This window comes from Amphiprion ocellaris, chromosome 2 (assembly GCF_022539595.1).
Source record: "Amphiprion ocellaris isolate individual 3 ecotype Okinawa chromosome 2, ASM2253959v1, whole genome shotgun sequence".
NCBI classification, from domain to species: Eukaryota; Metazoa; Chordata; class Actinopteri; family Pomacentridae; genus Amphiprion; species Amphiprion ocellaris.
Window position 1 is genome coordinate 9,943,131 of NC_072767.1, and position 72,089 is coordinate 10,015,219.

The following is a 72,089-nucleotide window of genomic DNA, read 5'->3' on the forward strand; positions in this document are numbered from 1 at the left end:
ATCTGACCACAGAATCTTCTTCCAGTTCCTGGTTGTCCAGTTCTTGTGTGCTTGGTCCCAACGACGCTGGGCTAACCTCTGTCTCTCATTGATCAGAGGCTTCTTGACAGCCTTCTAAGACCTTAAGCCATGATCTAAAAGTCGGCCATGTACAGTGCGGATGGAACACTGGACACAAGTTTGGTTTGACCACTGCTGCTGAAGCTCCTGTGATGTCATTTGGCGGTTTTCCCTGCAGGATCAGGATGCAGTCATTTCTTGCTGAAGAAACCCTTGGACTCCCAGATCTTGGTTTGTCTTCCAAGTTGTTGGTTTGTCTGTATTTCTGCAGAGTGTACCCAACTGCTGAAGGACTGCATCTGTACTTCCTGGCTATCTGGCAGCAACTTCCTGGTTGAGAATCTGAATCTTGAGGCATGTTTCAAAATTCCTTATTTATTTTTATGGAACTGATCAATTTTAAGTTTTTAATAGCTTTTTTTAGGATTTGTTTAGTATTTTGGCTGTGACTGTACTAAAAGAAATACAATACAATACAATAACTTTATTCATCCCCGAAGGGAAATTCAATATTGCACATATATATATATATATATATATATATATATATATATATATATATATATATATATATATATATATATATATATATATATATTGCATATTGCACTTGAAGACCATGAGTGATTCTTAATGCAGTATTTCACAAATGCATGGTGTGTCCAAAAACTTTTTTTCACCACTATTAATGGACACATATGCAGTAAACAAAAAAGTGTGAAAGAAGTCAAAACATGTTTTATATTTTAGATTCCTCAAAGTAGTCACCCTTTGCTTTGATTACTGCTTTGCACAATCTTGGCATTCTCTCCATGAGCTTCATGAGGTAGTCATCTGATTTTTTTTTTCACTTTACAGGTGTGCCTTGTCAAGGTTAATGTGTGGAATTTTTTGCCTTCTTAATGGGGTTATGACCATGAATTGGGTTGTGCAGAAGTCAGATTGGTACACAGCTGATAGCCCTATTTGACAGCTGTTAGAATTCATATTATGGCAAGAACCAATCAGCTAACTAAAAAGAAATGACAGCCCATCATTACTTTAACAACTGAAGGTCAATCAGTATGGAAAATTGCAAAAACTTTGAATGCAGTCGCCAAAACCATCAAGCGCTACAATGAAACTGGCTCATATGAGGACTGCCCCAGGAAAGGAAGACCAAGAGTCACCTCTGCCTATCTTCTTTTGTATATTGTATCCACGAATTCGTTTTTTCAAAGCAATTAATAGTGACATGTTGTATCACAAGAAGTTTACATCATATGTTTTAGGAAAGCTTCAGTTAATTTTACATTATTAGATTATTTTAAGAGCCAGCAAAAGTTTGGAGAGTTTCAGCTTTGCTCAGTCACACCCACTCCCTTTTGCCTCTGACTTGCTCCTGCCGTTACCTGCTGCCAAAGACCGCACCCACTTTCCTTATCTCGTCTAAATGACTGCCACCTCTATCAGCCAATCACAGAGCGCAAAGCGTCAGTTTTATATTCACTCCGGTTCACTTACCCAATCAGTGGAACTGTTCAACAATCGCGACGCAATATGGACTCTCCAGGCCGCCATGTTGGTGAGGGACTATAGACAGTGTGGCTTGTGATAATTTGCCGGAATCTGACAAAAGTGCTTTGTGATGTTTAATAAGAGACACTTCGGTAGAATTAAATGCATCTTTCGAATTTTGCTCTTATCGTGATAGTTGTCATGAAGAACATTAACAATGAAATTACAGCATACATTGCTGTACCTGAGTTTGTCTTAACATTATTGCATGCTACAGAGTATCATATCATGCTTCTGTCTACAGGCGACTCTCCCATCCCATTTTATTTTCTTACCCCCTCCACAATTCCTCACTCCCCTTATCCCCTCTGCCTCCCCTCCTCAGATCCTTTCTCCCAGCTTCTGTCACACTGTGCCTGAATACAAGGATCATTCAATATGAACTCAGAGTTCATATTCAATGTGCAGTAGTAATATTATATCCAAGTGGAACACTTAACCCACAGTAGTGCTCGTTATAATGGTTCTGCACTGTGCTTGAATGCAGACACAATAAGTTTGAAGCACTTGCACTCTTTAATTGAAGCTCGCTAATTTCACAAGAACTTCTGGCTGTTTATGCTTGTTAAGTGACGTTACTGGAATGTAGCTAAAGATCCAAATAAAAATTCCATATGTAGGATATGATAAACTTGCAATGATATATTAATTAATTTACAATAGACCCACATGCTACAGCTTTAAATATAACTGGATCTCAGTTATATTTAAAGCTGTAGAATGTATTTAAAGATGTTCAGACACATAACATTACAATGAACATAAGTTGGTACTGCAAAGGTTATTACCCTACTGGATAATACTTCTGCTCTGATTTGCTATACAAACAACAATGATTTAACGTTTCAATTTTTCTAAAGGTTTATTATCTTGGGATTAATACTTTTATTAAAGAAACTGTTATTTTGGCTATACTGATACAGACAAACTGTAAAACTTACTGAGGGTCTGAAAAAGTATATGTAACTACAATGTGTGTTGTGTGCTTGTCTCAGAGAGCGGGAGTGACAAAGATTAAAAAGCGAAAATTCTGAAATATCAAAGAACACACACAAAAGGAGGCCTGACTATTGTTTCTCTCCGACCAATTACAGGCTGAATATTTTCAAAGCTCTCCAATCACAGTTCGCTCTTCGACACCGGGCCCCTCCCACCTTCTATAAACCAGCTGCTCCGGCTGGTGGGCACGCAGCTGACAGCACAGCTGGTTCTTCAGCACCCCCTCCTCCCGGAAAAAAATACTTATCTGTTTTTAAAATTTTACAATATTCCAAGAAAACATTAATTTTTTATTCTATACCTAGCATGGCGGACAGTAAGGTGGAAAGCAGTGGAGAGCTGAGCGCCAAGGTAAGGACAAAAGAAATGAGACAACGCTTTTCCTAACTCCTGCTTCCATTTATAACTCTGTTACCAATTTACCTATTTTAAGCACAATGTCGACATAAAAGAATACATACTACGCAGTATCTTTAGCTTATACATGCAGTCAGTTCTGGTGTTAAGCCCGCCTAGAATGCTGTAGTCCACTGAAATGTGTCGGTAAAGCATCTGTGTGAATGGATGGGGAGTGAGGACAGGCTGGTGAACGTACCAATTTCGGAGAAAGAAAAGACATAAGCTTGTCCAGAGCGTTTACCGACTCCTGCTTTCATTTCCTCGAAATAAGACACGAAGAGATCGCAGCAAACTCATCTGTCATCTTAGAAACTACATTGAGGCTCCATAGTTCGGCTACTCCATCCAGGTTGCTTTTTTTTAAGGGGTTGCCCGTCCCAATCTGTCGCCAAACCCAGTGCGATGTCTCAGTGCGAAGTTGTGACTTGATGCGATTTATGAAGCGTTTACAGCAAGTGAGAACCAAAGCAGTGATTTAACTAAGATATTTTCATCATTTGTGAGGTACGGAGACCTCAGCTCCGCGCCGAATATTTGGGGGCAGGACTGTGGGAATAACAACGAACCTACTACAACAGACAGCTGGCTGTTGAACAACTGTTGTTTACTCAATATATGACTATCAAATAATGGGCTGGTAAAGGTTCTATGAAGAGGTTCCGTCTTAAGCATGGGTTTTGTGCGAGGTTATAATGTGGTCGTGCACAGGCTATTTACAGACTGAACTGACCAAACTGAATTGTACGGGCAACTGAATAAATAGTTGTAATGAGTTTTATTTTGAGATCGAGTAGAACTGTATGGGGCAACCTGTTAATACCCGGCATATTAGGCGTAATTACTATCCTGTTTAATGTTGCCGGTGTACAATCGGTGACGCGACTCATCAATAATCTGAGTTTGTTCGTCGAGCTCCTGCCGGCGAACACCTTCGGTAAGTCGCTGGGAGCGCGCACGGTGCTGTTCACTCCCAGTTAATCACGGCAGAAGTACTGTGCCACCCGTCGTTAATCTCGCCCCTCCCCGCCTCCTTCTTGCTTGTTCGTGTATTTATCTTAAATTTACAGAGTTCCCGCTCTTTTTTCTTCTAGTGGAGGAATGATGCCATCGTTCAAACAAAGTGAGTCTCCCAGAAAGACGAGTCGATTCTATAGATCTCTCGCGCGTTCACTAGCAGCTGGTGCGCGAGGCGTAGATTCATCGTACGGTGCGTGTGAGTGCGCGGCGTGTGTGTGAGCCGCAGCAGGGCGCGATGCAAATACACACAGCTGTAGAGTGTCCAAGATAGAAAGACTGGCCGGAGCACAGTTCGGTGCTACTTCTCTGGTGGAAAGGGTCCGTGTTGCATATGACTGTCCTTAACTAAAAAGCTACCTAACTAACTAACCAACCAACCAACCAACCAACTAACCAACCAATCAACCCTCGAGCGGCCACACAGGCTGATGTCTCCCATCCATTTAACACGAGGAGGGAGGCTGACAGAGCTGCTGATAGTGAGCCATTCTTCTTGTGCCACTGCAAGGTGACTCAAGCTGGAAGACACTGACAGCAGCAAGAAAACGTGTTCACAGAATAGCATCATACAGTAGTTCATAGTATTATGATGGGCTTATATATATATGTATATATATATATATATATATATATATATATATATATATATATATATATATATATGTGTGTGTGTGTGTGTGTGTGGTGTGTGTGTGTGTGTGTGTGTATATATATGTACACTGTGCTGTTTCGGTAACATTTATCTGAAGCTTAACAGTACTGTGCTTGTGGGAGTTCTGTCAGACGAAAATCATTTTGCTTTGGAACCTGCTGTTTTTTTATTAGCTGACACGGAGTAATGCTATGCTGGGAGTTGTAGTCTTTGCACCGTTACGTGTGTGGCTGTGCTCTGATCAAACTGCAGCAGTGACAGACGGTGACGGGTTTCAGCTAGCCAGGAAGAAGTGGGAGGGACCTTGGAAGAACTGACCAATGAGCAGCTGTGTTCCATGAAGGTTAGGAGGATGAAGGGAGCCCCGTTTGAGAGCTTCTCTCCTCTTTTAGCAGTCAATTTTTGTGTCTTCTGCCAATTAGGAAGTCAAGTTGAACCAACTTTTAAGGAGAACTGGAGCTACAACATAAACTGTTTCCAACTGGAACTAGAGAAACCTACCTCGTTGAGTATTGGGTGTTTGGGATACATCAAAATAAAATTGAGTACAGACTGAGTTCAACAATTATTATAACCATTCCCAATTGGTTGTCTTTCATTTTGTTTTTATACTTTGACCTTATTTGGTGATACTGTGTAGTAACTACAGATTTTCAGATCATTTTTCAAATGTTGCAGACAGGTAAATACCGCCATTATCAATACAGACAGGTTATTGTAAAGAATACAGAAACATAAGTGTCATGCACTACGGTTGTAGAAATTAATCCTCTGTGATTCATAATAATTAACTAAAATGACAAGAACAATAAAAACAGGAAAGGACCTCAGAGTGCAGTACTCCGCTAAGGCTGCTCAGTCATTGTCCAATCAACTGGTTGAGCAGACGACCCATGAACAGGGGCTAATCCCCGATGGCCTGGTTTCGATTCCCGCTCACGGCCCTTTACTGCATGTCTTCCCACCACTCTTCTCCCTATTTGCCTCTCAAACTGTACATATCAACAACAAAAAGCTCCGGAAAAGAAAGTGTGTGCATATTTTGAATATATTGAGCTTTCATACCCATTTCTAACATTCCTATGAAAACATAAAGCTAGTGTGCATTGTCAGATTTGGTCATTGGTCATGTCTTTTGTCACTGTGTTTCTTACACTGTGTCCATAAAACTAGACATGCGTCTGAATATATATGTTTGCTTTTAGGAGTTCAAGGAGAAGAATCAGGCTGAAGAGACAGAGAATGGAGAGAATTCTGCAGCCAATGGAAAAAATGTAAGAAACAGTTTGTGTTCCTTGCACAGCTTGTCGAACATAAATGGTCCTTGTATCTCTGCTGGTGAATGTAAATATCTCACCCTGTCAGGACGATGAGAATGGTGAGCAGGAGAATGAGGTAGAGGAAGATGACGAAGATGTGGGCGAGGAGGAAGAGGAGGATGGAGAAGGTTGGTGTTTTTATACCATACTGAAAAACAACAGAGAGACAGTAAACATCATGATAAAAAATAGTCAGCACTTATATAGCACTTTTTTTTTTTTTTAAATGAGCTAGGTTTTTGCAAAGCACTTTAAAATGGTGACAGACCTGCCATGCAAGGGCTCACCTACCATTGGGAGCAACTTGGAGTTTAGTGTCTTGCCCAAGGACACTTCGGCACACGGAGGAACCAGAGATACAACCACCAACCTTATGCTTAGTGTACAACCTGTTGTACCACCCTAGCCATGACTGACTCTGCTTTTTTTATAATGTGAGCATATTGGTAGGGTATGCTCTATACTGGTATGTATCATCTTAGACAGACCAAAAGTAGAGTGTTGAATACCATGCATACCATGCTTTAACACTATTTTTTTTTCTTGTAAGGTACGCTAAATTTATTTTTCACTATGTGTGAAAGCAACTGCATATTTTAACAAGAATCCAAATAAATACTTTCATGATACTTATTTCATAATCACATGGCTAGCAGAATCCAGTAGGTGTCACCTGCAGGTTCAGTGTAGTCAGCCATGGATTGAATTTTAATCATAAAGCATTAGCACTAATTAATGCCAGCCTCCCAGTTTACTTCAGCTTTTGTGGTTGCTAGAAATTCAGAAAATCATTTAGAATGCTCTTGGTCCCAAGGGAATATTTCATTGGAAAATAAATGGACCCCCAAATGAGAAGCCAAAATGAAGATTTTATTTACAACCTCCTTTCAGAATTGTTTTGTGCACAAATCAAACTACCTTTTCCCAGCACAAACTATGTATGTAATAAAGACCTTGTGAAGTTACAAAAACAGAACAACACATTCTATGTATAAGCTAAACCTGCTAATAATGTATTATACACTGATTTATTAGAAGGCTTGATCTGCCATCTGGTGGCCAGTTTCTAAAACTGTACAATTTACTTCAGTCTACTGACATCAGTGTATTTAGAGACACATACAGGTACATAACACTTGGTGGTTGTAAATGATCCTTGAAGAAACTCAAAACAGTATTCTCTTTTATTATATGTTGTATATGGCATGAGTCAAGGTAGCTTTTCTTATTTTATTTTTTGTAACTTTTGTGTGTGTGTGTTTGTGTGTGTGTGTGTATGTGAACCATGTGAATCTAATTTGTCAGTATAGCTGGAGGAGTATCTTGGCCCCAAAAGAGCTGCTTCGTGCTCTCCCCACAAGCTTCCATGTTCACAGCATTTTACACTGGTTATTTTGTGAGAAGTTTAGTGCAGACTTTAGATTGAGAAGAACAGAAATGATACAGGGAGCAATGCGATCAAAGTGATGCCAGGGTTTTTCCCACTTTATCAGTCTAACAGCCTCTAATTATCGATGTGTATTTAGGTGACGAAGAGGATGATAACCTTGATGGGCCAGTGGGAAAGAGAGCCGCTGAGGATGATGATGATGAAGAGGTAAGGATGAGTTGACATGATATCCCATGCAACATAGAACACTGGTGGATTATTAAGTCCGTTGGAATGACAGCATTCTGTCATTTAGCCCCTTTCACACAAAAAGTTTTCGGACACCCTTAAAATTTTACACAATCTCAACTCTTATCATGAAATATTTGTGGAAAGATCTTTTTTGTGTTTCAAAAGGTGACTGCATTAGACAGACACAAACAAATACAATTGATTTTTTTGTTTGTTTATTGTTTACAAGAAAACAAAACTAAATTCTTGACAGTTTCAATGTCAGTTCTCAACATTGTCAGTATCAAAGTCAACAAATCACAGAGAATGTGTTCAAAACTGAACAAAAAATAAACCATCACATCATCAAATTGATATTTAGCAGTCCTGCCATTAGCATACAGTAGAGCTCTAATCCTGGCTGGATGTTCCCCACAAGCCTTTCACACTGTTGAGGGGTGATCTTGTCCCATTCTTTTTGAATTACGGCTTTTAATTCATCTTAATTCTTTGGTTTACACTTTGAAACAGACCTTTTGATAATCCACCAAAGATTTTCAGTGGGGCTCATGTCCAGGGATTGAGCTGGCCACTCTAAGACCTGGATACTGTGCTCCTGTAGCCACGTTCTACTGGCCCTGGATGTGTTCAAGGGGCATTATCTTGTTGAAGCATCCAATTTTGACCTCGACGGAACATAGCATGTGCAGAAGGGAGCATGTGATTTTGGAGAATGGCACAATGCTTGGCACAGTTCAATGTGCCGTCATAGACAGTGAGATGATCAACACCAGCAGCACTCATGCATCCCCAAACCATGATACTGCCTCCACCATGCTTGACAGTAGGTACTGTACATGCTGGAGATAATGCTTCGTCTGGCCTTCTGCGTACCCTCAGGAGGAAGATAAAGCTGGAAACTGGACACAGAATCTTCTTCCAATTCTTGGTTGTCCAGTTCTTGTGTGCTTGGGCCCCATGCCCCTGGGCTAACCTCTGTCTCTCATTGATCAGGGGCCTGTTGACAGCCTTGTTGGACCTTAAACCATGATCTAAACGTCTGCCACGTACAGTGCGGGTGGAACACTGGACACAAGTTTGGTTTGACCACTGCTGCTGAAGCTCCTGTGATGTCATTTGACGGTTTTCCCTGCACATGCAAATCAGGATGCGGCCATTTCTTGCTGAAGAAACCCTTGGACACCCGAGTATGTGCTTTTTAGAGATGCACACATGCATCCTACTGCTGTCTGATGCTGTAGGTATTAAACAAAATCAGACCAATAGTTCCAAACAGCTGGAAGAAACACACTCCAGTTTCTTGTAACATCTTGTGGGTTGGTGATTGGTGAGTATCATTTGTCTTAAACTGTTTGTGTCTGTTTCATCGCAGTAAGGTTTTCTCATTATGTTTTTTTAAGGACTATTATTACATTATGTTGCCTAATTGATTTGAAATTGTAGAGCAAAGTGTGTGAAAAAGATGTGTTGTGAAACTGTCTCTGTCATCTTGGTCCTGAAATGTGGAAAAATCTTTCCTTTAATGACTTTGTAAAGTACCTTACCTGTTCATTAATGTGAAGGCTGAGTTCACACTTGTGCTATGCTGAAAGTTATACCAAATTGTTAGTAGGTCTGACCTAGTATGACTGCCAGCACAACTTTTACCGATCAGCAACCCATTTCGTAGCCATCAGATTTACAGAGCAGAATGCATGCATGAAAGGAAAGGGCCACAATCTCCAGCCTAAAAAAGCTGGTTCACTATAGCACCTTAAAGATGTAGCATGAAACATTATGCACAATTAATAAACAATTAACATAGCAGCAAACAACTATAAGCTATATAAAGATGTAGTGAAGTAATGCTAGTGCATGTGAGTCCCTCCCTTCAAATTGTTGCTCTCCCTTCATTTATAAACACACTGTACCTGTTTGTTTTGGGCTAAGATGGTGGTGCTCTAGTGAGATCCAGTGGTTTGGAAAGGTTGCAACCTTTAAAATAATTAAGCTCACACCAGATGCACTACTTAATACATAACTATAGCAAACGACTCATATATAGACTGGTTTCCAATCAAAACAACACGTGTAGAGAATCATCTGTACAGTTTCACGATACGGGTCCTCAAAAGAGTGACGGATACTTGTGGAAAAATTTATTTCAGTGTCTGCCAAAGCTGAAAAACAATGAGTAGATATTATTTAGAAAGAGTTGGGAGAATGTTTACTGTTTCTAAAAGCTCAGTGTGTAACGGAAACACCCTTCACTATGGAATGAGCTTCTGTAGGTATAACTTATCATGTATATCACTGTATGACTTAAATTGTATGATCAAAAATTTAACAAATACGATGAAATATTACCCACATTTAACTTTTGTAGCCTTTTTCCTAATATTAGTGAGCATGGAGATGTATTTATTTTGTCTTTTTTTTTTTTGAATCCACCAGCACAACAAATATCATTGACCTTGCCTTTTTCTAACAAGCTAACTGGCTTCATTTCTCCCCACTTCTAAAGAGGAAGAGGAATATGTCACTACTATTGTTGTTATTGTTATTTATGTGAGGTGTTACCTCTCACCTTGTTCTTCTTTCATTTTCAGGACGAAGTTGCAAGCAAAAAACAGAAGACAGACAAGTAATGTCACCAGGGCCCACTGTTTGGAGGACAATACCATTGAGAGACAACCAGTTTTCCAGCAAACCTTCAACACCTCAGTCCTCCTTTCTTAACAAAAATTAATTTAAAAAGAGAATTTGTTTGTATTTTTATTTACATTTTATATTTTTGTAAATATTGTGAGGAGGTTGGCCATTTTGCAACAAGGATCTGGGTCAACGTCATTAGCTGTCCACAATCTGTATGAACATGCCAGAAACATCCAGCCTATCGTTACACACACGCACACGCGCGCGCGCGCGCGCACGCACGCACGCACGCACGCACGCACGCACACACACACACACACACACACACACACACACTGCAGCATGTCCAACACACACTGCAGCATGTCCAACACACACATAAATGCTTATTTTAATTATTTTAATTTAGGGATTCTAAGGTCAGTAGGAACAAGTTGCGTATTGACCTGTATGGAGTGTTAAAATGATTCAGCACTTCTTTGAGTCCTGAGTATGTATTTATGGTATTTTGTATGAAATTCCAGCATTGTAGCTTCTGTTGCCAGTATGTCTTTATACGTGTATATGTCATGGTCAGATTATAATGTTTTTATGTCTGTTCAATTAAGTTAAACAATAAACAATCATTTGGTTATGTATGTTTCTACCTATCAGGGATTGTGTCTACTTGCGAGAAAAACAATGATACAAATCAGTGACGTGTGAACATGGGAGATTTGCCCAGATGTGACTCCAACTGCTGCATGTCCATTTTGAAAATAAAAATGAGATGTTTGGACTGCCAGGTAACAATGTCTATTGTGCTCCTGGTATAGATTTTTTTTCAGATAACTGGTTTATATGTCACATGTCTGAGAATTTCAAAACAAATTTGTTGAATATTTTCCTTAAATATGCAGCTTAACTACCTGCCCGTTCTGATTTACAGCCCATTGTAGGCTGTGTATTTCATACCCTCTCTATAATTTCTAACACACTACAGAAGAAGTGACTGTTAAGTTTTCATTTGTAGAGAGACAAATGAAAAATGCTAATTTCCATTAAACATAGACTAAACTCTTTTTAAACACTTTGTTTTGAGACTGATGTTTATGCTTTCATAACCATGCATCCTTTGTTCATTGTTTGTCCCTGTGTATCCCATACAGAGCTGCAAGTGGTACAGAATGAGTATTTTGACCAAATTATCTACCACGTCTTTTGGTGATAAATTTTACCGAAATTACATCACAGTAACATTTACACATGTGGACAAAATTGTTGGTATCCCTCAGTTAATGAAAGAAAAACCCACAGTGGTCACAGAAATAATTTGAATGAGACAAAAATAATAATAAAAATTCTATGAAAATTAACCAATGGAAATCAGACATTGCTTTTGAACCGTGGTTTTTATTTTATTTTATTATCCCCACGAGGGGAATTCTGATTTTCAGAATCAGAGCGACGGGTCAGCCACAGTACAGCGCCCCTAGAGCAGGAAGTGTTAAGGGCCTTGCTCAAGGGCCCAACAGTGGCCGCATCAGGGCTTGAACTTCTGACCTTCTGATCAGTAGTCCAGAGACTTAACCGTTGCGCCACCACTGCCCCCTAGAATTATTTTCATGAATAAACCCATGAAACAGGCCTAGACAAAAATCATGGTACCCTTAACTTAATATTTTGTTGCACAAACTTTTGAGGCAATCACTGCAATCATACAATTTCTGTAACTGTCAATGAGACTTCTGCACCTCTCAGCAGGTATTCTGGTCCACTCCTCATGAGCAGACTGTTCCAGTTGTCTCAGGTTTGAAGGGTTCCTTCTCCAGACGGCATGTTTCAGCTCCTTCCACAGATGTTCAATAGGATTTAGATCAGGGCTCATAGAAGGCCACTTCAGAATAGTCCAATGTTTTCCTCTTAGCCATTCTTGGGTGTTTTTAGCTGTGTTTTGGGTCATTATCCTGTTGCAAGACCCATGACCCGTGACTGAGACCAAGCTTTCTGACAATGGGCAGCACATTTCTCTCTAGAATACCTTGATAGTCATGAGATTTCATTGTACCCTGCACAGATTCAAGACACCCTGTGCCAGATGCAGCAAAGCAGCCCCAGAACATAACAGAGCCTCCTCCATGTTTCACAGTAGGGACAGTGTTCTTTTCTTGATATGCTTCATTTTTGCATCTGTGAACATAGAGCTGATGTGCCTTGCCAAAAAGTTCCAGTTTTGTCTCATCTGTCCATAGGACATTTTCCCAGAAGCTTTGTGGCTTGTCAACAGGCAGTTTGGCAAATTCCAGTCTGGCTTTTTTATGATTTGTTTTCAACAATGGTGTCCTCCTTGGTCGTCTCCCATGAAGCCCACTTTGGCTTAAACGACGACGGATGGTGCAATCTGACACTGATGTACCTTGACCTTGGAGTTCACCTTTAATGTCTTTAGAGGTTGTTCTGGGCTCTTTTGTTACCATTCGTATTATCCGTCTCTTCCATTTGTCATCAATTTTCCTCCTGCGGCCACATCCAGGGAGGTTGGCTACAGTCCCATGGATCTTAAATTTCTGAATAATATGTGCAACTGTAGACACAGGAACATCAAGCTGCTTGGAGATGGTCTTATAGCCTTCACCTTTAACATGCTTGTCTATAATTTTCTTTCTAATCTGCTGAGACAACTCTCTCCTTCGCTTCCTCTGGTCTGTGTTTAGTGTGGTACACACCATGTCACCATACAGCACAGTGACTACTTGTAACCCTATAAATAGGCCGACTGACTGATTACAAGTTTGTAGACACCTGTGATGCTAATTAGAGGATGCACCTTGATTGAACATGTTTATGGTCACATTATTTTCAGTCTTTTCTGGGGGTAGCATCATTTTTGTCCAGGCCTGTTTCATGAGTTTATTTTTCAAAGTAATTCTGTTGAACCACGGTTCAAAAGCAACGTCTGATTTTCATTGGTTAATTTTCACAGAATTTTTTTTTTATTACTTTTGTCAGATACAAATTATTTCTGTGACCATTGTGGGTTTTCTTTCATTAACCGGGGGGTACCAACAATTTTGTCCACGTGTGTAAAGTCAGTCAATGTCATTGTTCATACTTTCTCAGAACCTTAATATTTGTTTGTATGTTCCTTGGCCATTTTCCCCTCAACTAGGAACTAGGTGCTTTTGGGTTTATTGTCTTGTTGGAACGCCCAACTGCATCCAAGACCCAATCTTTTGGCAAAGGGTTTTCCTGAAGAATGAGGATGTAGTAGTCCTATTACGATTCTATTTACTTTTTGTAAAACACCAGTTCCACTGGCAGCAAAACGGCCCCAAAGCACAATGCTACCATACTTGATGCTAGCTAGGGGTTCTTGGGGTTAAGGGCACTATTTTTTCTTCTCCAAATAGGTTTCTGGTCAAGGTCGCCAAATAGCTCAATTTTTGCTGAACAGAGCTTTCTCTTAAATAGGCCTTTTCTTTATCCATGTAAACAGGAGCACACAACAGTTGAGCCTTAAGGTGCTTCTTCTTGAGACGGGGCTTCCTTCTTCCACAACAACATCTCAGACCATGGTGATGTAAAACACGCATGACTGTGAATAATGACACCTGTGTTCCAGCAGCTTCTAATTCGTTGCAGACCTGCTTTTTGGTGGTTTTTGATTGACAATTGTTTGCAAAGACGATATTGGGGTCCATAGCCATTTTGAAAAGGCTCTAAGTACCTTCCTGACTTAGTTGGATTATGTTCATTTTGTCATTTCTTATTATAGAATCGCGTTACTTTAAAACCGACAACTAAATAAGGGAAGTATGGTTTTACCTTGCTGACATGTTTCGACTGCATCTGCAGTCATCCTATGTGTGATGACATGTCCTTGCCTTACCAGTTCCGTTAACCGGGACGAGGGGGCCTACATCCTCTCGCATACCTGGGATTCCATCCTCCAGAGACCACGAGATGACGGGGGGCATGGCCGACCTGACAGATTCTGACAGATCTGTCAGATCGGTCACATGATAAAAAGGACATGTCATCACACGCTGGATGACGCTCTGAAGAAGACTGCAGATGCAGTTGAATCATGTCAGCAAGGTAAAACCACCCATCCATTATCTTGACACCACTTAATCCTCATTAGGGTCGCGGTGGGGGCTGGAGTCTATCCCAGCTGACTTGAGACGAGGGCAGGGGACACCCTGGATGGGTCGCCTGTCTGTCGCAGGGCTACATATACTCACATTCACACCTACAGGCAATTTAGAATAATCAACCTCAGCATATTTTTGGGAAACTGGACAACCCGGAGAAAACCCACACATGCACAGGAAGAAACGGCAAACCTCACTCTGGGAAAGCCGGAACGTGAACCAGGGATCTTCTGGCTGCAAGGTGAACGTTCTAACCACTACGCCACTGTGCAGCCCAGGTAAATCCATGCTTTCCTTATTAGTTGTCAGTTTAAAAGTAACGCTGTTCTACCTTCCTGACTTCAAGTCAATGATTTGTTTTTCCAGTCTTTTCTGAGCTCTTCTGGCTATGCTGATGTAGTGTATGTGGCTGATTTTGATGAGTGCATAGACTACCTGTAGAGGCCATATTTTTTCCTACCTTTTATTAATCCTCAGAGTGAAATTCTGTTTTTCGCATATCCCCCTAATTTGGGGGGTGTGGGGGTGTCAGAGGACAGGGTCAGCGCGCAGGTTCAGCCATGGTACGACACCCCTGGAGCAGAACGGCCAAGGGCCCAACAGTGGCCGCATCAGGGTTTGAACCGCTGACCTTCGGATCAGTAGTCCTGACCGTTGTGCCACCACTGCCATGATATATTTGACCTCTACTGGTGTATACAAACTTCTGTTCACAACTGTAGGTTAATGGAGAAAGACAAACAGTCAGAGAAGGTGCTGGCTCATAAACCATACTGCAGAATAGTGCTAATCTTCCAGTCCGATTCAAATCTGACAAAAAGTGCTTGAGTGCAGCAAACTTCAATTCACACACAGTGGAGACGACTTATATGTATTTCTCTTGTTTTTTTTTTTATACTATTTGTATAAAACAGTTCTATGAGATCAAACAGTATGAAGTTGATTGTTAATAAGCAGACAACTAATTTTAGGTTTCAAAGTTTCAATGTCTTTGTGTTCTGAGACACACTTAATTGAGGTAGTAAAAATGGCCTACAAATTTAAACTGGGACATAAACTGTGTACCATTAATAAATTCACATCGTTTATAATTAATAGACACAGCTTTATTAAGAGAGGTGCCTTTGGCAGTGGTTTCAGTCACAACTGCAGGCACCAGTTGAAATATGATTACCCAAAAATATTAATCAAGTTTCAATTCATATCCATCTAATACAAACCCGACTCCTGCAGCTGAAACTGGAATTCTCTTGTTTTCCTTTAACTTTCTTTGGCATTCCAATTTCAAGAAAAAAAAAGTGAACATTTAATTGCATACATGTTTAAAATTGCTAAAAATGATGATTGGCCAGCCCAAAAGGGATGCATCTTCATCATGATGGTGGAGCTCTCTCAGGTAAGGTCTGGGTCATGTAGGTATGCGGCTGCGCAGGTACTCCAACACTGCATCCGTTCCTCTGGCCACAATGGCTGTTCTAGGTGTGCGGAAAGGATTCCCCTCAAGACTGAGACACCTGAAGGACAAGACAGACTTTCAATTATTGTGTTGGGGGGATTTCACAATGATTAAAAAAAAAAAAAAAATCAACTGACTATTTTTAAAGCTCAGAATAAAAACACATACATTCCTATATTTAAAAAAGAAAAAAAACAATTGTATTGAGCCTAACTGCATTCACTGTGCTTTGAATAGGCACTCAAACTGCACATAAAACTCAGTTGAATAACTTCACTCTGAGGGGAAAGTTGAACTATCAACCTAAGAACAAATGAATGGTGCAATTTGAAGGAAACTAAATCAAGTACGTCAGTTGAATATGAACACTGTAGACAGCAGCTGGTGATGTGCTGCAGTGATGGAGTTCAGGCACAAACACACTTTGGGATGAGAAAGAAGAGCATGTGCAACCTGTACTCCTTACCTAAGGCTAGTACACAGGCCCAGTTTGGGAGGGACGTTCAGTAGGTCGTTGTTTGACAGATCCAGTGTTGACAGATGAACCAATTTTATGAGACGACAAGGGTCCACTCCACTCACCTGGTTATTACCAAGCAAAATGGTCTCTAGGGAAAAGACCTGATAAAGGACTTCAGGGAAGGACTCAAACCTGTAATCAGACAAAAGTAGAGTCAGTTTTGTTAAAGCGCGCCAACTTCGCAGATGTTGATGATCTGTCCTTAACTTCCAGCGTTGGCCGGAGCGCCATTACTTGAGACAACTTTAAAATCCCGTAATAGCTTCTCGCAGTTAAATCCAACCGTCAAGTCATCAAGAACTTTTGATTTGTTTCGGCTACTTCAGTTCATAACTTCAAATTCATATCAGAAAACGTCGGGCGCTCCAGCTCCACACAAAGCATAAACCATAAGATGGACGGTCCAACTGCTTTCTATTCAAGTAATTCTGCTTCATACATTCCCACTCTTTCAGCTCATCACCCATTATTGATAGTGGTGCGCTTTCATGGAAAATACGTGTTATTTGCTTGTAGATGTCCAGAAGAGGGCGCTGTTGCCTTATTTTCAATGCACCGTGTTGCTATGGTTCGGTATAGAGAGTACACATTGCCGGAGGAAATCTTTATTAATTCAAGTGCAAGTACATTTCTGAACAACCAATACATTTTCAGTGAGTTGATGGATATACAATTGGTTCATTATTACTTTTTAGTAGGAGAAAAATCCTTCAAATGCAAGCACAGAGTTAGCCAGCAATGCCAGCACAAAGTGATTTTAGGGTAGTTTACCTGCTTGCTAATTTTGTTAGCTCCATGTAAGCAAAACATACCACATCATAACATACCTGCTTGTGGAGATAAATTACAATTTTCATATCCTGAGAGGTACAGGCAGAGGGGGAGGAGTGGCAGCAATCTTCCACTCATACTTATTAATCAACTAAAGACCAAAATTTAGTTTTAACTTGTTTGAAAGTACATTTAGTCTTTTATATTCAAATTGTAAAGCACAAAAAAACTGTTGTTTGTACAGTACCCCAATGGTATAATTCAAAAATGCTCATCTTGTAGCAGACTTCACAAAGACTGAAAAGATGGAGGTGTTACACAAATTCAGAAGAATTTCACTTAGCTTGGAATGGCAGTTTTATGATGTATAAAACAGCACTCTATAGAATGAAAATTGCTTCATCTCTACTAGAGGAAAACAGGAACAACCCCATGTTTTTTTTTCAGCACCATGGCAAAACTGACAAAAGACATGGCTCTGTGAAGCCTTGCATTTTTTTTGGAACTCAATAATGATAACTTCATGACCCTCTTTCTGAGCATAGTTTTGATCATCACAGAAAAATCATGAACATGTTTTTAGATGCGGTGGCTTTGGAGGTGTCTATGTTACCAGATTTATACTTGGACTGTATATTTGGATTACTTGGCTTCTCTGCTGTAAATCTCTGGGCTCACGTTGATTGTCATTTTTACTAAGCCAGCAACATGTCTGTTTGACCCAATCATACTAGACTGTTTAAGGACATTTTTCCTTTAAATGAAACTCCAGTATTAGACATCATCAGCTCCTCTTTATTAACAGGCTGCACAACATAGGCATAGGCTGCTATAATAAAATCTCTTCTCACAAAGCCTACTCTGGATCGAGGTGTTTTACCCACTCTACAGTGGCCCATATCCAACCTTCCTTTAATTTCTAAAATTCTTGAAAAAGCTGTTGCAAGCCAATGATGTGACCATCTGCACAGAAATGAAATGGTTCCATGCTAGGACCATACTATTTACCTTGTACATGCTTCTCTTAAACATCATTAGGACATGTTGCATACATTTTCACTGTGAAGCAAGATAAAAATTGTCAGTTAGTCAAACTCCAGGCATGTCTGAAGGACATAAGGGCCTGGATGACTTACAAATTTCTCCTCCTAAATTCTGAAAAACTTGAAGTCACTATATACTGTAAGAACCTCGGAGGTATTTTTGACCAGGATATGTCGTTTAACTGACATATAAGGCAAGTCTGCCTTCTTTTACCTATGTAATATCTTCAAAATTAAGATCATCCTGTCTCAGAGTGATGCTGAAAAAGAGGCAGGAGGCAGACACTCTAAAACTTTCCTCTTTGATAAAGCTTATAGTTATACTGCTATAGGTTTGGACTGCTGGATGATTCCCATGATGCACTGGGCTCCTCTCCTCAACTCTCATCTCTCTTTCTTTCATAGTTACCGGTATATATCACCATTACATGTCACTAACTTTGTGTCTTCTCTCTCCCACAGTTTGTGTTTTTTTTCTCTGCAGGTGTGTCTGTATCTGGAGCTTTGATCTGTATTCACTGGCCTCATCGACCTCCAAACTGGTTATTGCTCTCCTATGCATTTGTCTGTTTTCACCTGCTATCCTGCTATCCCCACCCCCCTCATCCCCACTCTCACCCCGGTTCTGTCAGAGGTTTTTTGTCCTTCCCAGTAAAGGGGAGGTATTTTGTTCCTTCCCATTGTCATCAAGTGTTGCTAAAAGGGAATCCAAAGGAAACTTCAGTTTTGTTGGGTTCTTTATCTAAATTTTTTAAGGGCTTGATCTTCTACGTGAAGTGCTTTGAGATGAGATGTTGTGAATTGGCACTATATAAATAAAAAGCATCAAAGACAAATGAAAAACCAAGATGGTGATACAAAATGCTAAATAAAATGTTGACGTAGTGATAATAAAGAGGAATTTCCTATTATTGTAAATATCCAGTTCGATAGCAGAACTGATAACATCACACCTCAATAATTATACTTCCAGGGCCAGTTGAACACCAGGTGTCAGAACTTAACTGTAGGCTGTGAGATAAAGGAAGGTGTGGCCAGTTGATGTGACTGAAGCTTCAGCTGTAGCATTTTCATGTAAACATCCAGCCACTCTCATTAGGGTAATTCTGCCTCAATTCACCAATGTCCCACACCTGACAGTTTTCAATTTGACAGATATTTTTAAAGTGGTGAATATTGATCGAGCTGACCATGTGTAAAATCTGGGGTCATAGGTAACATTAGTTTTTGAGTTTGAAATTCTTAAAGAGGGGTGGGGTCATGTCAATTTTTGCACCATTTTCTTTGCACCACTCTGTAGAGCAATGTTTGAAGTGCCATAACTTGGAAAATAATGTATCTAGAGTCCATTTCGTAGGCTCATTGATATGTACATATAGTACACCCATAGTAAAACTTTGCTTCTGGTCAAAAAATTTCAATGTTTCTGTCTAGTCCAATATTCCATCAATCATAAAACCTGCATTGTTCACCATAGGAGGCTGATTTTGTCCTGTATTGCACCAATGCAAGCTTTAAAAATGTAGAGTACGGTGCTAGTCAAGGTCAAGCTAATCTTTATTATCCCTGAGGGGCAATTTGTCCTGCAGTCTTCACAAAATAGACCAAAGATGTGACAATAAAATGAAATAAGATGTAACAAAAACAAATAGATTAAAATAATAAAATCATAATCAGTCATACACAAAAGAATATGACGTTAAAAAACAAATACAGAACTAAATTAAAATAAATAAAATAATCCAAAATTAAACGATGCTGTTTAAAAGGACAATGGCGGCAAGGACAAATTAGTTCATAGTTTGACCTACACCTGTAGAGACTGTACCTATGACCAGAAGGGGGCAACTTAAACTCGCCACATAGCAGAAGGCCGCTGTCAGCGAGGACTGACTGGAAAGTTTTAAAAGGTCTGTCTTTGTAAAGCAATGAGGTCAGGTCAGTCCCACTGACTTTTCTACTAACTTTTACAATTCCTTCCAACCTGTTCTTGTTTATCAGGGTAAGTGACCCAAACCAGCAGATAAAAGCAAAAGTTAAAACAGATTCAATAAAAGAAGAATAAAACGTTTTCATAAAAGAGGTGTCGACAATGACCTTTCTAAGTCTGCGATAAAAATACAAGCACTGGTGAGCCTTTTTACAGACAAAATTAGTGTTGGAATCAAAGGTTAGTTTGTTGTCGATTATCGCTCCCAAGTACTTATATTGCTGGACAGCTTCAACAGCCTGGCCGTGAATAAAATAGAGGGAACAGGTGGAAGGTTCTTTCTAAAATCGATGAGCATTTCTTTTGTTTTTAACACATTTATATTCAGAAAAGACTGTTTACACCAATCTCTGAAATCACTGGACCATAGTCGATGACATCATCACTGAGAAGAGAGGTGATGATGAAGCCATCTGCAAACATTATAATGTGTCTGTCCAGTCAGAGGAATGCTTTATGAGAAAAAAAATGTTGCAGTAAGATTTTTGCATTTATGGCCAGTAGTAGGACAACCATTGAGCAGTTATGATAGGTCAAATGACTCCAATAGTTGTCCCAACTGGAAGAGTTATATGATATTGTTACTGGACTAAAAGAAAAATCAGGGTTTTCCAACTCATAGTGTTCTAAATAATGTATAAGTGATCATGTCCATGTACAATTAGATGTATTTTTTGCTTGTAATATCAAGTGAAACATTCCTTGTCAACCCATGATCATGTTTTTTGCACAACTGTCCTAAATAAAGCAGTGTTTACAACATCACAAACAGTTGGTCTCACCATTTAAATTTTTGGTGTAATCCTGGCTGTGGTAAGAGTCACCACAACTGAGTTTATTACCAATGGAACATGTTCTTAGAACTTCGTGTGCCAAAGCCATTTTGCCTAACGACAGGTATCCACAAAATATACACACAAACTGTATGGCATCAGCATCTTTTGGAATATCCAGAAAAATCCAACTATTTGATTTTTCTTTTAGCTCAGTAACAATATTATTTAACTCTTCCAGTACATATTAGAGTTGTTTTACCTGTCATACCTGCTCAATACATGGTCAACTATCGGCCATAAATGCAAAAAACTTAATTTCAGTATGTTTTTCTCACAAAGCATGCCTCTGACTGGTACCATACTCTACATTTTTAAAGCTCCTATCGGTGCCTATCAGAGAAAAAGAAATCAGCCTGTTATGGTGAAAAGTAAAGACTTTATGGTTGGCGGATGATTGCAACAAAAAAAAAAGTTCTTTTGATAAAATTTACATCGTCAAGTAATTGGTTTCTATTGTTCTATCAAAGCAGGATTGTACCATTAAAGACCATATGTACATATCAATAAGCCTGCACAATTTCCGGACTCTAGTTATATTATTTTTCAAGTTATGTCCTTTCAAACATTTCTCCACAGATTGGGAAAAAGAAAACAATGCAAATGACCTTTAGCTTTTTTGGAATGACTCATTAGGTGGCTGCACTAGGCACACGTGGGTGGGATTTCAGTATGTTTATATACTGCATGTGACTTGTAAAAAGGGGACTTTTCACAAAAGAAATCTGCAGTACTTGACGTGTGTTGGGTAGTTATTAACTTCTGGTCCATTAAAACAGATTGCAAAAAACAATGAGGAATTAATGTGGAGATGAGTGGTACCTGGAATACTGAGTTACCTGTTGTAATTAAGGATAATGGAGTGCAGTTTAGTTAAGTTCTTCATCTCAGATGGTAGATCCCTTAGTTGGTTATTCCTGAAAAAAGGGACACATGAAAGATTAACACCTGTCCTGTTCCTAAGTCCTTTTCAGAAACAGAATCTGGACCATTGGCTTAATCTTTTAAAGTAATGACTTACTGGCATTCAAAGTATATCATCCTTTATGTAAATGTTTTGAAATGGCTTTATTTAAACATAACAAGACCAGTACATCTAGGATTACAATGCTTGCATGGTATTTGAGACTTGGTGTCTGCAAACGATCTGTGGTACTGTCGGGGTGATGACAATATTGAGTGATGTGATGGGTTTCACAACTTATTTTACAGTTTCTTGTTGGTTGAACTGATTAGGACGATGAGTGCAAAGAGGGCACAAGTCACTATCACCTTCTCACTAATCTTGTAAACTCTGAAGGTCATATATTACAATTTACTAGGTAAAGTCTGGGATTCTGTGGGTATTTTCCTTTCCAAACTGACAAGATCCAAGCAGAGTTACAAATGGCAAAACATTAGGTTGGCATTCATTTGATTCTTATTTTATGCATCTAAAGATCGCAAGCAGCGATCACAAATAAAAGCTAAGATATGCTGTCAGTGTGCCAGACAGCACAGGACACCCGAAACAGTCCTGTTTCCACCTGTTTCCATGTCCTGATGGTTAAGAGTTATTTTGGTGGCACAAGGGGGGGCCTATGCAATATAAGGCAGGTGGCTTTAATGTTGTGGCTGATCAGTGTAGCCCATTTAACACACAGTGTCCAAACTGCAAAAATTCAAAGGTAATTGAACATTCATGTATACTAGATGTTTCTTGAGCCATTCTCTATCATTTTAATATCAGCTCATTCACACGAGAGCTTAGAGTTGCTGTTTAGGTTCTGGTGAAGTTGTTGTAAATAAGAGGAGTAACTATGTGGTCATGGAAGTCAATAGGATGCAAATAAGGCTAAAGTAAAGCACTGCCTAATCTGTCACATTGTTATGGCTTGGGCATGTTTGTCTCTCAACAGAACTGGCATCATTTCAGTGATTGATGATTACTGGATGTCATTTCGCATGACCCTGAACGCTCTTTGACTGCTTTTGCCATATGGCAAAAGCAGTCAAAGAGCTTTTCATGGTAAAGAACTCCTGTCACTCTGAGTGTGCTACACTTGCTGAAGACCACACTAAATGACCCCCAGCAAGAAAGAGCTGACTGTAGCTGCAAGTAAACACCTGGTGGAGCATCTTCAGAGATGATACAAAGCACCTGGCAATATCTGTTGGTCAAAGAATTTATACAGTCATTGGCTGCTCAGGACAAAGTTTTGTTTAACTTTGTCTATCTGTACATTTGTTTTTGAACTTCTAAACTTTGGGCACAGTGTGTTAATAGGGCAATAAGCTCCCACACAGTCTGTCTAACTGATTCAAACCCGCTCATATTTAAAGCTGAGACTTCATACTTTAATGTAGCATCCGTGATTGTGTTTCAAAGTTAATGTGCTGAAGCACAACAATCCAAATAGTGATATGGTCTGGACTGTCACTACAGACTAAAAAACTTTGGGTTTCGGACTGTTTGACACACAAAATATCTGAAAGTGTCACTCTTGACTTTGGAAAACTGTGACAGCTATTTGTTTAGACTGTTTTTCGGCATTTTACTGTGAATTTGATTATTCAAATTAATAATAGATAGATTAATGAATATATGAATATGTCTTCAAATGGAAATATACTGAAGTCTAGATTTGCTGATCTGTATCTGTGTATATACCTGAGATCAATGTGTGTCAGTTGCAGTAATTTGGTGATGTCAGGAGAACAGTAGGTCAGTTTGTTGAAACCCAGATTGATGTCTGATAGCGAAGAGTGGAGCTCCACCAGTCTGCACACAGCAAACAGTATGGTTAGTCTGGGAACAATCTTTAAGAAAATTATACAGTTTGTAACCACTGTCACACAGGGATAATGTTTGATTGTGTGTACCTGGGAGGAATGGAAGTCAGCTGGTTCTTGCTGAAGTTGGCAGTGGTAACACCTTGATCTGCTGCAGCATCAAACAGCTCATCTGGAATACTACCTGCCTGCTTGTCACTGAACACAAACACGCAATTTTAGACTGGAGTGATTCTACATTTTACATAACTACAGTGTAGAAAAAAAGTTTAACCTCTTAAAAGTAAAGTGACATTTTGTAAGTACTGAATCAAAGTACTGTAATGTGAACGTCAATTCGTGCTGAAGCCAGTTATGTTTTACTTACGTGGCTAACAATCATTTAAACTTCATTACAATGGATTTTTATTTTAAATCAGTCAAGATAACACGGCTCCACAACTTCTACTGAGATGGGAACACACTGACACCTCTAAGAAAATTCAGATAAGTCAAGAAATATGTGCAGTCACAAGGTCAGACAAGGTACAACAGTTTATGCAGATCATTAAAGCCACATTAAAGGTCACACAGTAAGCGAGCGCACCTGAAATTAACCTAATAACTATAAAAGTAGATTTGTCTGATCTGATCATTAAACATAAAATCATAATAATAGTTCACAAATTCATAGAAGCCAAGTGCATAAAACCTTCCAACAGCTCAATCCTGAACAGGGGAGACAGTGTGGGGAATGGATGGAGGTCATTCAGCCTCAATTCCCTGAATGTTTCACGCCTGACCATCTTCAATTCGAATGATACTTTTTTTAAAAATGGTGAATACTGATTGAGTTGACACGTGTAAAATCTAGGGTCATATGTGGCATTGGTTTTTGAGTTAAAAATTCTTAAAGAGGGGAATGTCAATTTTTGTGCCATTTTCTTCGTGTCAATCTGTGGAGCAACATTTGAAGTGCCATAACTTGAGAAATAATGTAGCTTAGAGTCCTGAAATTTTTCAGGCTCATTGGCATGTACATGTGGTCTTAGGGGTACAACTCAGCTTTGACAGAATACTGCAAACCAGTTGTATAATAGTGCAAATTTGGTCAAAAGATTTTTTGTCTTGTCCGGTATTCCACTAACAATGAAACCTGAATTGTTCATCCTAGGAGGCTGATTTTTTTCCTGTGATGGGCACCAATAGGAGCTTTAAAATATAGAACATGGTGCCAGTCACAGGCATATTTTATGAGAAAAAATAATAGAAATTACATTTTTTGCATTTATGGCCAATATTAGGACTAGCGTTTAATCTAAATTGGAATCCCGGTATCCGGGAATGGAAAATTGGGAAAAAGTCAGGAACGTACTTGTTTCATTTTGCAAGTGCTGCGTGTACAAAAGAACCAAAATGGAGACAAGTACAATCAAACACTTTCCCAGGGATGTCCTGTAAGTTGCTTCCCAATTGTGGAATTGTTAGATTCTATTTCTGACCTTGAAGTAGCATCAATGTGCCACCATTATATTCAGTTGATAAAACAAATCACTTGAGATAAGTTGCAAATACACACGCTGTTACATCCCGTATACATTTGGCCAGCCTTGTAAGAAATGACCTTTGAACAGAATGAGTCACCTGCTTGGGCCTACTTCATTCGCAAAGGCAGGGATAAAGCTAAGTGCAAGAAATGTTCTAAGATCTTGCTGACGACAGGTGGCTCAACAGGAGGGCATGATGTAGACATAAAGCGATCAAGCAAGGAGCCCAAAGCATCAACCTCAAAAGATTCATAAGACCCAATATCAATGCTGAGTTCAAACTTTTTAACAGCAACAAGAAACACACTCCCAATTTGGAATTACTATACTAGGCACTGCTAAATGCACCACCGACTGCAGTTAAATCAGAGTGAAGATTCTCCTCTGAAGGGAATTTTGTGACCAAAATCCGATCAAGGCTTGGTGGTAAGGGTTTGAACGATCTCGTTCAGACACCTTTCTATCAGAGCTACCATCAACTTCTTCCACTGTTCCTGCCTGGGACCACTTTTGATAGATACCGACTACTGCAGACCGGGAACACCCCACAAGAGCTGCAGTTTTGGAGATGCTCTGACCCAGCTGTCTAGCCATCACAATGTGGCCCATGTCAAACAGTGAGGCCAATTCATTTATTTTTGCTGTAGACTGAAAACATTTGAGTTTGGCATCAAACAATGAATAGGAGACAAGAGATCAACATTTCAGCTTTTCTTTCCAGGTATTTATATCTGGATCTGATACACAACTTAGAAGATAGCATTATTTGTTATTTGCTTGCAATAACTGCATCAAGCCTGTCACTGACATCACCGAACTTTTGCATTCTTCTATTGTGATGCTTTTCCAGGCTTTCAGTTGTTGTTTGCTTTGGGGGGTTACTCCCATCAGTCTCCTCTTTAGCAGGTAAAATGCAGCTCTATAGGGTTGAAGTCTGGAGATTGACTTGGCCAGTCTAAAACCGTCCACTTCTGGCCCCTGATCAACTCCTTTGTTTTTTTGGCAGTGTTTTGGGTCATTGTCTTGCTGCACAATGATGGATCTCCTACTCAGTTTGGTGCATCTTTCTTCAAATTGGTACACAAAATGTTTCTGTAGACTTCTGAGTTCATTTTACTGCTGCTATTATGTGTCCCATCATCAGTGCAGATTAATGAGCCCGTCCCAGAAGAAGCCATGCAAGCTTCCATGACATTACCTCCACTGTGTTTCACAGATGAGCTTTTATATTTGGAATTATGAGCAGATCCTTTCTTTCTCCAAACTTTAGCCTTTCCATTTATTTGGTAAATGTTCATCTTCATCTGATCAATTTAATTCAAATAAATTGTATTTATATAACGCCAATTACAATCCAGATTGTCTCAAGACGCTTTATAGAACCCAAATGGCCTGAACCCCCATCAGTCTAGGCATATGGGTTCTGTAAAGCGTCTTGAGACAATTTGACTGTAATTGGCACTATATAAATAAAATTGAACTGAATTGAAAAAAGTCCATAAAACTTTGTCCCAGAATTTTTGAGACTCATCTCTGTAGTTTTTGGCAAATTCCAGGCTGCCCTTCCTATTCTTCTTGCTAATGAGTGGTTTGCGTCTTCTGGTTTAGCCTCTGTACTTTGTTCATAAAGTCTTCAATGAACAGTAGATCGTGATTCCTTCACTCCTGCTCTCTGTAGGTTGTTGCTGATGTCACTAACAGTTGTTTTAGGGTCTTTCTTTACAGCTCTCACAATGTTTCTGTCATTAACTGCTGCTGTTTTCTTTGGTCTACTTGTTCCATGTCTGTTACTTAGTACACCAGTGCTTTCTTTCTTTTTCAGGACATTCCAAATGGTTGTACTGGCTATGGACAATGTTTGTGCAATGGCCGTGATTGATTTTCCATCTTCTCTCAGTTTTACAATTGCTTGTTTTTCACCCATAGACAACTCTCCGATTTTCATGTTGGTTACACTTCTAACTTTAGATGCAATCTGCACAGGCAAAAGCCAAATCTGAAACTGAACGTAGGCATTGAGTGCTATTTATTGTTTGAATAATCAATGTAATAGGACACACTGGGGCAGCAAAACACACCTGTCAGTTACATGTTCCAATGTTCTTGCAAACATAAAAAATGGGTGGATTCAAACAAAAGGTGCCATCTTCTAAGTTGTGCATCAGATCCAGATGTAAATACCTGGAAATAAGATGTCTTGTCTCATATTCATCGTTGGATGAAATGTTTTCAGTCCACAGCGAAAACGCTTCCACTTTGACATAGGACTTTCTGATACTGCCTTGGACTGGTTTATGTCATAACTCTCTGGAAGGGCAGAGTACACTATATTGCCAAAAGTATTCGCTCACCCATCCAAATAATCAGAATCAGGTGTTCCAATCACTTCCATGGCCACAGGTGTATAAAATCAAGCACCTCGGCATGCAGACTGCTTTTACAAACATTTGTGAAAGAATGGGTCGCTCTCAGGAGCTCAGTGAATTCCAGCGTGGAACTGTGATAGGATGCCACCTGTGCAACAAATCCAGTCGTGACATTTCCTCGCTCCTAAATATTCCACAGTCAACTGTCAGCTGTATTATAAGAAAGTGGAAGTGTGTGGGAACGACAGCAACTCAGCCACCAAGTGGTAGGCCACGTAAACTGATGGAGCGGGGTCAGCGGATGCTGAGGCGCATAGTGCCAAGAGGTCGCCAACTTTCTGCAGAGTCAATCGCTACAGACCTTCAAACTTCATGTGGCCTTCAGATTAGCTCAAGAACAGTGCTTCAGCAGAGAGCTTCATGGAATGGGTTTCCATGGCCGAGCAGCTGCATCCAAGCCTACATCACCAAATGCAATGCAAAGCGTTGGATGCAGTGGTGTAAAGCACGCTGCCACTGGACTCTAGAGCAGTGGAGACACGTTCTCTGGAGTGACGAATCGCGCTTCTCCATCTGGCAATCTGATGGACGAGTCTGGGGTTGGCGGTTGCCAGGAGAACCATACTTGTCGAACTGTGCCAAGTGTAAAGTTTGCTGGAGGGGGGATTACGGTGTGGGGTTGTTTTTCAGGAGCTGGGCTTGGTACCTTAGTTCCAGTGAAAGGAACTCTGAATGCTTCAACATACCAAGACATTTTGGACAATTCCATGCTCCCAACTTTGTGGGAACAGTTTGGAGCTGGCCCCTTCCTCTTCCAACATGACTGTGCACCAGTGCACAAAGCAAGGTCCATAAAGACATGGATGACAGAGTCTGGTGTGGATGAACTTGACTGGCCTGCACAGAGTCCTAACCTCAACCCGACAGAACACCTTTGGGATGAATTAGAGCGGAGACTGAGAGCCAGGCCTTCTCGTCCAACATCAGTGTGTGACCTCACAAATGTGCTTCTGGAAGAATGGTCAAAAATTCCCATAAACACACTCCTAAACCTTGTGGACAGCCTTCCCAGAAGAGCTGAAGCTGTTATAGCTGTAAAGGGTGGACCGACGTCATATTGAACCCTATGGATTAGGAATGGGATGTCACTTACGTTCATATGCGAGTCAAGGCAGGTGAACGAATACTTTTGGCAATATAGTGTACTAGAGACAGAAGGAAGACCACTGCTGATATTCAGGCAGAGATTAATGCTTCTAAATCACAATCTGACAAAGTCTCCAGAATGACCATAAGCAGACGACTGAAGGAACAAGGCTTAAAGGGAAGAAAAGCTGCTAAGAAGCCATTATTGATGCCTGCAAACATCCAAAAACGCACAAAATTTGCCTGGGAGCACAAACACTGGACTGTAGATGACTGGAAGACGGTACTCTATACAGACAAGTTTTTGACAGATTTCTAAATTTTTTTTTTTTTCTTCTTTAGGATGGGGGCTTTTTTAGCCTTTAGTATAGAATACAGTGGAGAGACAAACAGGAAACGTGGGGAGAAGACAGAGAAAGACGTGCAGCAAATGGCCATGGGTCTGACCCCATGAACGCTGCGTTGGGGACTATAGCCCCTGCTTATAGGTCGTCTGCTCAACCAGTTGAGCTACTGGGGCACCCTAAAATATTTGTTTTCTCATTTTTATGACAGCTTGTCTAATAAATTTGTTAAGCACTATACATTATGCTCAACTACATAACTGGCAAGTGTATGACCCTGCCTTCCATTCATCGCATGTCTGCCCATTGACTGTAAATACATTGATCCAAAAGATTAATGGGACTTTTTGTTACCTCTGCACGCTTAAGTTGACATCATGTTTCAGAAATACTAACCTGTACGCCAATACCTTGAGACTTTTAATGTTATGTACATTGACCATGGCCTGGCTGGGTAATGTCATAGTTGTATGTTCTTCCTCTGCGCTCTCAGGTTCCTCTACAACCACACACACACACAGCAAGAGAAAATTACAAGTCAAAATTCAGACTATACATACACGCACACACGACACAGAGACGCGCACACGCACACGCACACGCACACACACACGCACACACACACACACACACACACACACACACACACACACACACACACACACACACAATTCAGAGATTCATGCAGACTAGTAGTAGAGCGCAGTCTGTATAGTCTGCAGATTTCAGGGCTGAAACGATTTTAAGCTCCAAATTAGACAAATAAGATATGGTGAAGATGTCTGTTAGGTGTATTTACTTCTACTTTACATATGATGCCCAGGGGGGCCCTTGTGACTTGTTTAATCCATGTCTGGACTCAGATTAGCATTACAATTTGATGGAAATAATTAAGTTTTTGATAGGATCAACATGTTATAAGTCTCCAACTGCCAAATCTCTTCCCTACTTCTTGGAATTTTTTTTAAAAAAAAAAGGCTATGGGTTAGGCCAGTGGTTCATTCATAGCCTACCCCAGTGGTTCCCAACCTGTTTGGCTTGGAGCACCCCTGAGATGCACCCCCACTCTGGCGCCCCTCCTAGGGGGGTGCGGACTCCAGGTTGGGAACCACTGGGTTAGGCTATGAATTAAGAGATGGGGATACCATTCTAATATGGTGCCCCCTTTCAATGCTGCTAACTTGCATAGAGAAAAAAAAAAAGCTTTAAGCCTTTCTCTGCTAAAACAGTTGCAATCAGACTAACCTTATAGTTCATTGCAAGGCAGTGAAAATTTGTTGTCACTGTGTCAGTGATAGTGAACTGCAGTGGACATGTTTTTAATGGAACCGTTTCAGCCCTTACAGTAAGCACAAAAAGTGCACTCTACCTTTAATTCTTCCTTTTAAATATTTCAGAAGTTCATTGGTTCCTTTCTGTGACGCAGACAAGAGACAAGATTACTAAGCAGTTAATATGAATGATCTCTTCTAATCAACTGTAGGTAAAGATTACTATGGCAACATGTCACTAAGATTATTATACATAGTACCATTTATGAACTTTCCAAGGCAGCATCTGTGTTCAATGTTTGAGAATACTGTGATTTCAGATGTAGTGTTCGTATAGGCTAAGCATCCATGTTTCATATCATCCTTGCTTCTTCCATATATTTTGCTATGCACACTTGTGTTCGTATTTCCAGTGTGTCACCTACGGTGAGAAGGTCTCTCCTGATTCCTCGCAGGGGGTTTCCCTCTAACAGCAACACCTTCAGATTGGGTAGCAGACTGAGAGATGCTGGAAGACTGATAGAGATAAATCCCGATTAATTTGAAAATCTGCTGGTAGGCATCATATCAAGTCTCACCTGCTAAGATCTCTTCTGGAAGACTCAACAGTGTTAAATGTTAGTTTAAACTGAAAGTACAAAAAAATTTAGAAATATATCACTTTGCATAGACAAATATTTTAAATTAAGATAATTAGAAAAAAAAGTGTCAGGGCATATAAATATTCTCCTGGGGCAATCCCTGTGAACAGTGAAGACCAGAATGTGCAAATAGAGGTTATGCTTGCACTGACTGGATAGTACAATCATGTGTTGAGTGCTCATGGGCATAAACAGTTTACTGCTATAGAGGATCATGTTGTCATGATGACCTACATGGTAATGTCATTGTTAGTGAGGTCAAGGCGTGTGAGTGTGCTCAGTAAAGTGATCTGCTCAGGGAGGATTTTGATCTTGTTGTCTCTGAGCTCTAGCAGTGATAATGCTGTCAGGCTGGCCAGCTGCTCGGTCTCCAACTTCTCAATCTGGTTGTTCCCAACATACAGTTCCTAAACATGCGCACACAGACACACACACACACACACAATACAAAAATTTGATTTTCTCATTTTACATTACATCTCACATAACTACACTGCCTGGGTACTGTACATATTTAACTGACATATATTATTCTCAGAGGAAAGTGTGTGAAAAACAACACAAAGATCAGGAAATATGGTCATGACTGGAATACTATCAGCATTACCCACACCACAAATGAGCATTGCATCAGGGGAAACCCAAATGCTGCTGTGATTACCTTCAGTGCAGGTGCAGGGAGCTGTGGGAAGTGGCATAGCCTGTTGTGTCTAAGGTAAAGTTGCTCCAGTTTGAGCATCTTTGATAGGCTAGCAGAAACATCAGTCAGCTGGTTATTGCTGCAATCCAATAGCGTAACATCTGCCAAACCAAGATGGTTCAATAAGAATTCAGTTCAACATACAGGCAGCAGGTGAGAGTTTGTGATATGTTTACATTTTTCTTATGATGAAGTAGTGCACATTTCCAATGGCCATGTGGCAACTTTGGAGAAAAACCAGACTGTTATCTAGTCTCAAAAGAATAGCCAAATTATTCTAGCTGAATAACGTTATTTCTTTTACACTGACAAATCAAAGTAAAGATGGTTTTACCTTTAGCTGACATGTTTCAACTGCAACTGCAGTCTTCTTGAGAGCATCATCCGACGTGTGCTGACGTGTCCTTTTTATCAGGTGACCGGTCTGACAGATGTGTCAGAATCTGTCAGACCGGCCATGCCCCCCGCCATCCGGTGGTCTCTGCTCCATGAACCGGGACCAGGGGGCCTACACCCTCTTGCATACCTGGGATTCCATCCTCCAGAGACCACCGGACAGCGGGGGGCGTGGCCCATCTGACAGATTCTGACACATCTGTCAGACCGGTCACCTGATAAAAAAGGACACGTCAGCACACGTCGGATGACGCTCTGAAGAAGACTGCAGTTGCAGTTGAAACATGTCAGCTAAGGTAAAACCATCTTTACTTTGATTTGTCAGTGTAAAAGAAATAACGTTATCCTATGATTGTTAACGACAAAATGAACATCATCCAAATATTCTAGCTGAAGATTTTGATGCAGTGTCAAATATAGGAAAAGACTGTGGAAGTATTCATTCTTTCAATAGCCATTCCCATGTCACTATTCTGTCTCAGTGGGTCAAACTAAGGTTAGTAGACAATCGGGGTAATGAGGAGTCATACAAAACAGCTTGTGGACAACATTTTGCAGGGCAATTAGCATGAGTTCAATACAGCATTCAAAAGAAAGCAGAGTTTGACAAATATCATTTTAAACATTTGTTTCCACTCTGACTAAGAGGAAACAGACAATAGCCAATAAAATGGAACATATTTCATTTTTTTTCATTAACAGCAAAAAGTTCCATCAACAAATGAATACTTTATCTTTGCTTAAAATGTGTAAGGTCATCTTATGATGTGAGCTGCTATGAGATGACATGTGTTGTGAATGGACATAACATAAATACAATTGAATTGAACTGAGTTGTATACAGGTACATATACTTAAGGAAGAATTGAAATAAAGCCATGTCTTTAATAAAAGCCTGTTTCATATGACACCTTCTTCTTTCTACTGTTGAGGTAAATAAAGGCCCTTATTTCATTATTTACAGTACAACTACTGTGGAAAAGTGGCCATGTAAAGACGCAGAGAGACTAATGCACAGTATAGCTGGTCTTACTTGTGAGCTGTGCTAGGCTGTCAGGCAGAGAAGTAAGCTTGTTGTGACACAGGATTACTTTCTGTAGACTGGTGAGACAGCCAACAGTGGAGGGCAGGCCCTTTAGATGGTTGCTGGACAGGTCCTTCAGTCAATTACAACAGATAGGAAACCTTAATCAGTCAATCACACAACACCGTAGAAAACTCCACATATTTACAGTATATCACAGAAGTGAGGAGACCCCATGAAAAATTACTTGAATGTCGAATGATTCACACTGTATCTTCTCTCAATAACTGAATTAATTGTAAGTGAAACATCTTCATCTTCTGAACAATCAAACACAAATGCTTTGGAAAGTCCAAATGGAAAATACAGGTTCCAAAGTAGAAATATGTTACAGCAAAAGTGAATACACCTGTAGTCACTGACACACAAGTTAAAAAAAAACCTGTGATCATTGAAACTAAACTGAGTACACATTAGTCTAACTGCATGAACATGGTTAAAAAAATTACATGTGATCATCACAACTGTCTTGGTTGTGATCTTTGGGCTGTATATGTCTGCATGTCTGCATCATGTCTCCACGTGGGAAAGTAAGGAATTTAAAAATCAGATTTTTTTTCTCACAAAGATAAAAAGGGATGCAGGAAGAGAGGTGACCAACTAAAACCCATCTAAATACAGCTGAAGCAGTTATCAGGAGGAACAGAGGGAGCCATAGTACCATTAATCAGAGCTATAGTGGTTGTCTTTGGATCAATGACAGTGAGCTTAATAGATGGCACCACGAATGCCTGTGGATACACCTAAATACCGGTTGACAAGATGACTCCCTGCCTGCAGAAGCGGAATATTATAGTAAGATAACCATTCAAAGCACAAAATCACACAAGAATTTCTTCAGAAGAACAAAGTTAAAAATATGACCCAGAAGAGTAGAGCATGTTCTATGATTTGAATCCAATATAACACCTTTGGGGTATGTTATAGAGAAAGGTAGAATAACACAACCACTCCAGAGAAGAGCAGCTGAAAATAATTATCTCTGAAGAATGACAGAACATCTCTCCAGAAATATGTGGACACTGGAGAATTGAGTCTGTCATCACTGTTTAACTAGCAATAAAATTACTTTAAGTGACACAATTTAGCAGCACTTGGCATTTAAATGATACTGCACAGTACTGTACTCATTAGTATAAAACCCTACACTGCATAAATTATGTGTTAGTTACCAGCTCTGTCAGTTTCTCCAGTTGTCCAAGTTCCTCTGGCAGGCTCTCCAGGAGATTGTGCTGCAATGTGAGGCTACAAAGGTTCTTCAGAGTACATATTTCCACTGGCAGTGACAACAGTTGATTATGGCTGGCCACATGGAACAAACACAAAATAGGTTTTATAAAAGTGATAGTCTTCTCTCACACACATTGTGTGTTTTCAGTCTATGGAGCAAATGGCAACAGTGGGTTCGTTGAAACTCAAACACGTCTGGCTTTTGATGAAAACCTTTCTCTCCCTAAGCATCAGGGAATTTTCAAAGTTTTTCTTTCATCTATTTGACTTACGTGTAAAGCAAAAATGTGTTTAATGGTAAGGAAATGCAATGTGTGTCTTTACCTGAGTCGCAGTTGCTGCAGTTCCTGCAGTTCTCCTAAAGTACCGGGTAAATTGCTCAAGTGGTTGTCATGGAGCTGCCAAAAAAAATGCATTATCATTTAGCACCTGATTAGAGCAAAAAAAAAAAAAAAGTGGTAAATTATAAGATCCCTTGGTCTATTTTCATCCATATCTAGATGTAATTAAAAGTACTCTGTTTAATCTAGTTTACTCAGTTAGTTAGTGAATTCGTACATAGCACTTCCTTACTGTAAGGTTAGGTTAAGACTATGTTATAGACAGAGGTGGGTAGTAATGAGTTACATTTACTCTATTACATTTACTTGAGTAACTTTTCGAAAAAAATGTACTTCTGAGAGTAGGTTTACTCTGCCATGCTTTTTACTTTTACTTGAGTAGATCTGTGAAGAAGAACCGCTACTCTTACTCCGTTACACTGGGCTATGCTCGACTCATTACTTTTTCATTTACCACATTAGAGCTGCTTTATTTTGCCAGAGATGCCCCAGTGGATCTACCACATGACTGTGTTTCACCAATCAGACGAAGCAACAATAATCACGTGGCTGTGTTTCACCAGACATCGCCCTGGGGTCACATGACCACGTACGAGCTGTGGTGACATAGCGGCAAAAACTCTACACGCATAGTAGACAGAGAATGAAAAAAAAAAACGGGGCATTTTCGAGAAATTTGATCTTGCTTCAGAGTCCGACACCATTGGCATAGCATTAGTGTGGATATCTCCGTCTTTGGCTTTTGTCTTTCACAAAAGTCGAAGACGGCTACTAACATGGGCGAAGTGAAGCGTGACGTCAGGCTGGTAGGTCCGCGTGATACAGCAGGAGGCAGGGATACAACCACCGAATATTCGGATATTCAGGTCCAGACCAAGCTGTATTGTCATATTCTATCTACGGAGCCTGTGCCATTTGGAGGGAAGTAAAATACAGTATATCTTGTCACTGGAAGTAGTTTGCACTGTTCAAACAGACAAACGTTACCTTACTACAGGTATTTGTTTCAAAATCTTTATGTTGTGAAAAACATTACAATTCAGGCAGAGATTAATGCTTCTAAATCACAACCTGGCATTACAATCAAACAGTTACTCAGTACTTGAGTAATCTTTTCACCAAATACTTTTCTACTCCTACTTGAGTAATTTTTTTGATGACTACTTTTTGCAGTTTGGGAGCACACGCAGCACGGAGTATAAAAGCCACACGTGTTCTCACGTGTGGATTCCGAGCGTCTCATTTCCGCGCATCACGTTCGTGCAGAAAGCATAACCCAGGCTTAAGTCAGCTCCTCTGTGATCCTAATGAAGAAAAAGTGGTGTATACAAAAAGGATAGACGGAACTGAATCAACAAAAATCAGTATACAGGAACTGGAAAAAGACATCCCATTTCAGGTTGTGAAAAAATAAACGAGGGGTAAGAAGATAGTGGGGGATGATAAATCTGTCAAGTATTTCAGAATTTTCCTTTTAGACACAATCATAACATTATCTTTGCAACAAATATACTATATTTGTAATTGAAACAAAGTGTTGAAATGTAACAATAAACTACATGCGCAATGTTATTTACATCGAGTGTTATCAGTCCAGGCAGTAGTCTGATATCTTCTGACAAGTGTGTAAGCTGATTGGATGAGAGCAGCAGTTTTTTGAGGTCAGTCTGTTCCCACCAGCGATCTGATGCTCCGAAGGACACATTCTGCTGGGCCTCCTCTGGTGTGTCAATATTGAGACGATACACGTTCTGAGGGACTGAACATATCCCAACAATAACCATAACGCAGGCGCACACGCACGCACGCACACACACACACACACACACACACACGGGTTAAAAAAAAGGGGAAAAAAGGTCCAACAAACATTAACATCAACCAATTTTTGAGATCAACTGTGATTCCTACCTAAAAGATGCAATGTAACTTAGAAAACAAATCTTCAAGGGAAAAAAATCATTCCAATTCCCTCAAAGCAGGTACATCTGGCAACCGCGGGCATGGTTTTGCCTTGCAGAAGAATTCCTCATGATTTGGGATTGGAGGCAGCTGAACTTTTCTTGTATCGCAGAAATATGCCTAAACCTGGCAAAAGAACTTGCTGCAATCCACAAATTAACTTCTTTCTCTTTGGTGAAGATTTGTACCTACACCTAAAGGGGGGGTTTGCATGGTGTCAGTATTTATGATTATTGGGGGATATGGTAACTCCAATTATCCAATATTTCTCCCAATACTCCCTTTGTCAAGCAAATATTCCTGTGTATACACCAATCAACTCCACAAGCCTCATCCAGCAGGACATCACTGAGGTCCCACCCTACAACCCATAGGGCCCAAAGAGTCTGCTGTCAACGTCTTGGTGACAGACGTTACAGGGCACCTTCAGATGTCCCATATCCATGTCCTGATAAGTCATAACTGTTTGGGGGGGATCTACACAATATTAGGTAGGTGATTTCAATATTGCAGATGGTTGGTGTACATTGCACATGTTGATCTGTTGTGGAAAGGGCTAGTACTGGGCGATATGGAAAAAATCATATATCACGATATGGATTATTTTATATCACGATAACGATATATATGACGATATACCACAACAAAGTATGTTTTCAGTTATTCTCTGAAAAGTTTGACAAAAATTTCATTGCTTACTTTTCTCCATGAAACTTTAACCTGTTGCCAGGACTGGATCCGAATATTCAGTCCCCATGGTGGTATGCGGATATTTATTTTGAGATCCGAATATTTGCCCCCTCCTACCTCCACCCCCACCCCCCGTCGGGCGTTACGAACCGAGCCGAAAATTCGGCTCTTTCCTTCGTTAGCTCACCGCCTCTGACCTCACGGACCGAACCGAATATTCAAGTCATTCCTTCGTCCGTCCGTCAAATTCCTCCCCCCACGGACATTAAGGAGGGGACCGAATATCCGGAGCCCAGAAACTGCTATTCGGGCCAGCCCTACCTGTTGCGCGTCCATCGCTCAGCACTCATGAGTTAAGTAACGTAAAGCATGTTGCAAACGCGTGAGAATCAAAGAACGTAAAGCAGCATCATGTCGCAAAAACCACAAGACGGAGTTTCTTTGCGAAAAATCTCTTTTTTATTCTACTTTATTTTCACGTATATAAACTTAGAGTATGCATAGTGACAAGAAAACACTAATACAATCGTCGCAGGCTATTTAATGATAAATTTGCTGTAATAATTGATAAAATTAGGTTAGAAACGATAGAAACGATAGAAGAGAAATGGCACAATAAACACTTTTCTATCGTTCTCACGACATGTATCGTTATATCGCCCAGCACTAGAAAGGGCCAGTGGATTATGCTTAAGAATTTTGTGAGTTATCTAAACCATATGATTCCAGCCATAAAATTCAAGATAGAAACAGATGGAATTGAGGTTCCCTTTTTGATCACTTGAGACTACAACTGGCAAAGTGACAACTACCTTTACACAAAACCAGCTCACAATATTGCATTACATGAGATGCCACCTGCTAAGTCTAGCTCTTAAAGGTAAAGTCACTAATACTAATCCAACACACTCTAGCCCCTTCCAGACATGCAACATGGAACACTGGTGGATTATTCAATCCATTAGAATGACAGCATTCTGTCATTTAGCCCTTTGTACAAATAGGTTACTTATCCGTTAGTGTTTCTCACTGCTGCATTCACACAGAAGACCCATATTGCTGGAGAACACCAGGGTACACGATGTTTGTCATTCATATGATACTTGTCAATACACCAGCTGATGTACAAAACATAATAATGCAATAACAGATTAAAACTAAAGAAACAGCAGCTCATCAAAGCATTCCAATAATAATTAACAGCCCAGTTGATTTGTGACTTCTTAAACGGTGAAACTGAAAGTTCTGGGTTCAACCTGAGGATGGCAGAGATTTGACAAAATATTAAACTTCAGCTGATAAACTGTGACTCGGTGTGACAGTTCATCTGTTTGAGGGTCAGGGTTACCAAAACAGTTCATAATAGTTCACAGCTGCAGTTTGCCCTTTCTCCATGTAGGGATCACTTATAGTTAAACTTAAATCATTAAGTTAATACTGTTGTTCTGTGCATAAGCGTGAGCAGCTCTCTCTTTGGAGACACCTGTGGACTATACAGCTGTCTGATCCCCCCAGACTACCTGTCAGTCACTCCAGACCAGACTGTCAATTAAGTAGGATCGCCCCCTCACGTGACTAAAACTTTGATGTTTTATAAAAATTTTAATATCCAATTATTTTCAGATTGGCCACCTGATCTCTGAATTTGACCATGAAAACTAAAATGTAAAAAAAAAAAATCTGAGCAGGAGAAAAGCTGTCTTTCATGATTTAGTTTTTGCTGTGTAAAGTTGGGGTCTATGGAGCCAGAGCTTTTTGGAGCCAGAGCTTTTTGGAGCCAGCCCCTGTCGGACATAGACGTATTGCTGGATTTTCACAGGATGGCTTCATTTTTCAGGGCCGATTGCTACGTCTATCTTTCTTAAACAGTCTATGGTTAGCAGAGGCAGCTCTAGAAATGGCTCATCTGGAAGCAGTGGCAATGAGAGGGCAGGATTATAAAGAGTTTGAACTAAATCACTACAGGTTAGTTAAGTATTGGTTGTTTATAACAACCACAAAACACGATGCAGATGGCTCATATGGGCTCTTCAACTCCCATACAGAAATAGTTTTCAAACGCTACATGACAGAATTCCTATTGAATGGCACTAACCAAGCGTTTGACCTTTGGGTTTGTGTTGGAGGCGAATAGTACCTGTACAGACACAATGCGAGCTGCTGCTGTGAGCTAGTAAGACGAGAACGTTACCCTCAGTCAGCCCTCGGCCACATAGGTTCAGCTGTCCGCTTTTCCTCGCTGCCTTCAGTAGACCGTAAGGAACAGTCGGTTCTGTGTTCTCCGTCCTGAAGCCTGCAAGAGGGTCCATCTTATCCACTCTTCTAAACCGAGACATTTTTCGCCTGAAACGAAGTCAGCCTCTGCAACACCGAGACGCTGTTTTCGTCCACACCCAAGAGCCACCGCCACGCCAGAAACCAAATAGCTGCTGTACAAGGTCCTTCATAATAAAAGTTTTATACATGCAATCCAAACAAAATGAAAACCCTCTTTAGCTTTCCAGCACGTCTGTCCTGATTTAAGAAAAACACGTATACTAGTCATCATCAATCATATTAACGTTGGCACATTCACAAAAGATAAAATGAAATGAGCCTTTCATTTTATGCTGAAGGTTACTAAGCATATCCGGTAGTTGGTCCGTGGGTACACTTTTTTCTTTTTTTTGCATTCTCTTGTTCTTTTTTATTATCTTTTTCATCTTCTTGAATCCGTTTAACACACTGTTTTGCACTGTCTTTGATGCTTTGGAAATATTGTTAACCTGATATCCTTACCATAAAGCATACTGAATTTAATTTAACTGAAATTGGCAGTGTGATGACCTTACATTGCCTAGAACCATGTCTCAAATTTTATATTAATTTTCAGTTTTTCTTTTCTTATTTGTTCTGAAACTACTTAAGAGTGTTGAGACTATCAAATTAAAATTATACACGATATACAGGTGCACATCAATTTAGCAGGTCTTCTAAACAGTGAGTAGATTAGACCTGGGCATAGTACGGCCCGCGGGCCATATCCGGCCTGCCGGATCACCCTGACTGGCCCGTATGAGGTCACTGGAAAATATTAAAAGTCAATGCAAATATATATCATCAAGCAATACGGCTGCACTGCTTTTATTTTGAAATATCTGCTAATTTACAGTTTTTCTCATGCATAACCTTAGGCCACGAGGTCATGAGTGAGCCTTCCATACTTAGCATAAGGTTTATGCACTGATTGGTTTGTTGGTCAGCCCAGGAAGATGTCAGCTAACAGCAAAAAAAGATTGATTCCGAATGCAGAGTTTTTAATAAGGCATGGCAAGGCATATGTATTTCTTCACTGAAGTCAGAGGTAAAGCTGTGTGCCTAGTTTGTGGCGAACAGATCACATTGCTCAAGGATTATAATCTGAATCGACATTACGAGACCAAACATGCAGAGAAGTACAAACATTTGACTGATGCAGAGTGGGCGATGATATCTGAAGGTTTGCTAGCTAAACTGCTAAAGCAGCAAGGATTTTTTTTTTTTTTACCAAAGCTCACACATCAAGGGATGCAACAGTCAAGACAAGTTTTGTAATACCCTACAAAATCGCCAAAAACAGTAAGCCATTCTCTGATGGAGAGTTAGTAAAAGAATGTCTGGTGGACTCTGCAGCACTTATATGGCCGGAGAAAAAAGAAGCATTCGCTAATGTGCCCCTTTCCAGATGAACCGTAACAAGGTGGAGAGCATCGCCGAAAATCTGGAGCTTCAGCTGCACAACAAAGTAGACGATTTTGACATATTCTCCTTGGCTCTGGACGAGAGCTGTGATGTCTGTGACACAGCCCAGTTACTCATCTTTGTATGTGGACTAATAAAAAACTTTGAGATGACAGAGGAGCTGGCAGCTGTGCAGCCAATGAAGGGAACCACGATGGGGAGTGATTTTTTTCACTGAGGTAAATACATGTATGAACAAGCTGGGACTAAAATGGGAGAATTTGGTTGGTGTTACAACTGATGGCTGTCCAAATTTGACAGGGAAAAATGTTGGACTTTTGAAATGGATGCAAGATAAAGCGACTGTAATAAACCCAGAACAGAAACTGATATTTTTGCATTGCATTATACATCAGGAGGTGCTGTGTAAGTCAGTGCTAAAAATCAACCACGTGACTGATGTTGTAACTAAAGTAGTTAACTCATCAGGGCAAGAGCACTAAACCACTGACAGTTTGTTGTCTTTTTGGAGGAGCATGAGATAGAATATGGGTGACCTTGGTTACCAGACAGCTGTCAGATGACTCAGCCTGGGCAAGGCACTTAAACAAGTTTGGGATCTGAGAGCAGAGATTCAAGAGTTTCGTGAGAAGAAAGGCAGGGACATCACCGAGCTCTCAGATGCAGAGTGGATGACAGACCTTGCTTTTGCTGTTGATGTGACTGTACTAATGAATGAACTAAATACCAACCTGCAAGGCAAGGGCCTATTTGCACATGAAATATACAGCTTGGTGACCGCTTTTATGAGAAAGCTGAAGTTTCTCTCAAGCCAGTTGGAGGACAACATTCTCACCCACATGCCCACACCGAAGGAAGTCACACCATCAGCTGATCACCTCTGCAGGCACTCATCCATGTTGGGGGCACTGCATGCTGAATTTTCAAGATAATTTGAAGACTTCAAAACAGTTGAGAGTGAAATGCACATGGTTTCCTCTCCCTTCAGCTGCAGTGTGAATACTGCACCCAGTGATGTCCAACTTGAACTCACTGATCTTCAGTCTGATAAACTACTGTCAGAGCACTTTAAGTCAGTATCACTGCTGACTTTTTATTGTTCTCTCAAAGAGGAGAGCTTTCCAAACTTGAGGAGGCATGCTCAGAAGATGTTGGTTCTCTTTGGATCCACTTATATATGCGAAGATAAGAACTGAGGTATGCAAACAAACAAAGCTGGATGCATTTAATGCTTTTCATGGAAAGTTAATGTGCTGGTTTTGCACATTTTTGACAATGTTTTTGTGAATATTTGTTAAATAAGTGTGTTCTGTGTTCCACTTTATTGTAGAATTTTTGCACATTATTGTACATCATTGTATTGTGTAATTTACTGTTTTTATTGAGATATATTGAACATTGCTGTAAGTGTAGTGGGTAGCTGTTGTCTTTATTTATACTTCACTATGCTACAGTTATCTTAGTGGTAATTTAGAAAAAACTGACAACACTATAATGTTACAATATGGCAACGCAAAAGCTGGAAAGGACGTGGCATTCAATTTTATGTAGCTAGGAAAAATAGTCTAGTAATTAATTTTAAAAAAGCTCTTTGTATTGCCAGGACAGCATATTATTCATCATTAATAGAGGAGAATAAGAACAACCCCAGGTTTATCTTCAGCACTGTAGCACTTCAGTGCTTTAGCTCTGAGCAGTAATGACTTCATAAGCTTCTTTACAGATAAAATTGTTATGGTCAGAGAAAAAAATAATCTCGCCCTTCCTACAACTGTGACAGATGTATCATCGAGTACGGTTGCTTTGGAATTGGCCGTAAGACCTGATGGATATCTAGAATTCTTCACTCCAGTACATCTCTCTGAACAAATTTCAACAGTTTCTTCATCTAAACCATCAACATGTCTTTTAGATCCTATCCCAACTGTTCAAGGAGGCTTTACCTTTAATTAATTCTTCAATGTTAGATTTGATCAGTCTCTCTCAAGTAACAGGCTATGTACCACAGGCTTTTAAGGTAGCTGTAATCAAACCTTTACTTAAAAAGCCTACTCTTGATCCAGATGTTTTAGCTAACTATAGACCTATATCTAACCTTCCATTTTCTGGGAACTGTTACAAATCAATTATGTGAACACTTACAAAGCAATAGCTTGTTTGAAGAATTTCAGTCAGGATTTAGAGGGCATCATAGCACAGAAACAGCTCCGGTGAAAGTCACTAATGATCTTCTCATAGGGTCAGATGATGGACTGGTCTATACTTGTTTTGTTGGACCTTAGTGCAGCATTTGATACCATTGATCACAAACTTTTATTGCTGCAACTAGAACATTCTATTGGCATGAAAGGGACAGCACTGGACTGGTTTAAATCCTACTTATCAGACAGGTTCTAGTTTGTGCATGTCAACAATGACTGTTGTGAACATACTAAGATTAATCACGGAGTTCCTCAGGGTTCTTAGGACCAATAATGTTCACGATACATGCTTTTCTTGGAAAAAATTCTTAAGAAGTACTGTATTAATTTCTATTGTTATGTTGAGGACACTCAGTTGTTTTTATCTATGAATCCAGAGGAAACTATTCAGCTATCCAGACTGCAAGATTGTCTTAAGGACACAAGGACCTGGATGACCAGCAATTTCCTACTACTAAATTCAGACAAGACTGAAGTCATTGTATTTGGCCCCAAACATTTCAGAAGCTTGCTTTCAAAGCAAATAGTTACTCTGGATGGCATTACTTTGGCCTCCAGTACTACTGTGAAGAACCTCATAGTTATCTTTGACCAGGACATGTCCTTTAACTCGCACATAAAACAAATCTGTAGGACTTCCTTCTTTCACCTGAGAAATGTTGTAAAGCTCAGGAACATCCCAGATTTTCTAAAAGTAGAATGGGAGGCAGAGCCTTCAGTTAACAGGCACCCCTCCTGTGGATCCAGCTCCCAGTTTGGGTTAAGGAGGCGGACACACTCTCTACTTTTAGAACCAGGCTTAAAACATTCCTTTTTTTTTTTTTTTTTTTGAGCTAGAGCATGGCTGCGTGAGGAATTTGAGCTCGACGGATTTTTAGATAAATAACCCCCAACAACACTTTTTGGCAAAGACTGGTGATTATTTTGTGAAGATGGAAAGTGGGGTTATCACGAGAAGCTTATCTAAGAAAACCTGGACCATGATGGAGGACGAAATGGACACTGGTAGCCGAAGTTGCTCCTCTGAGTTAACGTTAGCAACGAGTGGTGATACAGCTGAACCTACCTTGCTAAACATCATGAAAGAACTCCGAGCGTTCAGGAAAGACAACAACGACCAATATGCTGACATAAAACGTGAACTAAAAGGAGTCAACGACAGAATTGAACAAGCAGAAGGCCGGATCGATGAGACAGAAACGGTGCTACAGGCCGCATCCGCGCTAATCACGAGGCTAATGGAAAGCCAAGCTAACTTGGAGGCGAAGCTTGTTGACCAGGAAGGCCGCGCCCGTCGCGACAACCTCCGGATTTCTGGCATTTTGGAGAATAAAGAGGGCCCAGATATGGTGAAATTTTTGGACAATCTGTTGAAAAATGAGCTCGACTTTTCTGGCGACCAGACACTTGGAATTGAAAGAGCGCATCGCGCTCTAACGGCTAAACCAGGCGCCCAGGCTAAGCCCAGATCCATCGTGCTGAAATTTGGGAGTTATCGCATGAAAGAGGAGGTTCTCCGCAGAGCGTGGCAGAAGAAAGAGGTGTTTTGTGACGGTACACGCTTCTTTGTAGACCACGACTTCCCTGTCGAAGTACTTAAGAAGCGTAACGAGTACAAAGAAGCCAAGAAAATCCTCCGGGAAAATCGTATCAAGTTTCAGACCCCATACCCGGCGAAAATGAGGGTTTTCTACCAAGATGGCGCATGCCTGTACCAGAATGCTACAGAAGCGACGAGGGATATGGCAGCGCGGGGGCTACCGGTCACCGTGGTGAAATCAGCGGCCATGCCACATCGAGAGGAGACCCAGCTGCTGTCCGCATGGCGCACGGCGAGAGGTCATCGCAGAGAGAGAGCTGAGCGGTCCGAAGAGGCAGGGATTCTCCAACAAGACAGCCAGCGCGCCCGTTTCAGAGAAAAGCTGCAGGCTTTTAGAAGAGACACTGAACATTGAGGACTCTGGTTTTCCGGTGAGATCTTACATTAAGAATATGTCAGGATTAATAACATGAGCATATTTGTTATAAGGTATATTTCGGTACTCATGTGAATATTCTCGTTTTCATTTCTTCAAATTGTAAAAAGTCGAGACTATGTAAAGTTAAGCCTTTCAGGCAGAATTTAGCTAGTGAGATGACATTTTTTAGGGCCCTCCCTCTTAGAGGTGAGTTTTTTCCCTATTTGGACCTAAACATCTTAAGGCCATACAGGGCTCCCCTTTTTGAGCCTCAACCTTGGAATGACATTTCGGTTTTTCATTTTTATTTGATTTCAATGTTTTGTTCATTACTCGTTCTATGGGAGAGATTTTTTTTTTTTTTGCACATTCTACTTTGTATCAAGACATGAACACACAGGACATTAAGATAACCTCTTTTAATGTGAAGGGCATCTCTAATCCAGTCAAAAGAAGTAAAATATTGTCAAAGTTAAAGCGCGAAGATGCTCAAATTGTATTGTTACAGGAGACGCACCTCTCTGTATCAGAACATGAGAAGCTTAAAAGAATGGGTTATACTAGAGCGTATTACTCCTCATATAAAAATGGCCGCAGAAGAGGTGTTGTAATATTAATATCACACAAAATACCATTTGAATATATTTCAGAGCAGTCTGATAAGGAAGGAAAATACATTCTAGTCTCGGGAAAGATTAATAATCAAATAATAACCATTTGTAATGTTTACGCGCCACCCGGGAGTGACTTTTTCTTTTACAGAAAGGTGTTTGACTTAATGGTCGGAGCGCCAGGATTAGTTATTTGTGGGGGTGACTGGAACATTCATCTTAATCCAGACCTAGACACATCAAAAAATGTAACTACAACGGCTATACATAAGAAGGTGAATCATCTAATAACAGAATTGGGTATATTAGACCTCTGGAGAGATTTTTACCCTTCAAGTCGAGATTATACCTTCTACTCACACCCACACGACACATACTCACGAATAGACTATTTTTTTGTGTTCAAGAGAGATCGCCACAGGATTACCAGTTGTGATATTGGTTCTATTGATCTGTCTGACCATGCTCCTGTGATTTGCACTTTACGTATTGAGGACACTCGGCATAACACTCTATGGAAACTCAACACAAGTGCTTTAAACAACCCTTGTTTTGTGGCTCAGGTGAGAAATGACATTATACAGTTTCTGGAAATTAATGACACAGGAGAGGTGGATTCCTCTTTCGTTTGGGATACTTTGAAAGCAGTAGTTCGGGGGAAAATAATACCGTGGTGTGCGTTTGATAAGAAAAAAAAAACAATTAAGACGTTTAGACCTGAACAGGAAACTAAAAGATTTAGAACTCCAACATAAAAATAAACAGTCCCGTGATTTATTGAATGAGATTAAGAAAGTACGGAATGAAATAAATTTGATGTATACACAAGATGTCGAAAAGAAAATGGTCTTTGTAAAGCAAAAATATTATGAGGCTGGACCCAAAGCAGCAAAAATCTTGGCTAGACGATTGCAAAAAGAAAGGGCAGATAATACAATTTATAAAATTAAAGACCCAGATTCAGGCAATGTTCTTTATAATAAAGAGGAATTACAAGGAGCATTTGTAAAATATTATAAAAGTTTATATACACAACCACCTTTAGAAAATGATTTTAAGATAAGATAAGATAAAGTTCTTTATTTCTCCCCACTCCAGGGGAAATTTACGTTGTTACAGCAGTTTTATTTACAATATATACAAGGGTGGCAAAATTTTTAACAGAAAAAATAAAAATAAAAATAAGTTTAAAAGTGCAAAGATGTGCAGTGCAAGAATGTCTGTGCAAATTTTATGGTTTTATGGATTTAAAAATAGAGACCTTTCTTGGTTCCCTTAATTTACCTAAATTATCAATAGAGGACAATAATAGGTTGACTGCTGAGATAACAGAGAAGGAAGTTAACAGCGCCATCTCCAGGCTTAAAGCCAACAAGACACCTGGTCCAGATGGATTTCCTTCAGACTGGTACAAAATATTCCAAAAAGAATTAGTACCAATTCTTTTAAAAACTTTCAACTCTGTTCTTAAAAATTCATTGATGCCACCCTCATGGAAAGAAGCAGTCATCTCAATTATCCCAAAAGAGGGAAAGGATAAGTTAGAATGTGGGTCTTATAGACCTATTTCTGTGTTAAATGTCGATTATAAATTATTTACAGCCATCCTTGCAAAAAGATTAGAGAATTTACTCCCATTTCTCATACATGCCGATCAAACTGGTTTTGTTCTGCAGAGGCAAACTCATGATAACATTAGGCGCTCCTTACATATTCTCAATCACATTCAACAGAATAAATTAGAGGCTCTTCTGGTGAGTCTAGACGCTGAAAAAGCTTTTGATTCAGTGAGTTGGGCCTTTTTATTTAAGGTTTTGAGTCACCTGGAGGTGCATAGTAATTTTGTTCAAGTCATCCGTACACTATATACACAACCAACTGCTAAAATTAAAATTAATGGACATTTGTCAGATCCCATTACACTGCAAAGAGGTTCGAGGCAGGGCTGCCCTCTTTCCCCTCTCCTGTTTTCAATATATATAGAACCACTTGCACAATGGTTAAGACAGGCAGAAAGCATTAAGGGTATCTCAATAAACGGAGTTGAACATAAAGCTGCTTTATATGCTGATGATGTTTTAGTCTATGTATCAGAACCTACTAACACACTTCCAGAACTAATGAATATTTTACATAATTTTGGCAGATACTCCGGTTACAAACTAAACATACAAAAGACTCAGCTCTTGACATTCAACTATTCCCCACCAAAACAATTGGTGGAGAAATTTCCCTTTAAATGGAATCAACAATCCCTGAAGTATTTAGGTATCCACTTGCCAAAGGACCTTTCTCTATCAGCAGAATTAAATTATGGCCCCTTATTAACAAGAATTAAAAATGACATTGGAAGGTGGAATTCTGTCTCTTTTCTCAGCCTGAGCCACAGAATTGACTGTGTGAAAATGAACCTTCTCCCAAGGTACTTATTTCTATTCCAAGCACTTCCTGTGGAAATCTCTCAAAAAGAGTTTTCAAAAATCGATAAAATTATTTCCAGATTTATCTGGCAAGGCAGAAGACCCAGGGTCAAATATAAAACACTACAACTCCCAAAAGAAGAGGGGGGCATGGGTCTACCATACTTAATAGGATATTTCTATGCTGCCCAAATAAAGCCCCTTGTTTATGTGTGTTCACCAAATTATCATGCTAGATGGAAAGAAATAGAGCTCTCCATAATCAAAGAACCCCCAATGTCGGCTGTCTTGGCCTACACAAATTTAGATAAACATATCAACACAATTCAAAACCCATGGATAATTAGCCAATTAAAAATATGGGGCAAAATAAAAAGAGAATATAATCTAGATGACAAACTGCAGATAATACAATGGTGTGCCTTTGACCCTGGGTTCAAACCAAACCTAATTGACAATTTTTTTAAACTTTGGATTCCAAAGGGTGTGACAACCTTTTTTTCACTTACGCAGAACGGACAAATGAAGGACTTCGAAAGCTTGAAAAACCAATATCAGCTCTGTAATTCTGACTTTTTTAGATATCTTCAGTTGCGAAATTACTTTTTACATAATATTGTCCCCAAAACAGATTTACACGATCCAGTATTGAATATTTTTTTGAAGGCTTATAAAAATACTCTAATCAAAGGGATGATCGGTAGATTTTACAAAGGGCTTTTGTCAAAGCAGCCACACTCAACAGATTATATTAAACAGAAATGGGAGAACGAAGGTCACTTTCAAATTACAAATGAAGACTGGTTGGACATTTGTAAATCACAGTGGAAATGTTCGAATTCGCAAAAATGGCGAGAATTTAACTGGAAATGCCTCATGCGCTTTTTTATAACTCCAAAGCAATCAGCTCACTTTGGTACAGGTTCAGCTTGCTGTTGGAGACGGTGTGGGGCCCAGGAGGCTGGACATTGGCATATTTTTTGGGAATGCCCAAAGTTACAGTCCTTCTGGCTTGACTTACACAAAGAATTAATCAGCATATTCAGGGTAAATAATTTTCCTTTTCAGTTTTCCACAGTATTTATGGGAAACTATAACAAATTACACAGCTCAATAAATAAATACCTTTTTCTAATTTTGACAGCAGGAGCTAAAAAAGCCATTACAAGGCGGTGGCTGCTTCCTGAGCCCCCCACTATATCAGAGTGGACAAATATAGTAAAAGAGGTATATATCATGGAGTCAATAACATTTTCAATCAGACTTAAAAAGAAACTATTTGTAAAATTATGGAGAAACTGGGTCAGACATGTAAAATTAATTCAAGCAGACTTTGTTGAGATCACATGATCTATTTGGACTATTAAGCTTAGTGATTCATGTTATGTTTTCTCACTTCTGAAATTTCATTGTGCACAATGTTCTATCTCTCTCAATCTGTTCTAAGCTTTTGCACTTTGTGTTTTTTTTTTTCTCTTTTCTTTTATATTCTATTTTATTTTATTATCTTAGTTTACAAAACAAAAAAAGTGGATACTAATTGAAATACTGTATGTATAATGTACTCTATGTTCTGCTCCACTTAAGAAAAATAAAGAATTACAAAAAAAAAAAAAAAAACATTCCTTTTTGACAAAGATTATAGTTAGGGCTGACATGGGTGACCCTGAAGTGGTCAGTTGGAGTCCACATGTACGGGACACAACTGACTTCTTCTTCGACGTCCCTTAATTTTGCCCCTAGTTACACTCCTATAGGCCTAGGCTGCTGGGGGACCTCTCTTGATGCACTGAGCCCTTCGCTCACTACCTATGTATTTACTATATATTCCATTGTTGCATTGCATTCACTCTGTTTCCCTGTGTGTCCTTTCTCCGAATGTCCCTGGTCCCAGAGCTGGATGCTTCTGATCTGTGGTTGCTGTCCCTCCAACTGGCTTAATCTCCATCATGTCCACTGTGGGATGCTGCTGCTGACTTTCCTCCAGCCCACTTCTTCCAGCTGCCTATTTCCATTTCCACCAGTCTACTCTGCATTGCCCTACCTATACTTGATATGCTCTTCTACACACTGTTTGCATCTTACTATCAGATTTAAATATTGTAGATTTAATGCTGGAGCCTAATATCATAACAGTAAACTTGTGAATCAGTTTCATTGTTGGCTTGCATGTATCATCTCTGTCAGTGGTTCCCAACCTAGGGTCCGTCCCCCTCATCAAAAATGTTCTTGGCTCGGTCATGTACTATTGGCAGTATCATTCTGTCTGACCACGACCCTCTGTATTTGGTTTATTCTCTTTCTGAGGACAGGGTTTTGTCTAGGTGCTGGTGGTTTCAAACATCCCTTCTTAAAGATGGAAAATTCACCTCATACTTTACCGCTGAATTCAGGACTTTTTACTCTATAAATTTCCTATCTACAGATATTCTCTTTGTCCTTTGGGAAACATGCAACGCTTTTTCTTGGGGCCTCATCATTTCATTTAAAACATCCAAAAGGCGTCAGAAAAATGAACAATGTAAACGTCTTGAGTCCAGACTAGCTGAGTTAGAGAAACTTCATATTTCAATCCCAAGACCAAATTTCATTAAGGAGCTGACTGTCACACACTGCATTGAATACTCTTTTGACTCAGGACTCTGAACACTCCTTTAAATTCGCTAGACAAAGGCTGTATGAGTTTGGGGATAAACCTGGCAAATTTCTGGCTAATCTTGCTAAAAACAAGTCTGACTCTCAAACTATTGTTTCCATTACCAACGATAATGGAGGCAGACCATTTGATACGAAATCTATTAATAATTTGCGTTATTCTATTCTACTCTGTATAAGTCTGAGCAGCATGATGAGGATGAGCCCTCATGCAAGAATTTTTCTTAGATCTGGAGCTCCCTCAAGTAACAAAGGACCAAAAATTACAACAAAATGCTCCAATCACAAAAGAAGAAGCTCTGCTTGCCCTGGAATCTATGCCATCCGGTAAGGCACAAGGACCAGATGGTTTTGGATGTGAGTTTTATAAGGAGTTTAGCTTCATCCTCCTGGATCCTCTTTTAGCTATGTTTAACCATTCATTTGAAAGTGGAATTCTACCCCAATCACTTAGAGAGGCCAACAGCTCCACTATTCTTAAAAGGGGAAAGTGCCCTTGTCGGAAAGTCTTCTATGTTTCTGTTACTTTATTGTGAAACTATTTTGTTATGATGTCACTTTGTAACTGCCATATTTTCATTTCCCTGTATTTTCCGTGTATTTTGATGTTCTTATGGTTTAACACCACTAGAGGGCGCTGTGGCGCTAGAGTAAGCTTTTGTATGCTGAGTAAGGTTAATTGCACCAGAAGACGCGATCTCAGAGAGAAGAAGAAACGATCTGAGAGAAAAGAAGCATGAAAAGGGCTAAGACGAAAGGTTAAAAGTTTAAGAAGATAAGATAAATAAGAAGAAAGAAGAAAACCCAGGCTAATTCCTCTCTCGGTACTCAGCCAACGAGGTATTTTGTCTGTTTTATTTTGTAGTAGTTTTATTTTGCCAATTGTCTTTATTTTCTGTAAGCTAATTGTTGTTTCGTCTGTGTTTTTAGTTTTCAAGGTGGTATTTATGAATCTGTGGATTCAATAAATTCATCAGTTGGAGAAAGCCACTTGTGTCTGTCGGTACCTGGAGGAATTATAGTGAAAACTCGTGATTGATCTGCGCGAGTGGAGAGCACATGGCGAGGCGGCATGATCATAGGAGCAGCAGTCTTGTCAGAGCGTGATCAGCACATGCACGGAGCGGAGCTGTGAAGGGACAGTGGAGCCGGGAGCGCGCACGCGACCAAAGGCACGCAGTTTGAAGAGCAACAGTTCAAGATAAGGCCATAAGAAACTTGGACACTCACAAGTCAAGAGTTTGTCTACAGTTAAAGGGCAAGTTTAAAAGTTGACTAATCGAACTGTGAATGAAAGTAAGGTCCTGCCATCCCAGTTTTTTCTGTTTATAAGTGACAGCTACCCTAAGTTTAAAGGCACACAAGTTGAAGAACAGAGATGTTTGAGTTTATTTTTGGACATCTCTAACAGTCAAGTGAATGCTGTATTTTATTTAAAAGGTTTAAAACATACATAATTCATATTTTGAGTACATTCTGAGAGTATTTAAGTTGATTTAAGAGCAATTTAAATTTATATTTCTTTACTAAGGTTATATGTTGCATTATATTTCATTTTGCCCTTGATTACAAGGAATAAGAAGTTTGTGTTCAAGTGCCCACAGTCAAAGCTAACTTTCAGTGTACATATTTTTCACAATTTAGTGACAAGTTAATGATAATACATTAATATGACTGAGCTAAGTGAGTCCACAGTTAGCACGGAGGTTAGTGCAGACCTCCCAAAACAGTCTGAAGAAGAACAAGTCACTGATTTAAGTGAGCAGCAAGAACTGTTGCAACCAAGGAGAAGCCAGAGAGTGAAAACACTCACAGAGAAAGGAAGAGGAATGCAGGATGAAAGAATTAAAGGACTCCAGCAAAGATTTAACTACAACTACGAAAAGTGGAGAACACGTGCTAAATCATCCAAACAGCCTCTCTCTCAATCAGACCCCTTAAGTGAAGACCTACTTGAAGACATTATTGGTGATGTTGCAGGTCTAAGGGCAGATGTCACTAAGGTGTATGATGAGTTACGAAAACTCATCCCACCAGATCAAGAGACATGTCGCAGAGTAGATCTATGTGTGGAGATCTCAGGGTTTATTGTGAATAGAGCAACCAATCGATTGGATGGAAAAGAGGAAGAGGAAGTAGACTGGCCAGATGCTGGCTCCCTCTTTCAGACAACAAGTAGTAAGTCAGGCTCCTTTAACACAACTAAGAGCATGTCTGAGCATTCAAGTAGATCCTCTGTTAAGCATCAAGAAGCTGCAGCAGAAGCAGCTGCAAGTCAAGCTGTTCTCAAAGTATTACAAGAACAAGAAAGGGAACAGCAAGAGATTCAAAGACTTGAAGCTGAGGTCAGGAAAAGGGCTGCAGAGCAAGAAGCGTTGGCTAAACAAAGGTGTTTGGAAAGAGAAGCAGAAGAAATTCGACTGAGAATGCAAAGGGAAGCTGATGAAGCCAAGTTAAAGGCTCAACAAGATGAGGAGTTTGCAGCTCTGCAAAAAACACTTGAAGAGAAGAAAAGAAAGGTACAACACCTGGAAAAGGTTAAAGATCTCAAGGCAGCACAAACGAGGATGCAGGTGTATGACCAAATGAGTGTAACACAGGAGCATAAAGTTGATGTAACAAAGGTTGAAACAGAAGTTAAAGATGATAAACATGTAAGTTTCCCATCCCTGCTTGGACAAGTCTTACCCCAAGCTTCATCCACCTCTACAAGTGATGGTACATCAGATCTTGTTAAATTGCTAGCTAGTGCTCTAAGTGACAGTCGTATTCCCGTCCCTGAACCAGCAGTGTTTAGTGGGGATCCCTTAAGATACAGTGACTGGAAACTTTCATTTCAAACACTGATAGAACAAAAGAACATCCCGGACAATGAGAAAATATTCTACCTTCGGAGATATGTGGGTGGACAAGCTAAGAATGCACTTGAAGGATACTTCCTGCTTGGAACTGAGTCCGCATATGTTGCTGCGTGGAAGATTCTGGACGAAAGGTACGGAAATCCATTTACAATCGCCAAAGCTTATAGAGACAAGCTACAAGCGTGGCCCAAAATTACCTCAAAGGACAGTTTTGAACTAAGGGACTTTGCAGACTTCTTGCGCAGTTGTGAAGCAGCAATGGTTCACATCAAGTCTTTGGAGATCCTTAATGACTGTAATGAGAACAGAAAGATTCTCTCCAAGTTACCAGACTGGCTCACAGCTAGCTGGAACCGCAAAGTCATGGAAATCGAAGAACAAACAGGTCAATTTCCCACGTTCAGCCAGTTTGTCACGTTTCTAACGAGAGAAGCAAAGATTGCTTGTAACCCTGTTACATCGCTGCAGTCACTAAAGCAAAGTGATCTTGACAAGTCAGAAAGGCCGAAACCTACAAGGCAGAGACAAGTTGGAGCTAAAACACTGACTACAATTTCACAAGAAAGGACACAACAGACATGTATATTCTGTAAGAAACCCAAGCACAGTCTATACAAATGCAGAAATTTTCTGGAAAAAAGCTGTGGCAGACAGGATCAAGTTCATTCAGTCAGAAAAGCTATGTTTCGGTTGTCTTAAACCAGGTCACCACTCGAAAGACTGTACCAACCGCAATGTTTGTGAAAAGTGCAGTAGAAAGCATCCTACCTGTCTTCATGAAGATAGAATTAAAACCAAAGAAGAACAAAAACAACCACCAGATAAGCCAAACTCAAGTAATGAAAAACCAAGTCAAAACGAACGAGCTCAAGAACAAGTTACAACTACAGCTATGACAAACAGAGTTGTCAGTCAAGAAAGTAACACACAAACAGCTGCAATCATTCCTGTGTGGCTTTCATCTTCTACAAAATCCAAAGAAGTCCTCCTATATGCCTTACTGGACTCGCAAAGTGACACAACTTTTGTTCTCAGTGAAGTTGCAGACTCGCTAAAGACAAATCAAGAACCTGTCAAGTTAGAACTTTCTACCATGTCTTCTCAGACTACAGTTGTTCAGTCTCACAGACTTCAAGATCTTCAAGTCCGTGGCTTTAACTCAATCAAGAGCATTGCTCTACCTCCTACATACACACGAGAGTTTATCCCAGCCAACAAAGCTCACATTCCAACTAGTGGGACAGGTAAAGCTTGGCCACATTTGGAACACCTACAATCTGAAATCGCACCTCTCCAAGATTGTGAAGTAGGATTGTTGATCGGATACAACTGCTCACAAGCTCTTCTTCCAAGAGAAATTGTGTCTGGCAAAGAAGACGAGCCATACGCTCAGCGGACAAATCTTGGTTTGGAGCATCGTTGGACAAAGTAATCCTTGTTTGAATTATGGAGATGCAATTGGAATCAGTCATCGCATTATTGTCAAGAAAGTCATTCCAGAGCTCGGACCCTCTGTAAAGCTTCAGAAGAAAGTCCACTATGTAAACAGGACAAAGGTAAAAGACATCACTCCTTCAGACATTGTCAAAGCACTTGAAGCAGACTTCTCTGAAAGAGCCATTGATGACTCTCCTGTGTCCCAAGAAGATTTGAAGTTTCTCAAGAAACTCAGTGAGAATATCAAACAAAATGAAAGTGGACACTATGAGATGCCATTACCATTTCGTGACGAAAGACCCAAATTACCAGACAACAAAATATGTGCAATGCATCGTCTTAAGTGTCTGGAAAAAAGACTAAGGAAAGACAAGACATACTACGATGATTACACACATTTCATGAATGACATCATCTCAAGAGGTGATGCTGAAAGGGTCCCTGACGAAGAGTTAGAGAACAGTCCGGCATGGTATATCCCACACCATGGGGTCTACCACCCGCACAAACCAGGAAAGATCAGAGTAGTATTTGATGCCTCTGCCAAGTACCAAGACACTTCCCTCAACGACCATCTGTTAACCGGTCCTGACCTGACGAATGCATTGGTTGGCGTTCTTTGTCGTTTTCGCAAAAGTTCAGTTGCATTCATGTGTGATATAGAACGAATGTTTCACCAATTCCATGTCACTAAAGAAGATCAGGATTATTTAAGGTTTCTCTGGTGGGAGAAGGGAGATCTGGAAGCAACACCAGCAGTCTATCGAATGAAGCTCCATCTTTTTGGAGCAGCGTCTTCACCAGGCTGCGCCAACTTTGGCCTGAAACATCTTGCAGCACAAGGACAAAGTCGATTCCAAGAGAATGCTATACACTTCATACAAAGAAACTTTTATGTTGACGACGGCTTGGCAAGCGTTCCTACTGAAAGTGAAGCCATTCAACTTATCAAAGACTTAAGAGAGCTATGCTCTACAGGAAAGTTAAGACTTCACAAGTTTGTGTCCAATAGTAATCATGTTATGTCCACGATTTCTGAAAAAGAACGTGCCACAGTTAAAGATCTGGACATGTCTCTAAGTTTACCACATATTGAAAGAGCTCTTGGAGTTGAATGGTGCATCGCATCAGACGCCTTCAAGTTCAGAGTTCAAGTCAAGCCAAACCCACCCACAAGAAGAGGTGTACTTTCCACCGTAGCCTCTGTTTATGATCCCTTAGGCTTTATCGCACCGTTTGTCCTTCTAGGCAAACAGATTCTCCAGCAAACGTGCAGAGATAAGGTTGATTGGGATCAAGAGCTTCCAGAGCATTTAAAACCCCAGTGGGAGTCCTGGATCAAAGACCTTCCAAGTTTATCGGATGTTCAGATTCAAAGATGTTTCGTTCCTACAGATTTTGGACAAGTGAAAAGCTATGAGCTTCATCACTTCGCAGACGCCAGTGTCAATGGATATGGCTCATGTACTTACCTGCGAGTCATTAACCAATCAGATCAAATCCATTGTTGCTTAGTAATGGCCAAATCAAGAGTCACACCAACTAGTGTCATGACTATCCCTCAACTCGAGCTCTCAGCAGCAGTTGTTGCAGTTAGAGTCAGTGATCTACTCAAAACAGAGCTTGAAATTCCGAACGTTCAAGAGTTTTTCTGGACAGACTCCACCGTCGTTCTCGGCTACATTAATAACGACGCCAGACGGTTTCAAGTGTTTGTAGCCAATCGCATACAAAGAATCAAGTCAAGCACAAAACCAGAACAATGGGCATATGTTGTGTCAGAGCATAACCCTGTGGACTACGCCTCTCGAGGCTTAACAGCAGAACAACTCAAGTCCTCAGATTGGTTCAAAGGACCAGCATTCCTCTGGAAAAGTGAACTACCTGATAGAGAAGTCAAGGTGGGAGAGATCAAAGAAAACGATCCAGAACTCTGCAAAGCTTTTGTGTGTACCACCAGTGCAAAAGAAGATCGAACTATTCTCGACAAATTTGACAAGTTCTCGGAATGGTCCAGACTGATAAGAGCACTCACGATCTTGAGGAGAAAGGTCAAAGAACACAAAGGTGAAATACAAAAGAGCAAAGAAAGTACGAGTTTGGAAGAAAGAAAAGAAACAGAACTGTTTGTCATTAAACTTGTTCAAGAGAATGCTTTTGCAAAGGAGATACAAAGTCTGAAATCAAAGAAAACAGTTTCCAAGACCAAAGACTGTAAACTGTACAAACTAAGTCCGTTTTTGGATGAAGAAGGAATCCTGAGAGTCGGCGGACGTCTGAGTCAAGCTGTGCTACACCCACATGTGAAGCATCCAGCAATACTTCCCAAGGACAGTCATATCTCAACTTTGCTTATCCGACATTTTCACTTGAAAGTTCAGCATCAAGGTCGTGGAATGACAATGAATGAGCTGCGAGCCAACGGTTGGTGGATACTCGGAAGCAGCCGTGCAGTTTCATCGTGTATCTTCAAATGTGTCAAGTGTCGCAAGTACAGAAGGAAAATGGAGAATCAAAGTATGGGAGATCTACCAGTAGACCGGACAGAACCTACTCCACCCTTCACTTATGTTGGAATGGATTGTTTTGGCCCGATTTATGTCAAAGACGGACGCAAAGAGCTGAAGAGATATGGACTCATTCTAACCTGTCTATGTTCACGAGCCATACATATTGAAGTGGTAGATGACCTAAGTACAGACTCATTCCTCAATGCTTTACGGGCGTTTATTGCAATCAGAGGGAATGTTCGTCAACTAAGATGTGACAAAGGAACCAATTTTGTTGGTGCCCAGAGAGAATTTGCAAATCTCGTGAAAGATATGGATCAGGAGAAAGTGAAAGTACTTGGATGTGAATTTCTCATGAATCCCCCATCTGCAAGCCACATGGGTGGAGTGTGGGAAAGGCAGATAAGGACCATCCGTAGTGTTCTTTCAGCTATCCTTGACCAGTCAGCAAAGAGACTTGACAGTACTTCTTTAAGAACCTTGTTCTATGAAGTTATGGCGATTATTAACAGCAGGCCACTGTCAGTAGAACATTTGAACGATCCTACAGGCCCTGAACCGTTAACGCCCAACCACATTCTAACTATGAAGTCAACCATTATTCAACCTCCTCCAGGAGAGTTCATGAAAGAAGATTTGTATCTTCAAAAGAGATGGAGAAGAGTACAATATTTGGCCAATGAGTTTTGGATTCGTTGGAGGAAAGAATATTTGCTCAACTTGCAACCAAGACAAAAATGGAATGCACACAGAAGAGATTTAAAGATAAATGATGTAGTGCTTCTACAAGAAGACCTTGCACCACGCAATGAGTGGAAGCTAGCCAAAGTCACAGATGTCTATCCTGGCATAGATAACAAAGTGAGAAAGGTTCGACTTTTGGTTAGTGAGAGGACATATGATCAGCAAGGTAAACTTACAACTAAAACAGTTTCACTAGAACGACCTATACATAAAGTTGTTGTTTTACTTGAAGCCGACTAAGTTTCAGTGTTATTTTTTATTTTTTTTGTGTGTGTGTGTTCGAACTATGTGTCAGTTGAGTTTAAAGCATAGAAATCCCACTGTTAAGTGTTGTGAGATTTGGTAGGAGTGTAACTGCCATATTTTCATTTCCCTGTATTTTCCGTGTATTTTGATGTTCTTATGGTTTAACACCACTAGAGGGCGCTGTGGCGCTAGAGTAAGCTTTTGTATGCTGAGTAAGGTTAATTGCACCAGAAGAAGCGATCTCAGAGAGAAGAAGAAACGATCTGAGAGAAAAGAAGCATGAAAAGGGCTAAGACGAAAGGTTAAAAGTTTAAGAAGATAAGATAAATAAGAAGAAAGAAGAAAACCCAGGCTAATTCCTCTCTCGGTACTCAGCCAACGAGGTATTTTGTCTGTTTTATTTTGTAGTAGTTTTATTTTGCCGATTGTCTTTATTTTCTGTAAGCTAATTGTTGTTTCGTCTGTGTTTTTAGTTTTCACGGTGGTATTTATGAATCTGTGGATTCAATAAATTCATCAGTTGGAGAAAGCCACTTGTGTCTGTCGGTACCTGGAGGAATTATACACTTCCTTTCTAAGTCTCCTCTGTACTGAGAGCGCATATTACAGAATGGATGCCCCTCGTGTGCGTGCATAAGCTGAAGTAATATTCACCAGGTCTGGTTTCCATCCCATTCTCTACATTAATGAACAACTTCAGTCGAGACTAGTAGTTACCACCAGAGGGACCCATCACACATACATAGTATTTGAGTAATTTATCAGCAGTACTTACCATTTTAAAAGAAATGGTCTTGAATTTGATTGATGTGTTTAGTTTAATTGCCTCTTAGTTCAATGCTGTCTTTTTGTTTTGTCCCACAACCAACTTCTAACTAACCACTAACCCCCACAAAAAGCTTGTGCTTTTAAATGAGTGTGCTTCTTTCCCAACTAGATGAGTTTGAACAAATGTCGGATGTATAAAATATAATCAGTTTATTATAAGATATAAATATTGTAGACATACAAGTGGTGTACAGTATTATTAATACAGATGCTCCCATACACAGCTATGAAAATAAACACCATTATTTAAAATTATAGGATTAGTGCTCTCACCACTGCCATCATCACAGCACCAAATTAGGTCCTTTTTTTTGTATGGAACAACACATTGGGTGTATTTATGCATAGAAAGTACTCTAAATCTCCATGTAAAAGCACACAGCTATGCGCTATCAGCAATAATAAATCCAAAACATTCTACATTTCTATGCTCCTACATGACTATTCACTTATTTACATAAGAACACATGCCAAATCAACCATGTATTGTAAAGTTCTTCCATTTAAAATTCAAGGTGTCATTATCAAGGATCAAGAAAAAAAATTAAGCTAAAAAAAGAAAAACTTCCCTTAGAGCAAAAAACAAAATGGCAATTGTTGCATTGTTTTCTTTGCATCAGTTTGTGGAGCAACATGCCACAACTTGAAAAATAATGTGGCTACAATCCTGAAATTGTATTGGAGGCTCATTGATATGTACATATGGTCTTAAATGGTACAACTCTGCTTTGATAGAATGATAGCAATCACTTATATAATGGTGCAAATTTGGTTTAAAAATGCCAATGCTTGTGTCTACTGATACTCCACCAACCATAAAACCTTTATTCATCACACCAAGAGTCATTTTTTCCCTGTATTTGGCACCAATACGAATCTTAAAAATGTAGAATGTGGTACCAGTCAGAGGGATACTTTGTGAGGAAAAAATATTTGCATTGATTGCTAATATTAGGACAGTCATTGAGCAGGTATGACAGGTAAAACCATTCCAGTAATAGTCCCAACTGGGAGAATTATATAATATTGTTACCAAACTAAAACAAAAATCATGGTTTTCCAATTCATAGTCCTTCAAATAATTTTGTGAAAAGTGGCACCATAAGCGATCTCATGTATTTGTCAGACATAGCATGACTGTATGAGACATGAGTTTACTTGCTTTTCATTTCTGTATCAAGATCTGTTTTAATTTATTATAACCTTGCTAGTAAAGAGTTAGTCACATAGAAACATTGTGTTGGGAAAGTTGGTAGCAATAATACATGGTGTAATGAAATCTGCATTAATTCCCTGTTTTAAAGTCGTTCATGTCCAATTATTTGTGGAAAATGAGCTTCCCAGTTCACTACCTCTTTAGGCAATATTGACACCCATATTGTGTAACCACATGGATGGATTTTCCTGAATATTCCAAAACATTCTGATGCCATTAAGTTTGGGTGTATATTTAGTCAAATACCTGTCATTAGGCAAAATGACTTTGACAGCGAAAGTTCTAAAAACATGTTCCGTTTGTAATAAACTCAGTGGTGGTGTGTGCCACAACCCGGGTTACACCAAAAAATTGTAATGGTGGGACCAACTGTTTGCAATATTGTATACACTGAATGATTTTTGTGTCAGTTGCACAAAAAGCATGATCATGGGTTGACAAGGAATTTTTCAGTTGATATTACAAGCATAAAATAAATCTAATTGAACATGAACATGATCACTTATGGTACCACTTTTCATGAATTACAAAAAACACTATGAGTTGGAAAACCATGATTTTTCTTTTAGCTCACTAACAATATTATATTACTCTTTCAGGACAACAATTGGAGTTGGACCTATTACATCTGCTCAACGCTCAAATGTTCAAATATCAGCCATAATTGCTAAAGAAATAATTTTATTTTTTTTCCCTCTACGTAATTAAAGCTCCTATCATCTCTTCATCAGTACCGGTGGTCTTACTACCTGTCTCCCCCGCTGCTCTCTCCTCATGGGCCGGATCCACACCAGACTGCCTCTTACTGTGCACTTCACATACTTCACACGTCACTGTATATAGTTACTCTTAGGCACATATAGGGACACGACAGTTAGGGCCCCGAGAGCAGGTGGGGGCAGGAACGATGGGCTCTGTGGTGGGGCGGATGGCAGGGCTCTACGGCCTTGTCTCTTCCCCATCACCCTCTTGCTTGCCTCCCCTGCTCTCTAATTTCTTTTTAATGCACCACACACACTCACAGCTCGGGGGTAGGTCTGGGACGGCTCGGGGAATTTGGGCCAGGGTAGGCTGCAGAGTAGCCATCCTCTGTGGTCCTCTGGCCCGCCCCCTGGATGCCTAGCCCAGCCTCCCCACTTTTAATGCACCACATGACACTCAGGGTTACATTACCACGGTGCAGGGATAATGTCTCCAGTCTGGGATCGGGAGACATATTAACAGGGAGTAATGGGGGGATCTCACTAATATGGCCTCGCTGGTGGGACCCGGCCCCCTTATAGCTATGGGGTGGCGGGGGTGGACCATCATCCGTGTTGCTGTCGCTGGGGGGTCCCCGGGACCTGGGGGCTGTGGTCGGGGGGGGTTCTCCTGCGTGCCCGACGGGTCTGGGCAGGTGCGATGGCTCTTGGTGGGCTGCGGGGGCTGGATTGGCCGTCCTGGTGGGCGCTGTGGCTGTACTGCGGGCTGGTGGCATGCGGTGGCTCTGTCCTGGTGGGTTGTCAGGACACGTTGCCGGGAGTGGGGGCCCTGGGTGTACTGCGCTCACCTGGGGCCTGGTGCGGGGGGTATGCGGGGTCCCTCCCTGTCGGCGTCGCCGGGCCCCACCACACTGTCCATTTTTACCCTCTGGACTCGCATCGGGTCCCGGCTCCGATTTCCTCTGGCCGGCTCCCGGTGGTGGCCTGCCTTGTGATGGGCTGGTTGCCGCCCCTTCGGTGGGCCGCTCGGCCCCTGTGTCTGGCTCCCTGGCTGTGTGGGGCCGTTGGCCCCCTCGGGGGAGGGGGAGGGGGTGGGCGGGTCAGGTGGTGGGGTGGGGGGTTTGGTGGGGACTGGGGTGGGCGGGGTTGGGGTTTGGGTGGCGGGTGGGTCCTCGTGCCCCGGGCCGCCTGGGATGGTCTGGGCGTGCAGGGGGTGTCGGTAGCTGCTCCCTCTTGTTCTCCGGGTCCGCGTCGTTCACGGTGGCCCCGGTGGCTCTCTGGGGGTGCCACCCTGTGGCTCCTATGGCCCGGGGGGAGGGGTGCCCTGTTGGCTTGGCCCTGCCTTGCCGTGATAGCTGTTCTGGGCTTCGGGGTTCTTCACACTTGCATGTTTGATCAGGTCTCGCCACCTGCTGCCGAGTCTCATTTCAGCGAATGATGGGACCCGCCAGAATGTGCTGAGAATCTCTCCAGTCTCTACCTTAAACTCATTCTCTCTCGCACTAGTATCCTCTTCTGGCCTATTCTATTCTATACTATACTATCAAGACACCCACAATTATGGTGCTCAGTACCGTTTGTTTATTTATTATTGAATCTCTTTTTCTTTTGTGTTGGTTTGGTTTTCTTTTCTCAAATTTTTAAAATTTTTTAAATTTTTAAAATTTTTTTTTTTTTATTGATGGACAGTTAGTAGTTGGGAATAACACACCACCTTACAATCTTTAATTGCAATAGCAACGCCTGTTATTTTCTATCCCTGTTCATCCTGTTCGTCCTGTTCGTCCTGTTCGTCCTGTCCAGTCTTTGTTTCCCCCACACATCACTGAGGTGTAGCACTGCCCTCCCTGGCTCATAATAGGGAATTCTAATAAAGAATATCTGCTTAGCTTTCAGGGAGGGCTGGTGATGGTCACACACATGCACTAAATATTAAAATATTTGGCTGCAAGACTAAAATATGCATCAGTCTCATACAATGTTGACACCCCTTTTGTGGAGTTAAACAATGAGAACAAATGCAGACAAAAAAAGGAAAGAAAAAAAAAGCTCCTATCAGTGCCAGTCACAGGAAAATAAATTGGTCTTTTAGGATGAGTTTTGATGGTTGGTAGAATATCAGAATGGAAAAAAAGTGGAATTTTTTTGGACAAAATTTGCACCCTCATGCCGCTGTTTTGTACTCTTCCATCGAAGTAGTATTGTACCTTTGAAGATCATATGTACACATCAATGACCTTGCAAAATTTCAGTACTTTAGCTACATTATTTCTCCAGCTATGGAGACTTACTTAAAACATTGCTCCTCAGATTTGTGCAAAAGAATTTACATGACCTCACGCTTCTTTAAGAATGTTAATCTCAAAAACAAATGTTACCTATGACTCCAGATTTATGCATGTTTTACTTAAAAACATATTACAGATTATGAACAGAAAAAAATAGACAAATATAAGATGGTCAGGCACGAACTTTTTAAAATGTTTGTTGACTGAGATGGAATGACACATCACTGAAAAGAGGAGGATGAAGATATATACAAATTTCTACAGACAGACAAAACAGCAGCATTGATCACTGATGTGATTGACTGACTGGGATGGATTTGTGATTCTAAGGTTTTTGGCATTATTGAGTTACTCGCTAAGAAAAATCTAGTGAGTACAAACTGTAGTCTCTAATTATCATCAGGGTCAAAGTTACTCAAGAAATACCTTATTGTTTCAAAACATTGTCAAATAAATAAGTTTATTGAAATTGTGGATATACGGTAGCTGTTGACGAATCAAACACAAAGTGGCTTCACACTAAAATTGCAGTGGAAACATCCATCAGCAGGGGCCAAAATGAAACCTTAATAACTGTTGCATGATGTTACATAATTCTATTGCAATTGTTAGATAAATAGGGACACAACAACAAATATTTGCCTGGGATGTTTATGTGATGTCTATGTCAATAAACTAAATTTATGCTAAAAATATATACCTATTCTTAATATTTATTGAGAATGCCTTTATTGTCATTGCACAAGTACAATAAAATTGGATGACTATCCTTTGACAGTAATAATCCCCATCTTTTTAAATGCTCATTACAAGATTATATCACGTCAGATCAGTCAGCTGATGAAATTCATATGTTCCAATTAAACTACAAAATGCAGTTTTTATAGAACACATTATGTATTACTGCTTAGAGGTTAGCAGTGCTGGATAAAGGTTGTGTGCTGACAGAAAAAGTACAGCAGAGAGTACAGAGGATTGTTCTGCCCTGTCATTCAGTAAGTGTGAGGTCTGTTGTGGGGTTTGGGTAATGGAGTGTGTGTGTGTGTGTGTGTGTGTGTGTGTGTGTGTGTGTGTGTGTGTGTGTGTGTGTGTGTGTGTGTGTGTGTGTGTGTGTGCGTGTGCGCGTGCGTGCGTGCGTGCGTGCGTGCGTGCGTGCGTGTGTGTGTGCATGCGTGTGTATGTGTATAGTGTGAATTTTAACTTGTAATTTTCTCTTGCTATGTCCTGTTGTTCCTCTGGACCAACACTGCAGTGTTTAGACCTGATTGGCTGAATGTTTACATCTCTGAGGGAGGTTAATAAGTCTAATTAAGTGAGGGGGTGGGAGCCTTGAATTGACTGATTCCTAATTACAAGACTGTGTTTTTAATTTATATGCATGTGTGTGGTGGGAGGTGGGCTGTTTCACATTGCTAAACCCATAAGTTTAAATTCTGTCTCGCAACAGTATGTACTGCATACTGTGAAAATCGCATGCAAAGAACAATGAAGAGCAATTCTGCCTTAAATAATGCTAGTTAAAGTTAAGCTTAAAACAGCAATGTGACATTTGGTGGAGGAGTCTTGACCTTCTCTGCAGTGGGCTGTGGTTGGTCAGACCCACAGACCTCAAACCTTCAGCTGTAAGGCTCTAGTTCTATGGGCTGACATAGACACTAACCCGACCACACCCTTAAAAACCACTGGTCCTCTATACAAGTGATCTCCGCGGAAGGTACCATGCACTGTAAAATGGTTGATTTACTAAGAACTGCAAAGCAAGCATCCATGTGTTTACATAGCTTTAAACACAACTAAGACAGCAAATACACTCTAAAAACAATTGTGTCTGAATTATATTTTTTGTGTAAGAAGTAAATTTAACCTAGTGACTGCAACATTTTAAAACCTTTTTATGCTAAAGCTTAGAGTGTAGCATTAGCATTTGCACTTGGTTATGTTAGGGAAAGATGATAGTCTGCTTCTATAAAAATTAGTCAAGTCAACTGTGACACAGTGTGTGTGTTTATATGTAACCAAAACCACAATCTTTCCATGATCTTTATTTCTTCTTTTGTTTGAATAAACCCATCCTCATTCTGTATGTAAATCCTCTTCTCTGGAGTGACAGTCACTGTGTATGCCCACCATCCACCCCAACCACAACCTCGAATGCAGTTGCAATATATGGCACTGCATCGATTCACTCCAAATCCAGCCGTTCATTACATTGTATTTAAATTTGACTGAGAAAATAGCTTGTATAGAAATGTAATTTCTAGAGGCAGGGTTGAGAAAAAAATTGAAAATTTACAAAAATGTGGTTGCAAAATCTACATATTATGAAGACAATTCTTTTCAGTTTTCAGTTTTCAGTTCTATGCAGTTTTATTCATACAGTGTCAATTCGCATTTGTCATATTAAGGCAGGATAGAGCAGGATGGCAGATGGAGAACAAACCAGCAACCAGCAATACATAAAAGAGCAATAAACATTTTGAAGATGTTTCAGATCTGTCATATTGTGTGGGCATCCGCTATGCACAACCCTTTTCAGATCACCCCACAGGTTTCCAATTGGGTTCAGGTCTGGACTCTCGTTGGGCCACTACAGAATGTTTATCTTCCTTAGGTGAAATCATTTCTTTGTTGATTTCAATGTATGTTATGGACCTGAGGGGATAAAACAAGAAGAGTAACTCACTGCCGCCATCTTTGCACCATAGTACACAACTGACCAGCTCTACATTGTACAATACACCCATCCTCCTAGCACGGCTTCAGGAACTACTACGTCACTTTCCCTCTCCCTCCCTCTCAACCCCAACTCCTCCCACAGAGTGAAAACACTAACAGTACCTCCACACACTGGATCCCCTCTGGATTCACAGACTCGTCTGGACAGAAGATATGACCAAAACGAGATCGGGCATGGGATTGTGGGATCTGCCTCTGCTCAGTACACATGTCCAGTTTCATGTAGCGCTAGAAGACCAGCTTTGAGGTTCTCAGATAAAAAAAGTGTATCTGTACAGCAGGGGTCCCCTTTTGGTCACGGTTGGGAATGTGATGGGAATTCATAGGTTTGGCAGAGAAGGAGAATGACGAGTCAACAAAGTAGAAAAGCTCAGCTTTTTGCCATTTTGTCAGAGGTTAGAGAGGAAGATTGCGAGGGGAATTTCATTGTTAGTGCTCAAGCCGATATCTGAGGATTTTTATGGAATTAATTGACTGGTATATGGAGCTATTTATAATTCTCTCCACCTAACTGAACTCTAAATAAAGGACTAGGTCCAACAAAAAAGTAGCCCCAAAGCATGATGCTTCCAGAACCATACCTACAATGGGTATGGTGTTTGGTGACTGGGGATTGGCTTGCTTGTGTAACCAGCCTCAAGTGGCTATTCGAGGAACTCCAGTTTGTGGCACTACCACACTACCTGCATGTTCCAGCTTTCCACTTGTCTGATCCTTATTTTTTCCTTTAGGAGACAGTCAAGAAGTCGTCAGGACAAGGCTAAAGAAACAGCTTAACTGGTGTCAGTCAAGGTCACTTTAACTGAATGCAGGTTAATACGATTATTTTAATATGAGATTAAATGTGATTGGTGGATTCTGAACATAGTATTCAGAGGCCCAGCATCCTGGTCATACCACTAGATGGATGAAAACTATCAGGAGAATCAAACCTTTGGCAGGATATGTTTCTAAAATATGTTTATATTTTTTATTGTTATTGTTTCTTCGTACCTTAGACCTTTTATTTTTATTGTTAATTGTTGTATTTATGTCAAATATCAAAGAGATCTCTACCAATTGTATTTCTCAGTTAAAACAGGTTGAATGATATAAGTTGAGTTTCACTTATTAAATTTTCTTGAGCAAATCTGTCTTTTTTTCAGTTTACATGTGATTTAATGCTATAACAAGCCCAACTTGAGTTGAAGTCACTAGCCAAGGGAAAGCTACTAAATAGCAAGTAGGCTAGTATACTTATTGGCTTTCCATGTGTGAGTTTGATGAGAAAATTTATATTAACCCACAGTGTAAAAATCTGGAGCCAGGAGACAATTACCTTTGCTTAACAAAAGGATTCAGTGCAGAGGAGACACAGCACAGAATGAGCAGATGGAAACCGTTATTTAGTGAGGAATTTTTCCAGCATAGCTTCACTGTTAGTACAGCTTATTTCTGAACTCTAAAGCTGCATCCTTCTCCTTTCAATCTTTATGTAATGCCAAGCCTGGCAGGCCAACCATGTTCTGTACTTTATACACAGACATGCGATTAATATCCATCTTTTCAGTTCATATTGAAAAGAATAATAAGCTTTATTTCTCCCAAAATACAACTAATACTTGACCCTTCCGAGGTAATAAAAGATTTGCTGCTCACTTGGATATTTAAAATTGGATTCTGATATAGTCTGAACATTACCCTCTGTAACAAGGGAGATGTTAATAAAATGTTAGGACTTTGAAATATCTCATGCTTTCTTGAAAGGACTGTTCCATCCATGATCCATGAAGGATTTTTAAAAAATCTCTTAAGAGTCACAGAAACATTTGAAGTTCACTGTACAACCTTTTTTTACTCGGAGGGTGTCAGGAAGATAGAAAGAGGGAGAATAAGTGAGTGAGAGACAGAGAAAGGTCAGACTGAGTCACAGCAGACAGACAAACATACAGACCTTGTCATGACACAAACAGCTGTCACCTTTTTGTTTTTTATCCATATATAATAATTTTGAACTACCATGCTCATGTTGTGAATGTTTGTGTTTTGACAGCTGTTGAAATGCATTTGATATGTATGTGTGTGCCCATGTGTGTCAAGCAGTTCCTAATCCGCCTCTTCAAAGTGACAGCCCACTCTGTGGAATAAAGAAAGGGGGTGGTTGGCTTGTGAGCTTTGTTGGTGGCTGCTGCTTTTTTCCACTTGAAAATTTTCAGACGGACTGGAACGTGATTGGACTGTATCTCTATAAAGACACTGCTGAACTTGGACAGGTGTGGAGAGAAGCTGGAGGTACAACATTGGAATCTATTCAGGACTCACCAAGAATTAATGTCCATTTCATACTAAACTGAAAGTGCTGCCCAGGGATATGTGAGGGGATGATCACAGAAAACACCACATCGTGCAGAGTTTTTCTTGAATTTAAATAGATTCATCTTTTCTTTTCAATTTTACCTGCTAAATGAATTGATTATGGCAAAAAGTATATGGAGGCTTTACTTGAGGCTGTAGGAGACAGGAATACCAGAGTCAAACGTGGCAGGTAAGCAGCTCAGTTATTTATGAGGACAGAATTACTAGAAGTTGACAACTGGAACTAGAACACATGGTGGAGGGAAAGTCTCTGCCTGGTAGTGTTTTATTTCAGTGAGAGCCCAGCAGGACTGAGAGGAGAAATGGTGCTGGATCTGACAGAATGACTTTATAGTTCAAAGGTATGTTTGCAGGTTGTTTAGGCTATGTTTAAAACTCCCCTGAATCAATAGTTTAATGAATTTCTTAGACTCACTTGATGTGTTGAACAAGGAGAACATTTGAAGAGCACAAGGTTTCAGATAAAGCTTAAATTTTTTATTTAAATAACAGAAGTGAGAGCCCTTGGTTTTATAGAGAGTGGAGTTCTTTGTCATTACTTTGCCAGCTGCTCGCTTTGGATGCACCTCTATAGAATTCAGTTCAATTCAATTTTATTCATAGCACCGGTTTACAGTGTATGTCATCTCATAGCACTTCAACTTCCTCTTTATGTAAGGAGCCGGAGTCAAACTACAACTGGGATCTACAGAGACTGGAACTGAACTCACACAGGACATCAACCTAGAACAGGCTGGAAAACAGTGATAAAAGCTTTCAGTGCACAGCTAAAGCCCCCTCATCACTCTGGTATTCAACAAATTTTATTTTTTCTTCAACGCCATGATTTGACACTTCAGACACTCCATTCTGTTTTTATGGCAATGTCAGCTACATCAGGAAGATGTGGTGAGGCAGACAGCTCCGTGAAGTGGCAACTGTGCTATGATGTCACGGCCAAGACATGGTGGATGGTGAGTTTTACTCCTGAATTCTAAATTATCAAATGCTCCCTGCTCAAAATTTTTTATCTGTTTCAGTGATCGAAACATTATGACTGTAAAATTAATGAGAACTCCTCCGCCTATTTGTAATAAACTAACTGTAAATATTTTACCCAGAGCAAAATATTGGCACTTTGGATGAAATTTGTTTTTGGATGATAAGCCTTCATCTTGCCAAATCACCTATCATGAGTATATCGTATGCCTGTGCCTGTGTGTGTGCCTGTGTGTATGTGTGTGTGTGGTGGTGGTGGTGGTAGTGGTGGGGGGTAGTTGTTTTCCTCCAATCCCTTATCTCCTACTTCATCTGGTCGCATATTTTGGAAGGATTCGCTGAGCTTGACGTCTTAATGTTTATTCAGTCATACAGCCCACGTTCTAAATGCAACTTCAAGAAAAATTGTTTTAGTCATCATTTCTATCAGTAATGTGTTGCAATCAACATGTTTAACACTGAGGTCTGAAACTGGAGTGAGAACCTAAAATGGGACCAGTCAGGTTGAGGAAGCCAACAGTTTAGCTCAACTTATTTAAAGGGGAAGTAACAAACTCACCCACATTTCTTGCCTGTTACTCTGATCTTCTGTGCTTGTTGGAATTTTCCAGGCTTTCTGTACAATGGGGGATATTAGTAATATTTTAGGATACATGGTTAGCATTAGGTTTTTAAAGATGCTTTTTCATTAGTGACTTTGTCAACAGTTTGTTTTAATCTACCACATTAACATACATAGACCAAATGGATTTTTCTCACTTTAGTGTAACAGGGACTGTCAGTCTGTCATCCTATAAAGGTTCTGATTTAAAAGAGATTTGTTTGTCAGTTGTCTGTAACAGTGTGTGGTTAAAGCTGAACACATGAGAATGATAAGGAGCTAGAGAAATGATGAATAATGAGTGAACAAAAATCATGTCAGTCAGTTTAATCGTTTTAGTGGTGTCAGCGAGGCATATCATTTGTATAGATGCATAATCCTGAAGTGTTTTATGCATTGTGTTATACTTTTATGTTTTTGTGCTGATTTCACGTTTTGTTTTGTGCACCTCTGTGTATTTACTATGTGTGGATTTGTTCTGATTAGATCAGGCAGTAATAATGATCTGGCTGTGTTCAAGGATTGCTCTGTCCAGCGTTAGCTAAACTGCAGTTCTACAGCATTGTTACTGCAGGAAAACAGAAACCTTCAAACTTTTTTGTTTGTGAGACTACTGTTTTTTGTTTTATTTTTAGTCTGCAACAACATGAGAATTGTAGTATATACTCTGCTGCTAAAATATTGAGGTTTGTAGTGGGAAGTAAAGCAAATTGTTTGCTGACCCATTGCGTCCTTATACTTCCATCCTCCTTGTGCTTAAACAACACACTGGGTGGCAAGTGATGTGTAGGAGGGCAGCGAGCAGTAATGAGTGTTATAGTGAGGGAGGAAAAGGAGGAGCAAGTCAGAGCAAGGAAGACAAACACACTGAAGAGGATAAGAATCAAGGCAGTAAGAGAAGATTCATTATCAAAGTCAAAGTCAGCTTTATTGTCAATTCTTCAATATGTACATGACATACCAAGGATCGAAATTTCGTTACTCTCTCTTCGTGCAACAGTAGACATTAAATAACATTACCAGCACTGACACGGAATAATGTTAATTTAAATATGTCATACGTTGTAACATGAATGCTGAAGCTTTACAAAAATAATATTCATAGTAAACAAATAAGACCATCGTTTCAGTCGGGGCTAAAAAAAAATCTTGGCTGATCATTATCATTCAGTACAGTCAGATAGTGTACTGAAGTGTCATTATCAAAACACTGACTTTTAAACAGGCATGCTGTTGAGGGAAACATCAAGTCAACAGTCTGGGAGTAATGTGGCTAAATGCCAGTTCACCAGATTTAGTGAGTTTAGGACTTGTAAAGTAGGTTTAAGAAGACAGCTGACCAGAGAGGTTCATGGTAGATAAGCATGCAAAGAGTTGTACTAATGTGGCAGGCCAGTTTTGGCATTTTTTTAAATCAGTAAAATCTGTTAGTAATAAACATTCAAAAACTGATAGGCAAGTGTAGTTACACACTAATACAATTACATCTCCTTCGTTCAGTTAAAACATGAGCAAATGGAAGTTTTCAGTGTTGGTGCAACCAGGTTATG

The 72,089-nt window shown here is 40.1% G+C and overlaps 2 protein-coding genes across 3 annotated transcripts; one reads left to right on the top strand and one right to left on the bottom strand.

Annotated features, from left to right (window-relative positions):
• Positions 1–2,788: 2,788 nt before the first annotated feature.
• Positions 2,789–11,325, top strand: LOC111576818 (prothymosin alpha-A-like). 2 transcript variants are annotated; one of them, XM_023282730.3, is made up of 6 exons: positions 2,837–2,967; positions 4,937–5,027; positions 5,890–5,958; positions 6,050–6,131; positions 7,530–7,600; positions 10,213–11,325. In XM_023282730.3, exons 2-6 carry the CDS (start codon positions 5,022–5,024, stop codon positions 10,249–10,251), a joined length of 267 nt encoding a protein of 88 aa, XP_023138498.1. In that variant the 5' UTR covers positions 2,837–2,967; positions 4,937–5,021; the 3' UTR covers positions 10,252–11,325. The 2 variants fall into 2 exon arrangements, with proteins under 2 accessions (XP_023138497.1, XP_023138498.1); XM_023282729.3 differs by lacking the exon at positions 4,937–5,027 and having other exon boundaries at positions 2,789–2,967.
• Positions 11,326–15,475: 4,150 nt separating this feature from the next.
• Positions 15,476–39,881, bottom strand: lrrc40 (leucine rich repeat containing 40). The gene is made up of 15 exons (XM_023282725.3): positions 39,665–39,881; positions 36,399–36,580; positions 34,805–34,878; positions 34,423–34,552; positions 33,200–33,323; positions 31,732–31,871; positions 31,305–31,477; positions 30,855–30,945; positions 30,528–30,573; positions 29,555–29,657; positions 23,867–23,974; positions 23,655–23,765; positions 21,844–21,921; positions 16,314–16,499; positions 15,476–15,905 (listed from the first exon to the last, which is right to left on the bottom strand). Exons 1-15 carry the CDS (start codon positions 39,807–39,809, stop codon positions 15,800–15,802), a joined length of 1,797 nt encoding a protein of 598 aa, XP_023138493.1. The 5' UTR covers positions 39,810–39,881; the 3' UTR covers positions 15,476–15,799.
• Positions 39,882–72,089: the final 32,208 nt, after the last annotated feature.

Excerpts from the sequence above, each read along its gene's own strand:
- lrrc40 (XM_023282725.3), bottom strand. The coding sequence starts at position 39,809 with ATGTCTCGGTTTAGAAGAGTGGATAAGATGGACCCTCTTGCAGGCTTC. Across the intron at positions 31,872-33,199 it reads CAGCCTAGCACAGCTCACAA|ATGTTACGCTATTGGATTGC; the intron begins GTAAGACCAGCT and ends TTGGTTTGGCAG. Across the intron at positions 23,975-29,554 it reads CTCAAGGTATTGGCGTACAG|TGACAAGCAGGCAGGTAGTA; the intron begins GTTAGTATTTCT and ends GTTTGTGTTCAG.
- LOC111576818 (XM_023282729.3), top strand. The coding sequence starts at position 2,923 with ATGGCGGACAGTAAGGTGGAAAGCAGTGGAGAGCTGAGCGCCAAG. Across the intron at positions 2,968-5,889 it reads GTGGAGAGCTGAGCGCCAAG|GAGTTCAAGGAGAAGAATCA; the intron begins GTAAGGACAAAA and ends GTTTGCTTTTAG. Across the intron at positions 7,601-10,212 it reads AGGATGATGATGATGAAGAG|GACGAAGTTGCAAGCAAAAA; the intron begins GTAAGGATGAGT and ends TTTCATTTTCAG.